The sequence below is a fragment of the Salvelinus namaycush genome, chromosome 31 (assembly GCF_016432855.1).
Source record: "Salvelinus namaycush isolate Seneca chromosome 31, SaNama_1.0, whole genome shotgun sequence".
NCBI lineage: Eukaryota > Metazoa > Chordata > Actinopteri > Salmoniformes > Salmonidae > Salvelinus > Salvelinus namaycush.
In genome coordinates, this window is record NC_052337.1 from 37,167,184 (window position 1) to 37,239,272 (window position 72,089).

Genomic DNA, 72,089 nt, shown 5'->3' on the forward strand with positions numbered 1-72,089 from the left:
TCCATAAGGTTCTTGGTTTTGCAGGAATAACCTGTCTGGGGAATTGTTTAGCAGGATATTTTTTTGCTGCAGGATACAGTCCATAACTCTCGTTTCTCTTGTTTGACAGATAAGCTTTGTGACCAGATCAGCGATGCTGTGCTCGATGCGCATCTCAAACAGGACCCTGATGCCAAAGTGGCATGCGGTAAGGATCAATCACATCTATAATTTTTTTAATTGTTTTTGTATGTAGGTTTGTCCATGTTGCACTGTCTGATGCTGTAACATGCCCTTGCTTCTGCCCCCCCTTCGTCATCCTAGTTAGCTAATGCACACGTTTACCTTAGTCTCACTCACTTTCCTTCACTTGATTTCCCTCCATCTGTCCCCAGTCTTTTGCTCACGTGCTTTATCTTTCTGTCTGCATCTTTTCAGAGACAGTGGCTAAGACTGGGATGATTCTGCTGGCAGGGGAGGTCACCTCCAGGGCCAATGTAGATTACCAGAAGGTTGTCAGGGACACCATCAAGCACATTGGCTATGATGACTCATCCAAGGGTATTATGGCAAATTTGATTGAATTGAATACATGGTTTTAAGAAGTCACAGGGTTAGCTTTGGCAAAGCGATACAGACAGTAAGTAACACTGAGGTTTGACTCTATTCCCTTCTCATAGGCTTTGACTATAAGACCTGCAATGTCCTGGTGGCCCTGGAGCAGCAATCGCCTGACATCGCTCAGGGTGTTCACCTGGACCGCAAAGAGGAGGATGTGGGGGCTGGAGACCAGGTTAGAAGGCTCTTGTCGTTGACCGTTTGTGAGTCAGTGACTAATTGACTGGACCTCATGCTCAACTGCATATTAGTGTTTATGGTTTTTGTTTCCGCACCAAGTGCTTGACTGTGTTTTGCGTTACAGGGTCTGATGTTTGGTTATGCCACTGATGAGACTGAGGAGTGTATGCCCCTCACCATCGTCCTCGCCCACAAGCTCAATGCCAAGATGGCTGAACTGCGCCGCAACGGAACCCTGCCCTGGCTGAGGCCAGACTCCAAAACTCAGGTTAGATTCAGCACCGCAGTCTATACACCAAATACGGCAGGGATTGACATTTAAAATTCAAAATCAAATGGAAAAATTGTCCTTGGAATGACCTTCTTAAAGCAATTCTATATAGCTTAGAACCCTCTGCTTAGATTGTTTAGTGCCAAAAATAAGGGGTTAAATACATGTAGAAAAACATTCCTGATCTTATACCTCTCAGATATAGGACAGACTCTTCAGAACATACTTTTTTGGGGGGCTATTGTGGTGGTTAATTTCTGTATTATCAAATGAGGAGAGACAAACTTATCACACAAGTCAGAGTTATACTTAAACTACATCTTTAATAATAAGAGCTTTGCAATAGCAATGACGTTCAACGATTCACCATTTCTAATGATCTGTTGAGTGGCAACACAATGGCTACTGAGATCTGTTATAGCAAAGATCCACCCCCTAGTCGACATAACAAACCACAGATATTAGGAACAGTTCACAAAGTGAGACTTTATAAATGAGAAAGGAGTATCCTGTAGCCAGATGGCATTCGCTATAAATTATCGTTCAGTTTGGCCCCTAAGACGAGGTTGCTATCTTGTACCTGTTACTCCAACACAAAAACACCAACTCATCCAATGGCATAAATCAATTGTCAACTCTAGACACTACCACACATCCCCCAAGGCCAAAGGAGGGAGTGACTGGCGCACAGACATTGTGGAAACCAGTAATTGGTTCCCCATTAATAACACCATCCCTTCACATGGTTTAACAGATACATTCACATATGAAGACAATGTTCCCTCCTGTCCTCTTCCCTTTCTGATATTCTGCATAGCACCAGGGACATGTGAAAGACAAGCCTGACCTCTCCCCTCTCTGAGCCCCAGCTGAGGGAAGAAGTGCAACTGCCAACACCAGAGTCCGAAGGGATACATTCTTATCACATAAGCATATTATGCAGATAAGACATCTTAATTATCTATGTTACCCAACTAATTCTGGTTCATCCACCACACTATCTTTTCCATGTAGTGAATGTGTTATTTAAGGTGTTGGTATGGGCTAATAGCAGTAAGGCCATAAATAGTTTTTCATCAAATAATTGTTTTAGATATTTTTTTTAAATGTACTAAAGGAGTCTTACAAATCTTAATCAAATAGCAAAATTATCCTTGGTATGACCTTAAAACCATTCCATATAGCTTAGTAGTACCCCCCACCCTCCTGGTTTAGACTCTTATGGGTTAAGGTCTGAAATGCACTCACCCATTGAGCAAGGCAGGAGTATTTCTTTGGTTACCGGAAGATTATGTTCACTTGGCGGAAAAGGACATATTTAAAAAAATATATATAATAATAATAATAATAATAATAATAATTTAAAAAATGATGTACGTACACAGGGGTGGAACCAGAAAGACTAGTCTGGTGGAATTCTTTTCATTTTGGTTGTAATCAAGTAAAACAATTATCTCCTGACAACTCATGGAAATTCCTTTTCCGGAAGTATGTTATAAAGCAGTCCTTTCAGGCACACTTGAGGCACAGCTTTCTCCACTTGTATGCAGATATCCTAGTGCCTTACCTTGTAAGACATGCTTGTACACTTTGAATTACATTTCATACCTCGTCTCCACCTCTAGGTGACTGTTCAGTACAGGCAGGACCGTGGGGCCATGCTTCCAGTGCGTGTGCACACTGTTGTGGTGTCTGTGCAGCACGACGAGGTCATTTGCCTGGATGAGATGCGTGACGCGCTGAAGGAGCAGGTTGTGAAGGCTGTGGTGCCCACCGTGTACCTGGACGACGACACCATCTACCACCTGCAGCCCAGCGGCCGCTTCGTCATCGGAGGTCCTCAGGTGAGATATTTTCTAGACCCATAGACGATGTAGGGGAAGAAAAAAATGATCCATAGAGATGTGATTAAGTAGGTACATTGTCAGTCAGATATTAAAAAGTAGGCACTCTTATCAACACGAGATACAGATACTTCCAAGGCTGTCCTGGGCTACTTGGCTTACTCTTCCTCTCCCCTTCACAGGGTGATGCTGGCCTGACAGGACGTAAGATTATTGTGGACACCTACGGAGGCTGGGGGGCCCATGGTGGAGGGGCCTTCTCTGGGAAAGACTACACTAAGGTGGACCGCTCTGCTGCCTATGCTGCCCGCTGGGTGGCCAAGTCCCTGGTGAAAGCTGAGCTCTGCAAGCGTGTACTGGTCCAGGTGAGGAATGAGCTAATGGCTGTTACCTAACGGTTTGTCTTTTTGTTTTGTGGTCTTCAGCATGTGGAGTCATGTTTTGAACGCTATATGAGTCATTCACTTCTAGCTGTTATGCATTGCAATGAGATGAAAAGTAAAGGTAGCATATGTAAAGTTACCTGTCATGTAAATCTTGATCCTTTGTTAATAAGTGGCTGTGTTGTCAGGTAGCCTATGCCATTGGAGTGGCCCATCCCCTGTCCATCTCCATCTTCCACTATGGGACTTCCCAGAAGAGCGAGAGGGAGCTGCTGGACATTGTCAAGAAGAACTTTGACCTCCGCCCTGGTGTCATTGTCAGGTAGTGTGGAACAATGGTGGCTGCCGGCAACACTTTTTGTCAGCAAGGGGTTCCATGGGGTCAAAGCTGGTCCTCGTTGGCGGAGGGGTTCTACATTTAAATGGCGATGACAGCTTGGTTTGCCCTCTGGTAAATCTATGCATTTATTTATTTACCCAACACCTTATTGTGTTTCTCTGTTCCAGGGAGCTGGACCTGAAAAAGCCCATCTACCAGCGGACCGCTGCCTATGGCCACTTTGGGCGGGAGGCCTTCCCCTGGGAGGTCCCCAAAAAGCTCAAATACTGAACCCCAACCTTCCCACCCAGAGCTGTAGGTGTACTACAGAAAAACCAACATACTCTGGGAGGGAAGAATGCCCCCCCCCCCCCAAAACGCTATCTACTCCCTTATTGAAAATGTTACACCTCTGTCCCCTCCTCTTTACCCACTGGAAATTGCTTGCACACTCCTTGAAATCCATTTCCCTGTCTTTCCCTCTGACTGTTCTGTAGTGATTTGACTTCACAGAAACATATTCTCACCCTAGCCTGTCTACCCATATCTTTAGCTAATCCACTCCCTGTACTCCATGTCATGTGCCAAGGAGTGGAATGTTAGCTAAAGACTACCCCCTTCCCTCCTCTCTGTACCTAACCCCCACCCAATGTTTCTCCATTGGGACAAATAAGTCATGGCACATTTAGGGTTGAAGATTGCTAGGAGTAATTGGGTAGTTAGGATGCAACTCTTGTCCCCCTTAGCTATTTTATAAAAATTGAAAACTTTTTGCCATTTTGTTAGACATAACCAAACATGTAATTGGGGAAGAGGAACGTGAGTTTGTCGTAAAACATGGTACCTTGTTTGGAAGCGTAATCCCTTCAGACCATGTTTTCTGATGTGTTACAGAGAAGTCAGAAGCTGCTAATGACCTCTGGCTTGTTGGGATATACCTTCCATATCTCTAGTTCTCTATCGCGTTCTTTGTCACTTGAAGATGCAATGTGAGGCACTCCCCCTCCTTAAACTGTGGTTACAGAGAAACTCAGCTTGTCACTCCTGATGAGGGGCTGTCTTTAGCCTGGTTCCTGAAGTGTTCTACAGAAAAACTTTGGGTTGCGGCCAGAAGGTGGTGCTCTAAGCATTCGCCAGTGTTATTTATATTTCAGCGACAAGGGTTTGTGAGATGACTGACCTCCCAGAAGTAAAACAAATGTAATATTTTTGTTCCCGTAGGCCTACAGATGGAAGCAAAAGTCTGGCTGGTGTTGTACAGAGAAACCGGCCTTGTTTACAATGCTCTCTAGTGGGTCTGTGTGGACTGTGTCTTTCTTGTTTTCTCTGCTTTCTTGTCAGTCTGGTTACTGAAGGTGAAAAAGTGCCTTTTCTAGTGTTTTCCCTCCCTCGCCACCCAAACCCTGCCTACTGCTACCATCCCCAACCCATCACATGTGATATAGCCCGTCTCTTGACCCCTAAACACCCCTTCCCTTGTCTCAAATGTTCCATTTCCGAAAGACCTGAAACGCTGTCCCACATGGGAAGTCTTTGAATAAAAGTCTATTCTGGCATTCTGTATGTAAGTGTCTCTTTTTTTTGTTCTCGTCAACATGCTACTCTTGCAGCACTAACCTCCATGGGCACTGTAACAGAGAAGCAACTGAATTGGGAGAGGTAGAATATCATGTCCCTAATGAGGACAATGTAATGTACAGTGTTTGGATTGCACTGCACCATTTAAACAAAAGGGTCAGTAGCTGTAAAGGAAACTGTTTTTTAATTGAGTAAATTACTTGATATAGTTGTTTAGCTCTGATCACACTTTATTTTTAACATTTCAGTAACAGAATGGGCATGAAAACAACTAATATATTTGAGAAGGATTTTATGACCATCTACAGCTAAGATCGCAAGCATACACGTTGGTTGTGTCAACACCTCAGCTCTTGTTTAATCTAATAATTTCCCCACTACCTTTCTAGGCCACCTTTACTGCTAATATAAAGAATGTCTAGTTTCAATATCTTTATTGTGTCCTCTTGAGAAATCCCCAGCCCTAGGAATTCATTGACTTGCTTTGTAGGGTTCATACAGAGTCTGTTGTGTACAGCAGATAAAAGGACAAAAGAGCTTTATAAAATATCATTGGCAAAATACTCGGTGCAATCAATGTCCATGTCTGCAGGAAATGTTATCTGATATTGACACAGTAAATATCAAGTATTTACAATTTGATGAAATTTTTGGGGTCATTCATTGTAGCGAAGGCTGCAGGCTCTCTAAATCTTGGATCATCAGTCTGAAAAGAGAGTGGACCCACATTTACCTGAGTTGTGTGTAACAACCAGTTTTCTGAAACAAATATTGTATGTCAAGTCAACTTACCATCCACTTTGTGAGTAGGTGCTGGGCGAAGGTTCTTACTTCCACACAAACTTCTGGCAGAAGGACACTGTCTGCATGAGACAAATTGCATGCCAAGATTTAAACACCTTTGTTCTGTTATGAAATGAGTACTATACTTTTTGTATTTTATATTGTGTAATTTGTTATATAATGCAGGGCTCCCTTGAAAAAGAGACCTTAGTCTCAATGGGACTCCCTGCTAAAAGAAAGGTCAAATAAAACTTTGTTTGTTTGGTGGCCTTACCCTGCATTCCAGGGCAGTCTTGAGGTCTCTGCACCTGTAGCTGGTGCCCAGAATGCATGGGTCCTCTCTCTGTTCTCCTGCCTCTCTCACTCCCCCACACAGACCCACCCTCTGAGAAACAAATGTCTCGAGTTACTCTCACAGCCACTTACAGTACATCCCCACCCAACCCATAGAAACTAAGTGACATTTATGTTATGTTACAGTATGTAGTTGAGTGAATCTAAATATGACATACCTCACACACATTAAGGGCAGACTCTGGTTTACCCAGAACCCCCTTCAGCTGGTGGGCATGGAGCTGGGTGAAGCCGTCACACTGAAAAGAGAGAAATAAGACATGAGCCCAGAGGCTTCTATAAGGCTCCTATGTGAGATGAGGGGCGATGTAGACCAGGGGGCAGGGCTGACCTTGGGGAGGGCGTTGGGGTGGAGCTGACAGACAGAGCCCAGGAAGGAGGCGGTCTGAGGCTCTGAAGCGTTGGAGCCCAACTGTAGATGAGTCAAAACCGCCAGGGTCAGACAGGACTCACAGTCAGACAGAGGAGCACTCTCTGAGAGAGAGAAAGTCATTTCAAAACAAGGAAATATAAAAGAGGAAATGGATAGAGAGAAAAGTGACTATACGGTGGTGGTGCAGAGCAGGAGAGATGAACGAGGAAGTGGTTATGAACTCACCACTGACAAGCGTCTCCATGCCATGACAGACTTGGATGAGGGTGCAGATGGCCTCAGGGGTGATGTAGCTCAGGAGCATGTCCATCAGCATCTTACCATACTTCTCTATCAGGTTCACACACTGATCTCTGTAAGATGAGGGCAGAATGCCACACACCTTCCCCAGCATATCAATCACAGCCATCTGGGAGGGGAAACAGATACAGGGCATGTGTGTGTTTGTGTGTACGCATGCCTTAAATAAATGGAATCACTACAGTAATTGTATTTCTAAGGCTTGCCTTACTTTTGGCAGCATACTCTTCAGTAACTTGATGAGATAAACGCAGAAGGTACATTGTGGTGAGAACTGCACCTGGTAGACAGAGAGAAAGAAAACAAGATGAAGACAGACAAACACCGTCAGGTTCAGACAGACAAAAACAGTCAGCAGGAAACAGAATAGGTCAGAGAGAGAGCATTAGTCTTGTTCTTTCTGTCTCACCTTTGTCATTGTCATGGCTGACTTCAGAGTGTCTTGAATGTGATTGGTCAGCAGGTCATGCTGCTGGCCCTCTGACTGGGAGCCACACAGTCCCAACACGGAGCACACCTGAGCTGGTTTCTGTGGGAGAGGAGAGAAGCTTAATTCAGGCTCATTCAGTCAGAAGTATTTGAAGAAGTACAAATCAGGATCTTTCTCAACCTCCCACTAACACTTACGACGAAGCTGGTCAAGAAGGTGAAGGACAGGGGGAGGTTCTTATCCACCTGCTCCTGGCACAGTTTAGGTGCTGCAGGACCTGGCATGTGGTCACACAGTTTCTCCAGCTCACTCCTGATCTTGGTCTGGGGATGGAGGAGTGGCAGAGGTTGAGAAAGATCCTGAAATCACTTTGAGATGCATTAAGTATATTTATTGGGTTCTACAATCATTAACACGTATTAAAGAAAGTATCAAAAGCTACAGTAAAATACTTAGTAGTTTCTTTTCATGTTTAGATAGAAAACAGGGTGTCTCTAATTCCACAGCAGTGCAGAACAGAAATGCACATGCTGTACCACTTATAGTGTAGAGTGAGGGTTTGAGATGGCCGTTATAGGGGTGTTACAGGTGAAAACCATATCAGGAACTGAAAGTCTGTGTTTCCTTCTGGTTTGCTCAAAAGAAACCTCAAGACTCTATCCTCAACCTTACTTCGACAACCAGGAACAAAAACTGAATCAGGTGAATGGACATCATGCAAATAGTAGCGATCTGATGGTTATGGGTGTTTATGGGTGGTTATAGACTGTTATGGGTGTTTATGGGTGGTTGTGAGTGTTTATTGGTGTTTTTATGAATTATTAAATGTATGGTTCAGGGGTGATCTGCTGATGTATTCACCTGCATGTCTGGGTTGGAGAGAAGGGCTGTAAGGAGTTCAATTATTTGGGCACAGTCCTGGCAGCTGTCCCATTTCTGAGCGGAGGAGAGGAAAAGAGAAGAATGCTAACACAAAGTTGTGGTGGGATATTGAGGAAAAGACCTCCATTTATTCTACTCAGTATATAAGTGGACATTTATACACTGCTCAAAAAAATAAAGGGAACACTTAAACAACACAATGTAACTCCAAGTCAATCACACTTCTGTGAAATCAAACTGTCCACTTAGGAAGCAACACTGATTGACAATAAATTTCACATGCTGTTGTGCAAATGGAATAGACAAAAGGTGGAAATTATAGGCAATTAGCTAGACACCCCCAATAAAGGAGTGGTTCTGCAGGTGGTGACCACAGACCACTTCTCAGTTCCTATGCTTCCTGGCTGATGTTTTGGTCACTTTTGAATGCTGGCGGTGCTTTCACTCTAGTGGTAGCATGAGACGGAGTCTACAACCCACGCAAGTGGCTCAGGTAGTGCAGCTCATCCAGGATGGCACATCAATGCGAGCTGTGGCAAGAAGGTTTGCTGTGTCTGTCAGCGTAGTGTCCAGAGCATGCAGGCGCTACCAGGAGACAGGCCAGTACATCAGGAGACGTGGAGGAGGCCGTAGGAGGGCAACAACCCAGCAGCAGGACCGCTACCTCCGCCTTTGTGCAAGGAGGAGCACTGCCAGAGCCCTGCAAAATGACCTCCAGCAGGCCACAAATGTGCATGTGTCAGCATATGGTCTCACAAGGGGTCTGAGGATCTCATCTCGGTACCTAATGGCAGTCAGGCTACCTCTGGCGAGCACATGGAGGGCTGTGCGGCCCCACAAAGAAATGCCACCCCACACCATGACTGACCCACCGCCAAACCGGTCATGCTGGAGGATGTTGCAGGCAGCAGAACGTTCTCCACGGCGTCTCCAGACTCTGTCACATCTGTCACATGTGCTCATGTGCTCAGTGTGAACCTGCTTTCATCTGTGAAGAGCATAGGGCGCCAGTGGCGAATTTGCCAATCTTGGTGTTCTCTGGCAAATGCCAAACGTCCTGCACGGTGTTGGGCTGTAAGCACAACCCCCACCTGTGGACATCGGGCCCTCATACCACCCTCATGGAGTCTGTTTCTGACCGTTTGAGCAGACACATGCACATTTGGAGGTCATTTTGCAGGGCTCTGGCAGTGCTCCTCCTTGCACAAAGGCGGAGGTAGCGGTCCTGCTGCTGGGTTGTTGCCCTCCCTCAGCCAGGAAGCATAGGAACTGAGAAGTGGTCTGTGGTCACCACCTGCAGAACCACTCCTTTATTGGGGGTGTCTTGCTAATTGCCTATAATTTCCACCTTTTGTCTATTCCATTTGCACAACAGCATGTGAAATTTATTGTCAATCAGTGTTGCTTCCTAAGTGGACAGTTTGATTTCACAGAAGTGTGATTGACTTGGAGTTACATTGTGTTGTTTAAGTGTTCCCTTTATTTTTTTGAGCAGTGTATTATTCCTGAAAATGTACTGCCTGAAAAACAGTGCTTGATTTTGATTAACTGTTCTTTCGTGTTGCAAAACATTTCCGTCTTTTATAAACTGACTGTTTTCTACCTTCTTCTTTAACAAGAATACAGAAATGAAATTGAAATATACACATATGGAATCATGTCGTAACCAAAAAAGAGATAAACTATTCTTTATACAAATATTTTAGATTTTAGATTTTAGATTCTTCAAAGGAGCCACCCTTTGCCTTGATGACAGCTTTGCACATTCTTGGCATTCTCTCAACCAGCTTCACCCGGAATGCATTTCCAACAGTCTTGAAGGACTTCCCACAAATGCTGAGCACTTGTTGGCTGCTTTTCCTTCACTCTGCAGTCCAACTCATCCTGAACCATCTCAATTGGGTTGAGGTCGGGTGATTTTTGAGGCCAGGTCATCTGACGCACCACTTCATCACCCCTCTTCTTGGTCAAATAGCCATTACACAGCCTGGAGGTGTGTTTGGGGTCATTGTCCTCTTGAAAAATGAATTATAGTCCCACTTAGCGCACGCCAGATGGGATGGCGTATCACTGCAGAATGTTGTGGTAGCCATGCTGGTTAGGTGTGCCTTGAATCCTAAATAAATCACTGACAGTGTCACCAGCAAAGCACCCCCACACCATCCCACCTCATGCTTCACGGTGGGAACCACACATGCGGAGATCATCCGTTCATCTACTCTGCGTCTCACAAAGACACAGCGGGTGGAAGCAAAAATCTCAAATTTGGACTCATCAGACCAAAGGACAAATTTCCACCAGACGAATGTCCATTGATCATGTTTCTTGGTCCAAGCAAGTCTCTTCTTTTTGTTGGTGGTGTCCTTTAGTAGTGGTTTCTTTGCAGAAATTTGACCATGAAGGCCTGATTCACGCAGTCACCTCTGAACAGTTGATGATATGTCTGTTACTTGAACTCTGTGAAGCATTTATTTGGGCTGCAATTTCTGAGACTGGTAACTCTAATGAACTTATCCTCTGCAGCAGAGGTAACTCTGGGTTTTCCTTTCCGGTGGCGGTCCTCATGAGAGCAAGTTTCATCATAGTGCTTGATGGTTTTTGCAACTGCACTTGAAGAAACGTTCCAAGTTTTTTCAATTTTCCGGATTGACTGACCTTCATGTCTTAAAGTAATGATGGACTGTCATTTCTCTTTGCTTATTTGAGCTGTTCTTGCCATAATATGGACTTGGCCTTTTACCAATTAAGGCTATCTTCTGTATACCACCACTACCTTGTCACAACACAACTGATTGGCTCAAACGTAATAACAATGAAAGAAATTGCACAAATTAACTTTTAACAAGTCACATCTGTTAATTCAAACGCATTCCAGGTGACTACCTCATGAAGCTGGTTGAGAGAATGTTAAGACTGTGCAAAGCTCTCATCAAGGCAAAGGGTGGCTCCTTTGCATAATCTAAAATATATTTGTTTAACACTTTTTTGGTTACTACATGATTCCATATGTGTTATTTCATAGTTTGGATGTCTACACTATTATTCTACAATGTAGAAAATAGTACAAATAAAGAAAAAACCTGGGTGTGTCCAAACTTTTGACTGGTACTGTATATTTCTTGAATTATATGGGGGGGGGGGAGAGAGACAGCACATTATCTGGTAAGTTTCTACCGGTAATACACATTTCTGTTTTTTTCTCACCATATTTGTTAGCTTTCTGAATCTGCTTTGAACCTTGCCAGTTGGTTGTTAGTACAGTAGGCAGCACAATATGTTGCATACACTAGTATGGCTATATTTTGGGGGTTAAATGGGGGAATCATTGTTCCAAAATAACAATAGTTCTTACGTTCAGCTTGTCCCAGGCGTTTTGTGTTTCCTCCCCAGTGACAACCCTCGCCAGAGCTGTGAAAATATTAAAAGATGATTAAATAATTGAGCACTCCATTTATGGTTCTAAATGTCTCATGAACAAGATTACACATTTTAATTACATGTTTAATTGAATTAAAACATTAATTAATATGTCAATAATGTCCATTGAATAAAAAATACTATAACATCACATTCATAGAGTAAACAACCTAAAATGTGTGCAATTGTATAGCGGACTCGTACCTGTGGTCTGGTAAGCAATGAAGACAACGAATACAAGCTTGAACAATGCCATCATAAGTCAGTCTCTCCCTTAAAGACTCTACTTGAAAAATGAATACCCGCTCAACGTAGAACTGGGGTATAGACAGGGTCCACCTGCCACATAAAGCCCTCACCAATCAGAGCTTGACAGAAAAGTGTGATAAGCTTTTTGTATTCTCTTTCGTATTGCGGAACTGAGTTGTACAAACATAATGTTGGTCCCAATTCAATAGAAGCTGTAATATTAGTATGTGGATCCTCTAACAAAACTAATTTACAACTAGACATCCCTGACTGAACGCTTGAAAGTGTTAGGTTCTAAATGAACCTATTAAATCTCACGGACAATCAGTAAAACTTAAACCAAGTTTATTCACCCATTGTGTCAATACAGCTGCAAAAGACAAAAACATATTTCCACCAGTGGTAATATACTGTATATACCCCGATTTGGGGGGTCTCCTCCTTTTCTCTCAACATTACATCTTTATTGCTTGGCAGGAAGTTAAGTGATATGGGCAATAAACTGTTCCTTCTCCCTTAATATGGACCCCCTTCCTCACTAATCCACAGCTCTCCACCCTTATCAGTGCCTGCCAACATGTGATCATCTTCCCTGCACTCAGTACATTCCAAGCTTAATTGCCTCCACCATATACATTCCTCCTACAGATAACCATTCACTTCTGGTGTAGACCCTCTTAACTCACCACAGGTTAATGAGAAGGGTGTGCTTGAAAGGATGCACATAACTCTGCAATGGTGGGTTGTATTGGAGAGAGACTCAGTCTTAAATCATTTTCCACACATTTTTCATGCTAGTGAGGGCCGAGAATCCACTCTCACATAGGTACGTGGTTGGAAAGGGCATCAGTGTCTTAACAGCGCGATTGGACAAGGCAGGATACTCTGAGCGCAGCCCAATCCAGAAATCTGTCAGTGGCTCCTGATTAAATTCCATTTTCACAGAACCGCTTATTGTAATTTCTATGAGGCTCTCTTGTTCAGATATCGGTAAGTGGACTGGAGGCAGGGCATGAAAGGGATAACGAATCCAGTGGTTTGTGTCATCCGTTTCAGGAAAGTACCTGCGTAATTGCACACCCAACTCACTCAGGTGCTTCGCTATATCACATTTGACATTGTCCGTAAGCTTGAGTTCATATGCACACAAAAAAATCATACAATGATGGAAAGACGTGTGTGTTGTCCTTGTTAATGCAGACAGAGAAGAGCTCCAACTTCCTAATCATAGCCTCAATTTTGTCCCGCACTTTGAATATAGTTGCGGAGAGTCCCTGTAATCCTAGATTCAGATCATTCAGGCGAGAAAAAACATCACCCAGATAGGCCAGTCGTGTTTTTGAGCAAACGGTGTTCGGTAGCTTGTATGCGAAGCAGTAATTGTTTCATAACATCTCCTTCCATGTCACTGATGCGTCGTGAAACAGTGTTGTTTGATGAAGGCATTGTCTGTATAGTTTTTTTGGCCTTTCCCCCCACCATTGTCCCAGCCATATCCATGGCAACAGGAATAATTATGTCCTCCACAATAGTATGGGGCTTGCCTGTCCTAGACACTCGGTAGCTCACCATATAAGACACTTCTAGCCCCTTCTTATTAATGGTATCTGTTGCTTTCATACATGTCTTACTACTCGAAAGTCATCTTAGTTCTCGCTCAAAAAACTCCTGTGGCTTATTTTTCAAATTGGCATGTTTTGTTTCTAAATATCTGCGCAAGAGTGAGTGTGAGATAGTACTTTTGCACATATAACACACTATGGCTGAGGAAAGGTACTACTCCCAATATAAGTGAACCCCAAATCAATGTAGTTCTCATCATATTTGCACCTCTTCGATGGTCCAATATCCCTGTCTGTTGTTCGGTGCTTTCCCGGGTAAGGTGCAGTAGCTCTTCGGCTGCATCAGATTCACAACTGTCAGTGTCCATGCTAGCTGGGCTAACAACAAATGTAGAATTACTGATGCTAGCATTGAATGTGCTCGTGGAAGCAGAACAACTTGGGTAGTCGACAGGTACAGGTGTAGTACTGCTGGTAGTAGCAGTACTACCAGTAGAGCTGGTATGTGTCTCTATGGACGCAGGCCTTACTTTTTTGAACCATTTGTACATTTCTGAGCAAACGGAATGAGCAGCAGCTACATACGGACCGTTGGTGGAATTCCCGCGAGAGAGTAACGATTAATGTGATTGGATGTTAATTATTTGACTAGGCTACCTGTATTTGACATTGTGTTGTTATTTCGATGAACACTAAATGGTTTCATTTTATTTTTGGCAGTGAAACGAGGCTACTTAGGAGAGAAGAAAACCTCATCCAAATGTATAGCCCCGTTGGAAAATATACACTACCGCTCAAAAGTTTGGGGTCAGTTAGAAATGTTCTTGTTTTCCATGAAAACATGCATGAAATTAGTTGCAAAATGAATAGGATATATAGTCAAGACGTTGACAAGGTTATAAACAATGATTTTTAATTTAAATAATAATTGTGTCCTTCTTTCGTCAAAGAATCCTCCATTTGCAGCAATTACAGCCTTGCAGACCTTTGGCATTCTAGTTGTCAATTTGTTGGGGTAATCAGAAGAGATTTCACCCCATGCTTCCTGAAGCACCTACCACAAGTTGGATTGGCTTGATGGGCACTTCTTACGTACCATACGGTCAAGCTGCTCCCACAATAGCTCAATAGGTTGATGCTTATTTATAAAACCCTCTTAGGCCTCACTCCCCCTTATCTGAGATATCTACTGCAGCACTCATCCTCCACATACAACACCCGTTCTGCAAGTCACATTCTGTTAAAGGTCCCCAAAGCACACACATCCCTGGGTCGCTCGTCTTTTCAGTTCGCTGCAGCTAGAGACTGGAACGAGCTGCAACAAACACTCAAACTGAACAGTTTTATCTCAATCTCTTCATTCAAAGACTCAATCATGGACACTCTTACTGACAGTTGTGGCTGCTTTGCATGATGTATTGTTGTCTCTACTTTCTTGCCCTTTGTGCTGTTGTCTGTGTCCAATAATGTTTGTACCACGTTTTGTGCTGCTACCATGTTGTGTTGCTACCATGTTGTTGTCATGTTGTGTTGCTACCATGCTGTGATGTCATGTGTTGCTGCCTTTCTATGTTGTTGTCTTAGATCACTCTTTATGTAGTGTTGTGTTGTCTCTCTTGTCGTGATGTGTGTTTTGTCCTATATATTTTTTTTTTATAAAAAAAATAAATCCCAGCCAGGATCCAGGAGTCGCCTCTTCACTGTTGACGTTGAGACTGGTGTTTTGCGGGTACTATTCAATGAAGCTGCCAGTTGAAGAAATGTGAGGCGTCTGTTTCTCAAAGTAGACACTCTAATGTACTTGTCCTCTTGCTTAGTTGTGCACCGGGGCCTCCCACTCCTCTTTCTATTCTGGTTGGAGACAGTTTGCTCTGTTCTGTGAAGGGAGTACTACACAGCGTTGTACGAGATCTTCAGTTTCTTGGCAATTTCTCTCATGGAATAGCCTTCACTTCTCAGAACAAGAATAGACTGACAGGTTTCAGAAAAAGGGCTTTCTTTCTGGCCATTTTGAGCCTGTAATCAAACCCACAAATGCTGATGCTCCTGATACTCAACTAGTCTAAAGAAGGCCAGTTGTATTACTTCTGTAATCAGGACAACAGTTTTCAGCTGTGCTAACATGATTGCAAAAGGGATTTCTAATGATCAATTAGCCTTTTAAAATGATAAACTTGGATTAGCTAACACAAAGTGCCATTGGAGTGATGGTTGCTGATAATGGGCCTCTATGTAAATATTCCATAAGAAATCAGCCATTTCCAGCTACAATAGTCATTTACAACATTAACAATTTCTACACTGTATTTCTGATCAATTTGATGTTATTTTATTTTAATTTGCTTTTCTTTCAAAAACAAGGACATTTCTAAGTGACCACAAACTTTTGAACGGTAGTGTAAATGGACTGTCCAAAAATGTGAAGGTTATTTAAAAAAACATTTTTTATGTGTATCCCATTTTTATTTGGCGTACCCCCGACGTCATTGCACCCCAGTTTGGGAATACCTGCCCTAGGCCATAGCACTCAATATTTCAATAGGATACCTGATAATTAACACTATTCCAAGTTTAGGAGTCAGAACCCAGAATCCATCAAAAGGGATAGGGTCAAGGTTAGATTTAGGTAAGGTGAATACGATTTTGGAAGTTTGTGAATTTTGTAAATGTTTCATTTTGTTGAATCATTTGTTGGGAATAACTGAATCCTTTAAGAATTGGAGATGGCCCTTGAAGTGCATACAATTAAGGTAAATAAATGTTGTCTTGTTTGAACTTTGATCCTCTCTAGTTGCCATTACAAACGCAAATATAATAACCTTCACATTTTTTTATAAGACGTTTTACAACAGATGCATAGGAGCATCGTTGACTAATGCCGGTGGTAGGTTCAATTAGGGTCAATTTAGCATATTCAACAGCACCTCAGTACCATATGATGTTATTGCCACAGCTTGGATGTTGTGTTAGGTTAAGGTTGGCTGCAGAGGGCTGAAGTGGCGCTCTCTGCTGGTCTGATGAAAGGTATGCGCACAGTGGGGATCACTACTAGTAGTGCACCAGGAAAACTACTTGTTCCTAAGTAATGCTTTGTACTGCAATAAAGCCATAATCAGTTCCAGAAAGGTCATAAACCATTGATGTGACATGTCAAGTAACAATGCCAACATGGCAGGATATTCTGTTTTTTCTATTAATTTATATTGAGGTAAAGGCAAAGTGAGTATGAACTTCAAAGGATATAAGATATTACAATGAATGGATATGTCTCACTTGATGCCTGATGTTCTTTGAAGTCTATTGATTTATAGTATTTGCTATTGGGGAGAATTTCTTATGGAACTTTGATGTGAGACCAAAATAATGAATTCAAAATAGACCTACTGCACCACTATACAATAAGGTTGTTTACACACCTTATGTAGTTCCAGTTGCATGGAGGATAAAAACTCAAGGAGCTCCTACACTGACATGCTTGTACTCTCCACAATGTTTTGCTCAAAATAAAGAGGAATTGTTTTCGACTGGCCCTGAACAAAGACATTCCTTTCAGTCGTCACTGAATGCCCAGTCTGGCCATGACTTTATGTCACAGTAATAAACCATGCATATCAGTTCCTGGAGGCCGTGATTGTATCAGTTTTACAGCAAGTTGCCAGTTATGTTATCGTCTATATATGCGGTACAACTAAAATCACAGCAGCTATGGTGGTTGGACCTCAGTATCTCGCTCTATTCGTTTTCAGACGTATACTACCGTTCAAAGGTTTGGGGTCACTTAGAAATGTCCTTGTTATTGAAAGAACATTTTAAAAATTGTCCATTAAAATAACATCATATTGATCAGAAATACAATGTTGACATTGTTAATGTTGTAAATGAGTATTGTAGCTGGAAACGGCAGATTGTATATGGAATATCTACATAGGCGTACAGAGGCCCATTATCAGCAACCATCACTCCTGTGTTCCAATGGCACGTTGTGTTAGCTAATCCAAGTGTATCATTTTAAAAGGCTAATTGATCATTAGAAAACCCTTTTGCAATTATGTTAGTACAGCTGAAAACTGTAGTCCTGATTAAAGAAGCAGTCAAACTGGCCTTCTTCAGACTAGTTGAGTATCTGGAGCATCAGCATTTGTGGGTTTGATTACAGCCTCAAAATGGCCAGAAACAAAGACCTTTCTTCTGAAACCTGTCAGTCTATTCTTGTTCTGAGAAATGAAGGCTATTCCATGCGAGAAACTGGCAAGAAACTGAAGATCTCGTACAACGCTGTGTACTACTCCCTTCACAGAACAGAGCAAACTGGCCCTAACCAGAATAGAAAGAGGAGTGCGAGGCCCCGGTGCACAACTGAGCAAGTGGAAAAGTACATTAGAGTGTCTAGTTTGAGAAACAGACGCCTCACATGTCCTCAACTGGCAGCTTCATTGAATAGTACCCGCAAAACACCAGTCTCAACGTCAATAGTGAAGAGGCGACTCTGGGATGCTGACCTTCTAGGCAGAGTTGCAAAGAAAAAGCCATATCTCAGACTGGCCAATAAAAATAAAAGATTAAGATGGGCAAAAGAACACAGGCACTGGACAGAGGAACTCTGCCTAGAAGGCCAGCATCCCGGAGTTGCCTCTTCACTGATGACTTGAGACTGGTATTTCTGATCAATTTGATGTTATTTTAATGGACAAAAAATGTATTTTCTTACAAATCAAGGACATTTCTAAGTGACCCCAAACTTTTGAACGATAGTGGACATTGCAGGGGAGGTTGTCTTCTTTTTTAACAATTTGCATAATACGATAAGAAATGTATTCAGTTATGATATTAAAATAGAAATACATTTGTATTTGATTATTTGTATTTGAAATACTTATTTTCTGTGTATTTGAGTTTTTTCAAATAATGTTGCCCGAATCAACTATTTCTATTGGAAGTATTTTTAAGTATTTTAAAATAATGTCCTATAAATAGCATACTATTTGAAACCATTTCCAAATATGTTATTTCACATACCAAACAGACCAGGGTTCAAATGGATGGAGTGTTTACATATTTGTATTTTAAAATACACTTGTCTGTGTATTTGAGTATTTTCTGATACATGCCAATACTTTCAAAGTTCATTTCCAAATACATTCCAATACTCAACTACTTGTATTTTCAAAGAAGAAATATCAAAATAATTACTACCGAATGTCTTCGAATGTAATTGACATACCCTTTATAGTATTTGAACCCAGGTCTGATTAGAATATAAACTATTATAGTTTATGTCCATTTTTTAAGGCTGTTCTCAGGGGCACTTCCTTATTGTAGAACCTATATGGTCTATATGGTGATTATCCATGTTGTGCAACGGAATACATTTTATCTCACTAATGACCCACTTCTTGGGCCATACCTCAAGTATAGTTCAAGGTATTTACATTGATTCTTGATGGCTGGATGCTGAGAGGACTGAATAGGCCATGGAAGCATACGGCCTAAGGTGTAGGGGCTAGGAGGAACCTAAGTGCTCCACAGTCTGCCAGCCTCTCACCACTGGTGCAATCATGTGGCCTCTAATTCGTTTTCGCTGTGTCATGGTATTGGCCAAAGATAAATAATTTATTGGTAAATCTGACTAAAACCTCAAAGTGAACTTTCCGGTCCTGACTGGCTAAACACGTTCCAGTGTGGGCCATGTAGGCTATCACAAAATGACTCATAGTTTCCCCAGAGATATTTCTGTTAGTGGTTATGCAAAACACGTGTTCTGAGGATCCCGAATGCAACAGTGACACAAAAGACTCATGACTGCATGGTGCCATAGAGGCTGGTGAACATGTCAGAGTGGCATACCTCAGGAAACACTGTGTGTTGCAACCATGCTCTTATGTGTCTGTCACATGGGCAGGTCTGAGCAATTAGTAATCAGCCATGCAAAACAAAACTCTATGTTGGTCTATGTGTTCAGAAACAGATAATACTGCAGTATCATTGTTTGAGATGGGTCTGAACGTTCATGCCTTGACCAGACACAAACCCTATACTCGGACGATTAACCATGGAACAAACATCATCACAGATAAAATATTACCAATGGCTTTTTTTTGTTCCCTTCCCTTATTCCACAAAATAGTTTTCAAATTGTGTTGCATACCAGAAATGTTTCTATGCAAATGCACTGCATCGACACATTGTTACTGTGACCTAAGATAACATCAATAAAGTGTCACTCCCTGAAACAAGGAAGAATGATGGTGAGTTTGTAAACCAGATCCCAAGCTTTAGTGTGGCTATTTTATTTCAAATGACACATGAGTCATGTTAAGAGCTAATGACCTTATTTTTTTACTCAGAATCTTCCCAATGGAGCTTTCTCAAGAAACAGTTATTGGTTCTTTTCTGCCTATGCATCATTCTTTCTACGCGAAACCCACCACTGGTGTGCATGGCCAAAGAGCTTCATTTTCATGTCATCCAACAAATGTCAATGCCTGGTGTTTGATAAACGCCATTGGCACTTGGACTGGAACCAGTGCTATGTTCAGATGACATGAAAATAAAGCTCTTTGGCCACACACACCAGTGGTGGGTTTCGCGTAGAAAGAATGATGCATAGGCAGAAAAGAACCCCATACCTACTGTAAACAATGGTGGTGGATCTTTGATGTTATGGGACTATTTTGCTTCCACTGGTCCTGGGGCCCTTGAACTTTACGCAGTACAAGGACATTTTTGCCAAAAACCTGGTTGCCTCTGCTAAGTGGATCTTCCAGCAAGACAATAACCACAAGCACACATAAATATCCACAAAGAAATGGTTAATTGACCGCAATATCAACATTTTGCCATGGTCATCTCAGTCCCCGTACTTGAACCCCATTCAACACCTGTGGTTTGAACTGAGAAGGGCAGAAAGATCTAGAAAGATTCTGTATGGAGAAATGGTTTACGATCACTCCGAATGTGTTCTCCAATCTCATAAAACCTTTTAGAAAAAGTCTCAGTCACGTTATCCTTGCAAGGTGAGGTATTGAAAGGTATTGAGAACAGGGATGCCAAAATATTTTACCTGTCTTTTTGGGGGAAAAATATGTCTTGTTAAACAAAATCTCCTTCTCTAACAATTGTACTACAATAAAATAATATAATTTTCCAAAACACTTTAGCAGTAGTTCTATTATTTATTTCATACAGTTTTTTTTTGCTCATCTTTATCAAAGGTGCCAATAATGTTTTATGTGACTGTATACAGTATGCAATGGCAAAAAGCGAAACAGAAATCTCTTTGTGTTAAAGACTGATTTCAACAGACTATTATAGCTAGCTCTGGAGAGCTGCCCCCAATGAACCAATTTTACTTTGACAAAAGTGAAGTTTAATTGTGACTTGAGATAAGTGTTTTACGATAAAATCCTAAAACAGATGTTTCTGTCACAATGCACAAGTCTGTTGCATGATGTCAATTTCCCTAAATAATTTAAATATTGTATAACTGTTCATTAAGACATTACACAGAAGAAATGGAAAGCAAACAAGAGTGGTGAACTATTTATAACCTGTGCTGGTTGTAAGTGTGCCAATATCAAGAAGCTCTGAGTACACAGCTCAAAATAAAGTAATTCATTCACAGACCATGCAGACATAATCATCACAGTCATATAACTCATGATACTGCAAAAGAGTTGCAGCAGGAAAAAACAGGACAGAATATAGAGTAAGCAAAGATAGGTGAGGGTAAAGTTATTTATTTATTTATTTATGCTCAATCAAATGCAATTTGCTCCACATTATCATTCAAAGCAAAGGCAGACTTGTCGGAAGAAGGAAGAAGGAAATATATTTTCAGACAGATATCTGAAAAATGACAGATGACAGGGGGCAACATTAACTATGAATAGAACTGTTAGGAAGAGCACCACACATCTTCAACAAGACTTCACAACAACAGTTGTTACGACAAATGGGTTCTTTGCAGAGGGATATGGTTCTACCAAGAACTGTTTTGGTCAGAAAAACGGGTTCTTTGATGATTCTTTGGAAGGCAAGAAGGATTATTTGGAACGAGGGTTTTACATAGAACCATATATAATATTTCCCAGCATGCTCTATTGCAGGGAGATTTTCAGAATTGCTGTTTTACTGTAATGTCTGTGTTTTTGCAAGTACATTGATTGGTTGATTAATTTGATGCTACACAAAGATAAATAACATACAGTTTTCTAAACTAATCCAATCTATTAGTAATTGGATTTAGATGATTGAGGTTGTCTCAGTATTCAATCGTCCCTACCCTGGCAATCATTCTGAATGCAGGTTGTGGGTGATTAACAATTCTACTTGTTGGATATCCTAACTCTGTCTCGATTCCAATAGGAATTATACATCACTTTGCAAGCCATCATAATGTGACTTCCAGGCCTGATGTGCCTGTAAAGCAGGAGATTTCTAACACCACTGTGTTAGGGTATAATTAGGCCATCAAAGAAAGGATGTACACTGAGTACACCAAATATTAGGAACACCTTCCTAATATTGATTTGCACCCACCATTTTGGCCTCAGATTAGCCTCTATTCGTCGGGCATGGACTCTACAAGGTGTCGAAAGCTTTCCACAGGGATGCTGGCCCACATTGGCTCCAATGCTTCCTACAGTTGTGTCAAGTTGGCTGGATGTCCTTTGAGTGGTATTTGTAATTATTATGGATCCCCTCTTCCTGGGGTCCAGCAAAATTAAGGCAGATATACCATTTTAAAACATTACAATAAATTCACAACAGATTTCACAACACATTAAGTGTGCGCTCTTGGGCCACTACTCCACTACCACATATCTACAACACAAAATCCACATGTGTGTATAGTGCGTATATTATGTGTGTGTATGCATGTGTCTGTGCTGTTTTCAAAAATCTGATTCTACTTCTTGCATCAGTTATTTGATGTGAAATAGAGTTCCATGTAGTCATGGCTCTATGTAGTACTGTGCGCCTCCCATATACTGTTCTGGACTTGGGGACTGTGAAGAGACATCTGGTGGCATGTTTTGTGGGGTATGCATGGGCATTCAACATGTCAATACCTCTCACAAATACAAGTAGTGATGAAGTCAACCTCTCCTCCACTTTGGAGAATGGTGGCGTGCTCGGTCCTCCTTTTCCTGTAGTCCACGATCATCTTCTTTGTCTTGATCACGTTGAGGGAGAGGGTGTTATCCTGGCACCACACGGCAACGTCTCTGACCTCCCTATAGGCTGTCTCATCGTTGTCAGTGATCAGGCCTACCACTGTTGTATCATCGGCAAACTTAATGACGGTGTTGAAGTCGTGCCTGGCCATGCAGTCGAGGGTGAACAGGGTGTACAGGAGGGGACTGAGCACGTACCCCTGAGGGGCCCTCCGTGTTGAGGATCAGCGTGGCAGATGTGTTGTTACCTACCCTTACCACCAGGGGGCGGCACATCAGGAAGTCCAGGATCCAGTTGCAGAGGGAGGTGTTTAGTTGCAGGGTCCTTAGCTTAGTGATGAGCTTTGAGGGTACTATGGTGTTGAACGGTGAGCTGTTTGAATAGCATTCTCACGTAGGTGTTTATTTTGTCCAGGTGGGAATGGGCAGTATGGAGTGCAATAGAGATTGCGTGATCTATGGATCTGTTGGGGCAGGATGCAAATTGGATTGGGTCTAGGGTTTCTGGGATAATGGTGTTGATGTGAGCCATGACCAGCCTTTCAAAGCACTTCATGGCTACGGACGTGAGTGCTACAGGTCGGTAGTCATTTAGGAAGGTTACCTTAGTGTTCTTGGGCACAGGTACTATGGTGGTCGGCTTGAAACATGTTGGTCAGGCTCGGTCAGAGACAGGTTGAAAATGTCAGTGAAGACACTAGCCAGTTGGTCAGAGCGTGCTCAGAGTATAAATCCTGGTAATCCGTCTGGCCCTGGCACTGGACCTGGGCTCCCTCAACATGCAGCGGGGACGTGACCATGGCCTGTCTGGTACGCACGTCCACATACCGCCATTCTGATACCACATTTTTTTTTTGTTATATAATTTTTTAACTCTGCGTCATTGGGATGGGCTTGTAAGCAAGCATTTCATGGTAAAGTTCACACCCGTTGTATTCGGCATGTGACAAATAAATGTTTTATTTAATTTACATTTTATTTCACCAGTGTCCAAAACACAGCAACGGTTGGTGACCACACTGACCAGTCTATGATGTTTTTCTCAGCAGAGTAGGTCTGTTGACACCAAATCTGTTGGGAAATAAATTTTGCCTTCAAGATAAAAAAAAAAATCATTTTTCTCTGCCTCAATATAGCTCTATCAATCTGTTCCACTCTCTCTGTCTACCGCACCTGCTGTCTCGAACTCTGAATGCTCGGCTATGAAAAGCCAACTGACATTTACTCCTGAGGTGCTGACCTGTTGCACCCTCTGTCACACCCTCTACAACCACTGTGATTATTATTATTTGACCCTGCTGGTCATCTATGAACATTTGAACAACTTCGCCATGTACTGTTATAATCTTCATCCGGCACAGCCAGAAGAGGACTGGCCACCCCTCAGAGCCATGTTCCTCTCTAGGTTTCTTCCTAGGTTCCTGCCTTTCTAGGGAGTTTTTCCTTGCCACCGTTGTTATGTAATTTAGTAATTAATGTTCATAAATTGCAATTATCTTTTTAGGTCTGAAACCCAGAGGTTGTAAAGTTCTGGTTTAAATGAAACAGACAGAATTCCCATCTCACAATTAGTCAAATCCAATTTTATTTGCGAGAGCTCTCCCGTGCATATACAAAAACGTTCATTTTACACTATTCTCTTAACCTCTACTTCATCACCATCCCTGATCCGGGAGCATCCTCATCAGTTAAAAGCTGACTAGCATAGCCTAGCATAGCGCCACAAGTAAATACTAGCATATAAATATCATGAAATCACAAGTCCAATACAGCAAACGAAAGATACACATCTTGTGAATCCAGCCATCATTTCCGATTTTTAAAATGTTTTACAGCGAAAACACAATATGTATTTCTATTAGCTAACCACAATAGCAAAAGACTCAACCGCATATTTAAAAAAAAAAATTACCGCATAGGTAGCTATCACAAAACCGACCAAATAGAGATATAATTAGTCACTAACCAAGAAACAACTTCATCAGATGACAGTCTTATAACATGTTATACAATAAATCTATGTTTTGTTCGAAAATGTGCATATTTCAGGTATAAATCATAGTTTTACATTGCAGCCACCATCACAACCCTCACCAAAGCAACTAGAATAACTACAGAGAGCAACGTGAATTACCTAAATACTCATCATAAAACATTTATGAAAAATACACAGTGTACAGCAAATGAAAGACAAAGATCTTGTGAATCCAGCCAATATTTCAGATTTTTTAAGTGTTTTACAGCGAAAACACAATATAGCATTATATTAGCTTACTACAATAGCCAACCACACAACAGCATTGATTCAAGCCAACAGTAGCGATAACGAATAAACCAGCAAAAGATATAAAATTATTCACTAACCTTCTCAAACTTCTTCAGATGACAGTCCTATAACATCAAATTACACAATACATATATGGTTTGTTCGAAAATGTGCATATTTAGCGGCACAAATCGTGGTTATACAATATGAATAGTAGCCAAAATGCAAACAAAATGTCGGGAGAAATCTTGGGAGAGGCACCTAATCTAATCAATAACTAATCATAAACTTGACTAAAAAATACAGGTTGGACAGAAAATGAAAGATACATTAGTTCTTAATGCAACCGCTGTGTTAGATTTTTAAAATTAACGTTACTACGACATACAGCGTGCGTTAAAGCGAGACCGCACCGAAATGAATGGCGGAATAATAGTTTAACATTTTTCAACAGAACAACGAATTAACATCATAAATAGTTCTTACTATTTGATGAGCTTCCATCAGAATCTTGTGCAAGTTGTCCTTTGTCCAGAAAAATCGTTGCTCGGTTGTAGATTGTCGTCTTCAACTTTGGAATTAGCAGCAAACATTAGCCATGTGGCGAAGACGTGTCCAACTCACCATAACGCAGCACAAATAAAATACCGAAAATCGCAATATACTGATATAAACTGATATAACTCGGTTTAAAATAACTACATTATGATGTTTTTAACACCTATATCGAATAAAATCAGAGCCGGATATATCTAACGCCTATAACGAGAGCTTTTCAGAATGCAATCCTGAGGTCTGTCTTGCGTCATGACGAACGTTGAAAAGACTGCACACCCGGTTCCAAGAGCTTTTGTACGGCCTCAGATCTACCTAGACACCCCATTCCAATTCTCACTGCTTACTGACATCTAGGGGAAGGCGCATGCAGTGCATGTCGACCCATAGATTACATGCAAATTAATAAACTGACCCTAGAACAGAGTGCCCGATTTCAGATTTCTCACTTCCTGACAGGAAGTTTGCTGCAAAATGAGTTCTGTTTTACTCACAGATATAATTCAAACGGTTTTAGAAACTAGAGAGTGTTTTCTGTCCAATACTAATAATAATATGCATATTGTACGAGCAAGAATTGAGTACGAGGCAGTTTAATTTGGGAACGAATTTTTACAAAGTGAAAACAGCGCCCCCCTATTACGCACATACATACACACTAATATTTGGATTTTCTCCTGAAGTCTCACCACAGTTTATTACCACTCAGCTGACAGTTCCAGTCCCCCCCAGATACGGGAAACCTGGAGTGGCTCTCCCTGTCCTATCTTATCTCCCCAGAGTTATAGCTGGGTTCAAACATAGGTTAAGGAGTCTCTTTGCTTTCTTTCGGCACACACATACATTCTTTTCTTCCCCAATGGTTATCAGCTTGAATTATTCCTTGTCCATGCTACATAACCTCTAATCCTAATGGTTAAGTTTCCGGGTAGAATTATTTAATCATTTATCTTAAACCTTGATCAAATATTTTAACACCGTGTTTCTACATCTGCATTGCTTGCTGTTTGGAGTTTTAGGCTGGGTTTCTGTATAGCACTTTGTGACATCAGCTGATGTAAAAAGGGCTTTATAAACACATTTGATTGATTGATTCCATGCACTCATTCTTTTCATTCTGTCCCTCAACCTAGGCTACAATGCTTGGCGTGCATTTTGTGGACTCTCAACGCCTAGGAACCAGGATGAGCTGGCTGTTCTGAACAACGAAGACCTGGCCAGCAGACTACTGAATCTCTACGGCACCACAGCTAACATTAACGTGTGGATGGGGGGCGTGGCTGAACCCTTTGTGTGAGGAGGCCATGTCGGGCCTCTCTTCGCCTGCCTCATAGCCACACAGTTCCAGAGGATCCGCCAGGGAGACAGGTGTGTGTGTGTGTGTGTGTGTTAGAGCCCTGCATGGGTATGAATTTTAAGCCTGACGCCTACCCATGCCCAAGACGGTCAGGCCCTACCCTACCCAGGCCCGATTGCTTCCATCAAATTTAAGGCCTTGCCCGAAACCCAAAATCAGAAATAACTTCCTTCGTTAGTAAATCCATTAGCTGCTCCTCTCTGTCACTTGCTCCCTACGCGCTGCTCACTCTGCATGCGTGCTGCTCATGGCGGCTCTGCTTCTGTGATTATCCATAGCAACGACTCCGCTTTTGCTGCTCTACTCAATGACGAGGCAAAACTCAAGGAACATTATCATTTTCTGTGAAATTATATCTCATGTCCTATATTTGACGAGGTTGAAGCACTTCTGACACCATGTTTTGATCATGGTCAGATATAGAGCTGACTGTATTACCACCACACCAGCAGTCATGAGTTATGAAGGCAGTCAAATTCCATGTGACCGTTTAGTCATGGTAATTAGGCTTCTCCGAGCTCTGATGCTGCTGATGGTCATTAGTAGCCTACCAAACTTGATAACTGCCTACTCAGCACTCTATTGTCCCTGTAATCACTCTGACATCAATGCAAATGTAATCGAAAATCTAATCAAACACTTCATAAGAGCCCATGAGCTCATGTTGCGCAACATTTCTATAGGCTATGCAATTGAGTGAGAAAACAGAGTGATGGCCTCTATTGAAAAGAGGAGGAACCCATCAGCTTTCCTAATATTAGGCCTACTATATTTATTTCTCAACTTTCCTAATATTAAGCACATTGCTTCTCTTTACAACAGGATTATAGCCTACCTGGCTGGCATGAAAATGAACCACGTCAAAAGCGTCCTCTATTCGCTATTTAAGTGCATAAATTACATACATTTCCCCCCCTGCCCTTGTTTCAAGACAGGTACATGATAATGGTCCATTCTAAATCAAAACAAATGTCACACATATATTATTTAGTATATGTAAAGACAAGATGAATTCAATAATAGTCTGTTGGGTGATAATATTAGCCTATCACGTGAATGATATATTATCACTTGTGAATAATGCCCAGCATAAGGCAAGAAACAATGCATACCTTTTTTTTGCGTGTTTTTCTAATCATAGTCCCAGACCTCATGTAGCCTAGCCCATAGGCCTATATGTTTAAATAAGGTTTGTATCACAACTAAAGTGGCCTAGTAACTTCTTAAAATTAAGCACATTAATCCGCTTTACAAGGGGTGTAGAGCCTAACTGGTATACATAAGCAGCGCGTGAGTTTCAAGTTGGGGAAGATCATTTTCATCATAAAAATGCACCTTTATAATAAAAACATTACAAGTATAATCACATTTGCAGTCACTTTTGATAATGGTGTTTTCCGCTAATGAGATTTTTTTTCTCTTATAGCCTACTGCTGTGTTTGCATTGCTGCGCTTATAATGTGAAGAAATAGCCTAATAGTTTATCAACATTTTAAGCTAAACTTTCGGATCTGTTGCGTCAGCCTCATTGCATAAAAAAGTTTTTTTGATGCTAGTGGTTGTCTTAATTTGGAATCTATCGCATCCCACAACTGTCCCAGACTGTGTTTGAAATATTTATTTCTCGCACAGTGTCACGTTCCTGACCTGTTTTCTGTTATTTTGTATGTGTTAGTCGGTCAGGGCGTGAGTTTGGGTGGGCAGTCTATGTTATGTGTTTCGTGTTGGTTAATGGGTGACCTGATGTGGTTCTCAATTAGAGGCAGGTGGTTTTCATTTCCTCTGATTGAGAGCCATATTAAGGTAGGTGTTTTCACATTGTTTGTGGTGGGTGGTTGTTTCCTGTATCTGTGTTTGTTGCACCATACGGGACTGTATCGTTCGTTCGTTTGTTTGTAGTCAGTACTGGTTCGTTCGTTCTTCGTTACGTGTAAGTTCGTAGTCCAGGTCTGTCTACATTCGTTTTGTTATTTTGTTTAGTATCAAGTATAGTTCGTTTTTTGTCTTGTTTAAATAAATAATATGTATAACTCCAACGCTGCATTTTGGTCTAATCCTTGCTACTCCTCTTCGGATGAAGAGAAGGAGGAAGCCCGTTACACACAGAATAGAATAGGTCAACTTTGGTGCTATGGGGGATAGTAGATTGACATAGGTTAGTGCTTTTGCTGTTCGTTAGGCCTTCTCATCTTGTTGGCTGCCGAAAAGTAAATGTGGACAGTTCTTCCAATATCTTCCATTTGCGCCTCGGTATTGGATAAGGGTGTGTGTAGCTGCGTCCCTGATGTGTATGTCTTGTTGCCTGTGAGAAAGACCCGATCAAATGACAGAGAGCCATGCGAGTGAGAGGTGCTTCGGAGCACGCAGCACGCAGGGAGAAGGGAATTACAATTATTAGACTCAGCCCAAGGGCACAAGGGCCACTGGCCGCAAAAGGCATGGACTTTTTTAGGGGGATTTACAGCCACACAAAGGCGATGCCGCCGGGAAATTCGAGGCATTATCAAGTGCTTGTCAAAATTTTCATGAAAGACTGAAATGTGTACGGCCTGCACAAAAAGCAAAGCAGAGCTTATGCCTTTCATGCAACTTTTTCAAATCATCATTAGAGTTGCATCATGCAGCCTTGGAATGTATAAAAAATCAAAACATTTAGCCCAACGTTTGTATCACAACTTAAATAAATAACTCTAAATTAAGCATATAGAAGTAGCTGTTTCTTTGTTAATTAACTGCTCAACACAGAATAGCTGCATGTGCGCACTCCCTCAAATCGTTTGGAGAAAATATCCTTTGTATTTAATTCATGTGTTATTCCTTACATTGGTACCCCAGGTAATCTTAGGTTTCATTACATACAGTCGGGAGGAACTACTGAATATAAGAGCAACGTCAACTCACCATCGTTACAACCAGGAATATGACTTTCCCGAAGCGGATCCAGTGTTTTGCCTTCCACCCAATACAATGGATCTGATCCCAGCCGGCGACCCTATGCGACGCCGTAAAAGGGGCAAACGAGGCGGTCTCCTGGTCAGGCTTTGGAGACGGGCACATCGCGCTCCACTCCCTAGCATACTACTCGCCAATGTCCAGTCTCTTGACAATAAGGTTGATGAAATCCGAGCACGGGTAACATTTCAGAGAGACATCAGAGATTGTAACGTTCTCTGCTTCACGGAAACATGGCTCACTCAAGAGACGCTAACAGAGTCGGTGCAGCCAGCTGGTTTCTTCATGCATCGTGCCGACAGAAACAAACATCTTTCTGGTAAGAAGAGGGGCGGGGGTGTATGCCTTATGATTAACGAGACGTGGTGTGATCATAACAACATACAGGAACTCAAGTCATTCTGTTCACCTGATCTAGAATTCCTCACAATCAAATGTCGACCGCATTATCTACCAAGGGAATTCTCTTCGATTATAATCACAGCCGTATATATTCCCCCCCAAGCAGACACATCGATGGCCCTGAACGAACTTTATCTGACTCTTTGTAAACTGGAAACCACACACCCTGAGGCGGCATTCATCGTAGCTGGGGATTTTAACAAGGCTAATCTGAAAACAAAACTCCCTAAATTCTATCAGCATATCGATTGTGCTACCAGGGCTGGTAAAACCTTGGATCATTGTTATCCTGTTGAGGATAGAGGGCGCTATTTTCACTTTGGGGAAAAATCGTGCCCAATTTAAACGGCCTCGTACTCTATTCTTGCTCGTACAATATGCATATTATTATTACTATTGGATAGAAAACACTCTCAAGTTTCTAAAACCGTTTGAATTATATCTGTGAGTAAAACAGAACTCATTTTGCAGCAAACTTCCTGTCAGAAAGTGAAAAATCTGAAATCGGGGCTCTGTTCCAGGGCCTGCCTATCATTTTGCTTGAAATGTATGACTATACATGCACTTCATACGCCTTCCACTAGATGTCAATAGGCTGTGAGAGGTGAAATGGGGTTTCTAGGTATTTCTATGGTCAAAAAAGAGCGCTTGGAATGACATGACCCCCGAATTCCTTTGTTCAGGAAGCGCATAAAGGTCACCAGTATTGGCTTCTGAAAAGCATTCGCTATAGACGCCTAATATCTCCGGCTTTGATTTTATTTGATAAATGTGATAATATCATCGTAAAGTATGTTTTTTCAATATAGTTTTATCCGATTATTGAAATTTTTTCGGGAGTTTATGCGTGTTGCGTTCTTTGCGTTTGGTGACGAAGGAGAGCTTAGCGCCACTTGGCTGGTTTTGCTTGCTCATTCGAGAGGGAAAAATGCCATTCTAAAACCAAACAACGATTGTTCTGGACAAAGGACCCATTGTACAACATTCTGATGGAAGATCATCAAAAGCAAGACCCATTTATGATGTTATTTCATATATCTGTCGAACATGTTTACTTTTAGTTTGCGCCCCGATTTTGGGCTCTCTCTCGCTATAACGTAAGCTGTATGTCGTAATGAAGTTATTTTTAGAATTCTAACACGGCGATTGCATTAAGAACTAGTGTATCTATCATTTCCTATACAACATGTATTTTTTAGTAAAGTTTATGAATAGTTATTTGGTCAGAATAGGTGAGTGTCAGAAATATTTCCGGACATTCTGGGAAAAAGATGCTAAGTTTTCACAATGTATAACCACGGATTTCAGCTCTAAATATGCACATTTTCGAACAAACCATATATGTATTGTGTAATATGATGTTATAGGACTGTCATCTGATGAAGTTTATGAAGGTTAGTGAAAAAATTAATATCTTTTGCTGGTTTATTCGCTATCGCTAACGTGCCTATTGCTATTGCTAACGTGCCTTGAATGAATGAATGGGGTTGTGTGGTAGGCTATTGTAGTAAGCTAATATAATGCTATATTGTGTTTTCGCTGTAAAACACTTAAAAAATCGGAAATATTGGCTGGATTCACAAGATGTTTGTCTTTCATTTGCTGTACACCATGTATTTTTCAGAAATGTTTTATGATGAGTATTTAGGTATTTCACGTTGGTCTCTATAATTACTCTGGCTGCTTCGGTGCTATTTTTGATGGTAGCTGTGATGGTAGCTGCAATGTAAAACTGATTTATACCTCAAATATGCACATTTTTCGAACAAAACATAGATTTATTGTATAACATGTTATAAGACTGTCATCTGATGAAGTTGTTTCTTGGTTAGTTTGGTTGGTTCTTGGTTAGTTTGGTTGGTTATGTGCAAGCTACCTGTGCTGTGAAAAATGTCTGTGCTTTTTTGGATTTGGTGGTGAGCTAACATAAATATACGTGGTGTTTTCGCTGTAAAACATTTTAAAAATCGGACATGTTGACTGGATTCACAAGATGTTTATCTTTCATTTGCTGTATTGGACTTGTTAATGTGTGAAAGTTAAATATTTCTAAAAAATATTTTTTGAATTTCGCGCTCTGCCTTTTCAGTGGAATGTGGGAGGAGTTCCGCTAGCGGAACCCCGGGGCTAGACAGGTTAAACTAACTTCCGCGATAAGGCCCTCCCCCGCCCTCCTTTCGGAAAAGCTGACCACGACTCCATTTTGTTGCTTCCAGCCTACAAACAGAAACTAAAACAACAAGCTCCTTCGCTCAGGTCTGTTCAACGCTGGTCCGACCAATCTGATTCCACGCTTCAAGACTGCTTCGATCACGCGGATTGGGATATGTTCCGCATTGCGTCCAACAACAATATTGACGAATACGCTGATTCGGTGAGCGAGTTCATTAGAAAGTGCATTGACGATGTCGTACCCACAGCAACGATTAAAACATTCCCAAACCAGAAACCGTGGATTGATGGCAGCATTCGCGTGAAACTGAAAGCGCGAACCACTGCTTTTAACCAGGGCAAGGTGACCGGAAACATGACCGAATACAAACAGTGTAGCTATTCTCTCCGCAAGGCAATCAAACAAGCTAAGTCCCAGTATAGAGACAAAGTAGAGTCGCAATTCAACAGCTCAGACACAAGAGGTATGTGGCAGGGTCTACAGTCAATCACGGATTACAAAAAGAAAACCAGCCCCGTCGCGGACCAGGATGTCTTGCTCCCAGACAGGCTAAATAACTTTTTTGCTCGCTTTGAGGACAATACAGTGCCACTGACACGGCCCGCTACCAAAACCTGCGGGCTCTCCTTCACTGCAGCCGAGGTGAGTAAAACATTTAAACGTGTTAACCCTCGCAAGGCTGCAGGCCCAGACGGCATTCCCAGCCACGTCCTCAGAGCATGCGCAGACCAGCTGGCTGGTGTGTTTAAGGACATATTCAATCAATCCTTATCCCAGTCTGCTGTTCCCACATGCTTCAAGAGGGCCACCATTGTTCCTGTTCCCAAGAAAGCTAAGGTAACTGAGCTAAACGACTACCGCCCCGTAGCACTCACTTCCGTCATCATGAAGTGCTTTGAGACTAGTCAAGGACCATATCACCTCCACCCTACCTGACACCCTAGACCCACTCCAATTTGCTTACCGACCCAATAGGTCCACAGACGACGCAATCGCAACCACACTGCACACTGCCCTAACCCATCTGGACAAGAGGAATACCTATGTGAGAATGCTGTTCATCGACTACAGCTCAGCATTTAACACCATAGTACCCTCCAAACTCGTCATCAAGCTCGAGACCCTGGGTCCTGGACTTCCTGACAGGCCGCCCCCAGGTGGTGAGGGTAGGTAACAACATCTCCACCCCGCTGATCCTCAACACCGGGGCCCCACAAGGGTGCGTTCTGAGCCCTCTCCTGTACTCCCTGTTCACCCACGACTGCGTGGCCATGCACGCCTCCAACTCAATCATCAAGTTTGCGGACGACACTACAGTGGTAGGCTTGATTACCAACAACGACGAGACGGCCTACAGGGAGGAGGTGAGGGCCCTCGGAGTGTGGTGTCAGGAAAATAACCTCACACTCAACGTCAACAAAACAAAGGAGATGATTGTGGACTTCAGGAAACAGCAGAGGGAGCACCCCCCTATCCACATTGACGGGACAGTAGTGGAGAAGGTGGAAAGTTTTAAGTTCCTCGGTGTACACATCACGGACAAACTGAATTGGTCCACCCACACAGACAGCGTTGTGAAGAAGGCGCAGCAGCGCCTCTTCAACCTCCGGAGGCTGAAGAAATTCGGCTTGTCACCAAAAGCACTCACAAACTTCTACAGATGCACAATCGAGAGCATCCTGTCGGGCTGTATCACCGCCTGGTACGGCAACTGCTCCGCCCACAACCGTAAGGCTCTCCAGAGGGTAGTGAGGTCTGCACAATGCATCACCGGGGGCAAACTACCTGCCCTCCAGGACACCTACACCACCAGATGTCACAGGGAGGCCATAAAGATCATCAAGGACAACAACCACCCAAGCCACTGCCTGTTCACCCCGCTATCATCCAGAAGGCGAGGTCAGTACAGGTGCATCAAAGCAGGGACCGAGAGACTGAAAAACAGCTTCTATCTCAAGGCCATCAGACTGTTAAACAGCCACCACTAACATTTAGTGGCCGCTGCCAACATACTGACTCAACTCCAGCCACTTTAATAATGGGAATTGATGGAAATTATGTAAAAATGTACCACTAGCCACGTTAAACAATGCCACTTAATATAATGTTTACATACCCTACATTACTCATCTCATATGTATATGTATATACTGTACTCTATATCATCTACTGCATCTTGCCATCTTTATGTAATACATTTATCACTAGCCACTTTAAACTATGCCACTTTATGTTTACATACCCTACATTACTCATCTCATATGTATATACTGTACTCTATACCATCTACTGCATCTTGCCTATGCCGTTCTGTACCATCACTCATTCATATATCTTTATGTACATATTCTTTATCCCTTTACGCTTGTGTGTATAAGGTAGTAGTTGTGGAATTGTTAGGTTAGATTACTTGTTGGTTATTACTGCATTGTCGGAACTAGAAGCACAAGCATTTCGCTACACTCGCATTAACATCTGCTAACCATGTGTATGTGACAAATAAAATTTGATTTGATTTGATTTGAGCTGTGTTCAATTTTATACTTCATACTATAAAACAATGCTCTGGCTAAGCAAATCTTGTCTGCTAATTGAACTAATGTAGCCCACAGCCATATGGCATAGCCAGATCATTTATTTTTATTAACTAAATTATAATTAAAAATAAATGTAGGCCCTCCGACCAACCGTGGCCCTTGTCCGTCATGGAACCTGTAACCCTCAGGTTCCCTCTGACCTTACTCCCTTATATTCCTTCGGCTAAGAACCTATTAATCCAAGATGGCGGAGCAGACGTCTTTGTCTTCGTCTTTGTCGTGTCTTGTCGTGTCACGACTGGTCTTTTTGTTCCTTTTCTTCGCATATATATTTTTTAAATATTTTCCTTAACCTCACCTTCAACATACTCTCCTGCAATCCGCCTCACCCAATGTGGTATGGATATGCTATTTTCTTTACTTTTGAACCGGGACCCCCAACAGAAGCTAGCCAGCTAACTAGCTAGTAGTCAGCTAGCCACTGCTAGCGGTCATCAGCTAACCTTAGCCCAGACAACTCGCCAGTCTGCACAGCGCAATCCAAACCAGAGCATATCAGACTTATTTTTCTCCATATCTCCGGATTCCTACCGCAAGCTCTGAACCTTTTCACTTGGACCATTGCAGCTGGCTAGCTGCTGTCCGAGTGGCCACTCCTGGCTAACGTCTCTGTCCCAAAGCAAGCACCAATTAGCCTGGAGCTAGCCTATGCTAGACCCATCTCCCGGCTAGCTGAAGAGGTCCATCAGCAACTCCAACAATACCTATTTTGCCAATTGGCCTGGACCCCTTTTACTGCCGATACGAAGCCTCGCCGATCCATCACGACTGGATTACCAACCTAATCTGCCCGAGGGTTTTTTTCAACTGGCTCCTCCGTCGCGACATCCCCTGAATGCCCATCTGCTAGCCTGCTAGCCGCGGCCCGCTAGCTGTCTAGAGCATATCGGACTGTTAGCTGAAGAGGCCCATCGGCCAATTTCTTGGGCCACTATACCTATTTTGCCAATTGGCCTGGACCCTTTTACTACACTGAGCCCTGCTGATCCATGACGACTGGTCTGCCGATGTAACAGCAAGAGGGGGCTACAACAGACTGATTCCGTTGCGACGTCCCTCTAAGGCCCTTCTGCTAGCTTGCTAGCCCCGATCCGCTTGCTGTCTGAATCGCCGTGTTTCCAGCCCGCCTAGCTAGTCACTGGACCTCGGCTACGCATGTCTCTCCCTAAATTCAATATGCCTTGTCCATTGCTGTTTTGGTAAATGATTATTGCCTTATTTCACTGTAGAGCCTCTAGCCCTGCTCAATACGCCTTAGCTAACCCTTTAGTTCCACATCCCACACATGCGGTGACCTCACCTGGTTTAAATGATGGTTCTAGAGACAAAATCTCTCTCATCATAGGTTTACCTTCACTGTATTCACATCTTACCATACCTTTGTCTGTACATTATGCCTTGAATCTATTCTACTGTGCCCAGTAGCCTGCTCCTTTTACTCTCTGCTCCGAACGTACTAGACGACCAGTTCTTATAGCCTTTAGCCGTACCCTTATCCTACTCCTCCTCTGTTCCTCTGGTGAAGTAGAGGTTAATCCAGGCCCTGCAGTGCCTAGCTCCACTCCCATTCCCCAGGCGCTCTCATTTTTTGACTTCTGTAACCGTAAAAGCCTTGGTTTCATGCATGCTAACATTAGAAGCCTCCTCCCTAAGTTTGTTTTATTCACTACTTTAGCACACTCTTCCAACCCGGATGTCCTACCCGTGTCTGAATCCTGGCTTAGGAAGACCACCAAAAACCCTGAAATATCCATCCCTAACTATAACATTTTCCGACAAGATAGAACTGCCAAAGGGGGTGAAGTTGCAATCAACAGCAGAGATAGCCTGCAGAGTTCTGTCTTACTATCCAGGTCTGTGCCCAAACAATTTGAGCTTCTACTTTTAAAAATTCACCTTTCCAGAAACAAGTATCTCACCGTTGCCACTTGCTATAGACCACCTTCTGCCCCCAGCTGTGCCCTGGACACTATATGTGAATTGATTGCCCCACATCTATCTTCAGAGCTCTAAACTGGGACATGCTTAACACCCCGACCATCCTACAATCTAAGCTTGATGCCATCAATCTCACACAAATGATCAATGAACCTACCAGGTACAACCCCAAATCCGTAAACACGGGCATCCTCATTGATATCATCGTAACCAACCTGCCCTCCAAATACACCTCTGCTGTCTTCAACCAGGATCTCAGCGATCACTGACTCATTTCCTGCATCCGTAATGGGTTCGCGGTCAAACGACCACCCCTCATCACTGTCAAACGCTCCCTAAAACACTTCAGCGAGCAGGCCTTTCTAATCGACCTGGCCCGGGTATCCTGGAAAGATATTGACCTCATTCCGTCAGTAGAGGATGCCTGGTTATTCTTTAAAAGTGCTTTCCTCACCATCTTAAATATGCATGCCCCATTCAAAAGAAATTGAACCAGGAACAGATATAGCCCTTGGTTCACTCCAGACCTGACTGCCCTTGACCAGCACAAAAACATCCTGTGGCATACTGCATTAGCATCGAATAGCCCCCGCGATATGCAACTTTTCAGGGAAGTTAGGAACCAATATACACAGGCAGTTAGGAAAGCAAAGGCTAGCTTTTTCAAACAGAAACTTGCATCCTGTAGCACAAACTCCAAAAAGTTCTGGGACACTGTAAAGTCCATGGAGAATAAGAGCACCTCCTCCCAGCTGCCCACTGTACGGAGGCTAGGAAACACCATCACCACCGATAAATCCACGATAATTGAGAATTTCAATAAGCATTGGAGGCTGGATATGCTTTCCACCTGGCTACCCCTACCCCGGTCAACAGCCCTGCACCCCCCACACTAACTCACCCAAGCCTCCCCATATCTCCTTCACCCAAATCCAGATAGCTGATGTTCTGAAAGAGCCGCAAAATCTGGACCCCTACAAATCAGCCGGGCTAGACAATCTGGACCCTCTCTTTCTAAAATTATCTGCCGAAATTGTTGCAACCCCTATTACTAGCCTGGTCAACCTCTCTTTCGTATCGTCTGAGATCCCCAAAGATTGGAAAGCTGCTGCGGTCATCCCCCTCTTCAAAGGGGGAGACACTCTAGACCCAAACTGCTACAGACCTATATCTATCCTACCCTGCCTTTCTAAGGTCTTCGAAAGCCAAGTTAACAAACAGATCACCGACCATTTCAAATCCCACTGTACCTTCTCCATTATGCAATCTGGTTTCCGAGCTGGTCATGGGTGCACCTCAGCCACACTCAAGGTCCTAAACGATATCATAACCGCCATTGATAAGAGACAATACTGTGCAGCTGTATTCATCGACCTGGCGAAGGCTTTCGACTCTGTCAATCACCACATTCTTATCGGCAGACTCAATAGCCTTGGTTTCTCAAATGACTGCCTCGCCTGGTTCACCAACTACTTCTCAGACAGAGTTCAGTGTGTCAAATCGGAGGGCCTGTTGTCCGGACCTCTGGCAGTCTCTATGGGGGTGCCACAGGGTTCAATTCTCGGCCGACTCTCTTCTCTGTATACATCAATTATGTCGCTCTTGCTGCTGGTGATTCTCTGATCCACCTCTAAGCAGACGACACCATTCTGTATACATCTGGCCCTTCTTTGGACACTGTGTTAACTAACCTCCAGATGAGCTTCAATGCCATACAACTCTCCTTCCGTGGCCTCCAACTGCTCTTAAATGCAAGTAAAACTAAATGCATGCTCTTTAACCGATCGCTGCCCACACCTGCCCGCCCGTCCAGCATCACTACTCTGGACGGTTCTGACTAAGAATATGTGGACAACTAAAAATATCTAGGTGTCTGGTTAGACTCTAAACTCTCCTTCCAGACTCACATTAAGCATCTCCAATCCAAAATTAAATCTAGAATTTGGCTTCTTATTTTGCAACAAAACATCCTTCACTCATGCTGCCAAACATACCCTCTTAAAACTGACTATCCTACCGATCCTAAATTTTGTGACCGCCACAGCCCTAGTCAGATATGACTGTACTGCGCAGCAGAGCATGAGCCGTAGGCAGACATGGCTCTCAAGAGAAGACAGGCTATGTGCAAACTGCACACAAAATTAGGTGGAAACTCATCTGCACTTCGTAATCTCCTATCAAATGTATGACCATATCAGAGACACATATTTCCCTCAGATTACACAGACCCACAAAGAATTTGGGAACAAATCGAATTTTGATAAACTCCCAAATCTATTGGGTGAAATATCACAGTGTGCAATCCCAGCAGCAAGATGTATGACCTGTTGCCACAAGAAAAGTGCAACCAGTGAAGAACAAACACTGAAAAATAGGGGTTGTAGAGAATCGAAGGACCATGAATATTTTAAGAAACCTCAAGGCCGGTAGCAACCACTACAGAATGTCCAATCAGAACAAGGATGAGGCGGATGTCCAGGTTAATGGGAGTTTAATGGAAGATGTCCACACTTACACACACATCACACACACATCTGACCACTCATGGTTCAGATAACTGAGAATCATGTCCAGTTATAACTGACATTAACTATGTGGTCATTTTGATGCACACACAATTAAACATCAGACATACAGGGATTCAGTCCACAGGAGGAAAAGTTCAGCAGGAGGAAAACTGTGGAAGTGCTCATCAGGATTGGGTTAGCACTTTCTGACCACACAGCGTGCTGGGGTCATGGACTAACTGACACTGAAGTCCTGGGAATCAGGCCACTAATAGGCTGAAGGAGATGCGGTGATAAGTATTTGGCGTGACCTTGCCCAATAAGACTCTAACAAAAGTAGGGGTCCTCTGAATGGGAGACTAAGATATCCGACTAGAACTAACGAGAAGGGATGGCTAGAATCAGCTGACTGAATCTGGCCGTTTTAACAAACACCATTGTAAATACAACCTATATTTATGTTTATTTATTTTCCTTTTCATACTTTAACTATTTGCACATCTTTACAACTCTGTATATTATCATAATATGACACTTGAAATGTCTTTATTCTTTGGAACTTTTATGAGTGCAATGTTTACTGTTCATTTTTTATTGTTTATTTCACTTATGTTTATTATCTATTTCAATGTAAACATGTGTTTCCCATGCCAATAAAGCCCCTTAAATTGAAATTGAATGGAGAGAGAGAGAGGAGAGCTAGAAAGAAAGAAAGAAAGAAAGAAAGAAAGAAAGAAAGAAAGAAAGAAAGAAAGAAAGAAAGAAAGAAAGAAAGAAAGAAAGAAAGAATGAAGGAGAGCGAGAAAGAAAGGAAGAAAGATAGATAGAAGGAGAGGGAGAAAGAAAGAAAAAATAAAGAGTAAGAGAGAGAAAATCAAGAGAAATAGAGAGAGTGGTTGTTCCAGCATGTTTATCAGAGTATGCATGAACGTGTCTCTCATATCCCTTCTTGTTTGTTGATTCCCAGGCTGTGGTATGAAAACACAGGTGTCTTTACCTCAGCACAGAGGGCTGCCCTGAGTCGTGTCTCTTTGGCTCGGATCATCTGTGACAACACTGGCATAACAGTCGTGTCCAATGACCAATTCATCCAAGGCAAGAACAAACCCATTAACTGCAACAGTATCGCGCAATTAAACCTCCAAGCCTGGAGAGAGAGACAGCAGAACCAGAACCAGGAGGAGGATCAGGAGCAACAGCAACAACAACAGCATCAGTGCTAGTCGGACCAGGACAACGAGGTAATTGGTTCAACATCCGTTAATAACTCAATACTTCTGCACCAAGGTGACATTTAATACATCCATAACCCATCCACCACTCTCTCCAAACATCACCCTCTTTTTCTGTATTCCTTTCTAGATCCCCTGATGTGAGGCCCCCCGGACCCGGACCCCAAGGACCCAGCAGCTCTCTGTCTTCTCTGTCCAGCTGGCCGACCCCTTCCTCACACTTACAGTTTTCTGTCAGGTTGTCTACAACAGGTGGAACTATTACAACACAGAGTCAGGGGCGTTATTAACCACCAGCACAATACCTGGTATCTACCACTTCTCCCTTCTTCTGCACAGCGGTTCATAGCGCGGACCTGTGGCGTAACAATCAGTTGTGTCAATGGCCTTCCGTCAGCCAGCTGATTCTCAGGAAATCTGATGCCCTCCTTGCAGCTGGTCAATTAACTACAGTAGTAAGGCCTCTTGTCATTTTAACAGGATTTTAAAGAGATTTCTTTGCATTCTGCAAACTGATCATTTGGTGTTTTAGGTGTTGTTGATTTATTCTATGACAAAAAATCAAGGAGTGCTGTAAGAATTGTCATGTATTTGAATTGTGTGAAAGAATGCAAACAGAAGAAGAAATAGCAAAAAGTTTTTACTTTATAAAGTAAATGTATTAGTGAACAGAAACTGCTGAATTCCTCTATACACACCGCCTTATCTCTAAAATATAATTGGTTTATTATCAACTGTAACTATTAGGTTATATTCGTAGCTTATGTTCAAGTCAGTTATGACCAGACTTTTTAAATTAAAGATTTTGCACACTTTTTGTACTGCACACAATTTTGTACTGATCTAAATGTGTACTACATCTGCATCTGTAACGCTTGTCGTGGTTGGAAGAAGAGGAGGACCAATGCGCAGCGTGGTAAGTGTCCATATTGTTTTAATACGAATAATGAACACTGAACAAAAACAATAAAACAACAAACGAACACTCCTGTACGGGGAAACAAAACACAGAACAGAAAATAATCACCCACAAAACACAATGAAAAACAGGCTACCTAAATATGGCTCCCAATCAGAGACAACGACTGACACCTGCCTCTGATTGAGAACCATACTAGGCCAAACACATAGAAATAGAACAAAACATAGAAAAAACATAGAATGACCACCCCAACTCACGCCCTGAACAAACTAAAATAAAGACATAACAAAGGAACTAAGGTCAGAACGTGACACCCCCCCCCCCCCCAAAGGTGCGGACTCCGGCCGCAAAACCTGAACCTATAGGGGAGGATCTGGGTTGGCATTTACCGCGATGGCGGCTCTGGAGCGGGACGAGGACCCCACTCCACCATAGTCTCGGCCCACTTCTGTGACACCTTAGGAGCGGCGACCCTCGTCACCGACCCTGGATTGGAGACCCTAGTGAGGGGCGCCTCTGGACTGAAGGGCGGCTCCTGACTGAAGGGCGGCTCAGGCGGCTTCTGACTGAAGGGCGGCTCAGGACAGGCGGACGGCTCAGGCGGCTCAGGACAGACGGGCGGCTCAGGACAGACGGGCGGCTCAGGCGGCTCAAGACAGACGGGCGGCTCAGGCGGCTCAGGACAGACGGGCGGCTCAGGCGGTTCAGGACAGACGTGAGCACCTGTAGGGAGGAGACGGAGAGACAGCCTGGTGCGTGGGGCTGCCACAGGACCCATCAGGCTGGGGAGACCTACAGGAGGCCTGGTGCTTGGAGGAGGCACCGGAAGGACCGGGCTGTGGGAGAGCACTGGAGCTCTGGTGCGCAGCCTTGGCACCACTCCCCCAGGCTGGATGACTACTCTAGCCCGGACCCTCCAGAGTGCAGGCACAGGTTGAACCGGACTGTGGGTGAGCACTGGAGATCTGGTGCATACTACGCGCACCTCCCCCTTAGGCTCAATTCCCACATTCGCCCGGCACGAGCGGAGCGCAGGCATAGGACGCACTGCACCCTCCCAGCGCCCCGGAGACACAGCACGCAGAGCCGGCAAAGGATACCCTGGACCGAAACGGTGTACCGGAGACCAGACACGCTGAGCAGGCACAATACGCCCTGGCTGGATGCCCACACTCGCATGACACTTTCGTGGGGGCTGTCCTATAGCGCACCGGGCTATGGACACATACTGGCGACACCGTGTGCTTACCCGCATAACACGGTGCCTGACCAGTAACGCGTTGCTTACAATAAGCACGAGGAGTGGGCTCAGGTCTCCAACCTGACTCTGCCACACTCCCCGTGTGCCTCCCCCCAAAATTGTTTTGGGGCTGCCTCTCGTACCTGTCGCGCTGCCGTGCTGCCTCCTCATATCGCCGCCGCTCAGCTTTCGCTGCCTCCAGCTCTGCCTTGGGGCGGCGATATTCCCCAGCCTGTGCCCAGGGTCCTTTTCCGTCCAAAATCTCCTCCCATGTCCAGGAGTCCAGAACTCGCTGCTGCCCGATACCACGCTGCTTGGTCCTTGGTTGGTGGGTGATTCTGTAACACTTGTCGTGATTGGAAGAAGAGGAGGACCAATGCGCAGCGTGGTAAGTGTCCATATTGTTTTAATACGAATAATGAACACTGAACAAAAACAATAAAACAACAAACGAACACTCCTGTACGGTGAAACAAAACACAGAACAGAAAATAATCACCCACAAAACACAATGAAAAACAGGCTACCTAAATATGGCTCCCAATCAGAGACAACGACTGACACCTGCCTCTGATTGAGAACCATACTAGGCCAAACACATAGAAATAGAACAATAGAACAAAACATAGAAAAAAAACATAGAATGCCCACCCCAACTCACGTCCTGACCAAACTAAAATAAAGACATAACAAAGGAACTAAGGTCAGAACGTGACAGTATCCTATATTCTTCATTTTTTTAATGGTTTATTTTTCTAATATTTTATTTGAATGAAATACTGTATTTCTGTGTTTTATTGCATAAATATACACTGCATCAGAAAATGAAAATGAAATAACTAATGGTGGTGCACGGGTCAGCTGTTCACACGCACCCGCCTGCAATTGCTAATAACCAATGATTTGTATATACACTATGGCTGACAGGGGTTTTGAAGACACCGCACCTCCATCTCGGAGGTGGAAGATATAGAGATGCATTTATTACTGTCTACATTTGTTTTTGACAAATGTATTCTATTACAGACACTTTTAAATTATATTATGTGAGCTAAAAATAAAAACAAATAAGAACTATGTTTAAAACATTTCCTTAAAGTATAATTTTTTTAAAGTTCTAATGTTAATCTCCCATCTACATCAAAAACATACTTTAATACATGTTATTTTGTTTTTGAAAAATGTCATTGAAATATTGCAGAGGACTGCTTTTTCTGGGGAGTGTCAATCATAGCCGTGGGAAGTACAGTGCCTTCAGAAAGTATTCAGACCTCTTGACCTTTTCCACATTTTGTTACGTTACAGCCTTATTATAAAATTGATTAAAATTGATTACATGCATTTTTTCCTTAGCAATACACATAATGACAAAGCGAAAACAGGTTTTAAGAAATGTTTGAAAATGTAAAAAAAAATAATAATGACATACCATAAGTATTCAGACCCTTTGCTATGAGACTTGAAATTGAGCTCAGTTGCCTCCTGTTTCCATTGATCATCCTTCAGATGTTTCAACAACTTGATTGGAGTCCACCTGTGGTAAATTCAATTGATTGGACATGATTTGGAAAGGCACACAACTGTCTACATAAGGTCCCACAGTTGAAAGTGCATGTCAGAGCAAAAACCAAGCCATGATGTCAAAGGAATTGTCCGTTGAGCGCCTAGACAGGATTGTGTCAAGGCACAAATCTGGGGAAGGGTACCAAACATTTCTGCAACATTGAAGGTCTCCAAGAACACAGTGGCCTCCATCATTCTTAAATGGAAGAGGCTTGGAACCACCAAGACTCTTCCTAGAGCTGGCACGCCGGCCAAACTAGGCAATCGGGGGAGAAGGGCCTTGGTCAGGGAGGTGACCAAGAACCAGATGGTCACTCTGGCAGAGCTCTAGAGTTCCTCTGTGGAGGTGGGAGAACCTTCCAGAAGGACAACCATCTCTGCAGCACTCCACCAATCAGGCCTTTATGGTAGAATGGCCAGACAGCCGCCACTCCTCTGTAAAAGGCACATGACAGCCCGCTTGGAGTTTGCCAAAAGGCACCTAAAGACTCTCAGACCATGAGAAACAAGATTCTCTGGTCTGATGAAACCAAGATTCAACTCTTTGGCCTGAATGCCAAGTGTCACATCTGGAGGAAACCTGGCACCATCCCTACAGTGAAGCTCAGTGGTGGCAGCATCATGCTGTGGGGATGTTTTTTAGCGGCAGAGACTAGGAGTCTAGTCAGGATCAAGGGAAAGATGAACGGTGCAAAGTACAGAGAGATCCTTGATGAAAACCTGCTCCAAAGTGCTCAGGACCTCAGACTGGTTGTGAAGGTTCACCTTCCAACAGGACAACAACCTTAAGCACACAGCCAAGACAATGCAGGAGTGGCTTCGGGACAAGTCTCTGAATGTCATTGAGTGGCCCAGCCAGAGCCCGGACTTGAACCCGATCGAACAGCTCTGGAGAGACCTGAAAATAGCTGTGCAGCCATGCTCCCCATCTAACCTGACAGAGCTTGAGAGGATATGCAGAGACTAATGGGAGAAACTCCCAAAATACAGGTGTGCCATACACACCTGAAAAGTGCAACCAGTGAAGAACAAACACTGAAAAATAGGGGTTGTAGAGAATCGAAGGACCATGAATATTTTAAGAAACCTCAAGGCCGGTAGCAACCACTACAGAATGTCCAATCAGAACAAGGATGAGGCGGATGTCCAGGTTAATGGGAGTTTAATGGAAGATGTCCACACTTACACACACATCACACACACATCTGACCACTCATGGTTCAGATAACTGAGAATCATGTCCAGTTATAACTGACATTAACTATGTGGTCATTTTGATGCACACACAATTAAACATCAGACATACAGGGATTCAGTCCACAGGAGGAAAAGTTCAGCAGGAGGAAAACTGTGGAAGTGCTCATCAGGATTGGGTTAGCACTTTCTGACCACACAGCGTGCTGGGGTCATGGACTAACTGACACTGAAGTCCTGGGAATCAGGCCACTAATAGGCTGAAGGAGATGCGGTGATAAGTATTTGGCGTGACCTTGCCCAATAAGACTCTAACACAAGTAGGGGTCCTCTGAATGGGAGACTAAGATATCCGACTAGAACTAACGAGAAGGGATGGCTAGAATCAGCTGACTGAATCTGGCCGTTTTAACAAACACCATTGTAAATACAACCTATATTTATGTTGATTTATTTTCCTTTTCATACTTTAACTATTTGCACATCTTTACAACTCTGTATATTATCATAATATGACACTTGAAATGTCTTTATTCTTTGGAACTTTTATGAGTGCAATGTTTACTGTTCATTTTTTATTGTTTATTTCACTTATGTTTATTATCTATTTCAATGTAAACATGTGTTTCCCATGCCAATAAAGCCCCTTAAATTGAAATTGAATGGAGAGAGAGAGAGGAGAGCTAGAAAGAAAGAAAGAAAGAAGAAAGAAAGAAAGAAAGAAAGAAAGAAAGAAAGAAAGAAAGAAAGAAAGAAAGAAAGAAAGAAAGAAAGAAAGAATGAAGGAGAGCGAGAAAGAAAGGAAGAAAGATAGATAGAAGGAGAGGGAGAAAGAAAGAAAAAATAAAGAGAAAGAGAGAGAAAATCAAGAGAAATAGAGAGAGTGGTTGTTCCAGCATGTTTATCAGAGTATGCATGAACGTGTCTCTCATATCCCTTCTTGTTTGTTGATTCCCAGGCTGTGGTATGAAAACACAGGTGTCTTTACCTCAGCACAGAGGGCTGCCCTGAGTCGTGTCTCTTTGGCTCGGATCATCTGTGACAACACTGGCATAACAGTCGTGTCCAATGACCAATTCATCCAAGGCAAGAACAAACCCATTAACTGCAACAGTATCGCGCAATTAAACCTCCAAGCCTGGAGAGAGAGACAGCAGAACCAGAACCAGGAGGAGGATCAGGAGCAACAGCAACAACAACAGCATCAGTGCTAGTCGGACCAGGACAACGAGGTAATTGGTTCAACATCCGTTAATAACTCAATACTTCTGCACCAAGGTGACATTTAATACATCCATAACCCATCCACCACTCTCTCCAAACATCACCCTCTTTTTCTGTATTCCTTTCTAGATCCCCTGATGTGAGGCCCCCGGACCCGGACCCCAAGGACCCAGCAGCTCTCTGTCTTCTCTGTCCAGCTGGCCGACCCCTTCCTCACACTTACAGTTTTCTGTCAGGTTGTCTACAACAGGTGGAACTATTACAACACAGAGTCAGGGGCGTTATTAACCACCAGCACAATACCTGGTATCTACCACTTCTCCCTTCTTCTGCACAGCGGTTCATAGCGCGGACCTGTGGCGTAACAATCAGTTGTGTCAATGGCCTTCCGTCAGCCAGCTGATTCTCAGGAAATCTGATGCCCTCCTTGCAGCTGGTCAATTAACTACAGTAGTAAGGCCTCTTGTCATTTTAACAGGATTTTAAAGAGATTTCTTTGCATTCTGCAAACTGATCATTTGGTGTTTTAGGTGTTGTTGATTTATTCTATGACAAAAAATCAAGGAGTGCTGTAAGAATTGTCATGTATTTGAATTGTGTGAAAGAATGCAAACAGAAGAAGAAATAGCAAAAAGTTTTTACTTTATAAAGTAAATGTATTAGTGAACAGAAACTGCTGAATTCCTCTATACACACCGCCTTATCTCTAAAATATAATTGGTTTATTATCAACTGTAACTATTAGGTTATATTCGTAGCTTATGTTCAAGTCAGTTATGACCAGACTTTTTAAATTAAAGATTTTGCACACTTTTGTACTGCACACAATTTTGTACTGATCTAAATGTGTACTACATCTGCATCTGTAACGCTTGTCGTGGTTGGAAGAAGAGGAGGACCAATGCGCAGCGTGGTAAGTGTCCATATTGTTTTAATACGAATAATGAACACTGAACAAAAACAATAAAACGACAAACGAACACTCCTGTACGGGGAAACAAAACACAGAACAGAAAATAATCACCCACAAAACACAATGAAAAACAGGCTACCTAAATATGGCTCCCAATCAGAGACAACGACTGACACCTGCCTCTGATTGAGAACCATACTAGGCCAAACACATAGAAATAGAACAAAACATAGAAAAAACATAGAATGACCACCCCAACTCACGCCCTGAACAAACTAAAATAAAGACATAACAAAGGAACTAAGGTCAGAACGTGACACCCCCCCCCCCCCCCCCCCCCAAAGGTGCGGACTCCGGCCGCAAAACCTGAACCTATAGGGGAGGATCTGGGTGGGCATTTACCGCGATGGCGGCTCTGGAGCGGGACGAGGACCCCACTCCACCATAGTCTCGGCCCACTTCTGTGACACCTTAGGAGCGGCGACCCTCGTCACCGACCCTGGATTGGAGACCCTAGTGAGGGGCGCCTCTGGACTGAAGGGCGGCTCCTGACTGAAGGGCGGCTCAGGCGGCTTCTGACTGAAGGGCGGCTCAGGACAGGCGGGCGGCTCAGGCGGCTCAGGACAGACGGGCGGCTCAGGCGGCTCAGGACAGACGGGCGGCTCAGGCGGCTCAAGACAGACGGGCGGCTCAGGCGGCTCAGGACAGACGGGCGGCTCAGGCGGTTCAGGACAGACGTGAGCACCTGTAGGGAGGAGACGGAGAGACAGCCTGGTGCGTGGGGCTGCCACAGGACCCATCAGGCTGGGGAGACCTACAGGAGGCCTGGTGCTTGGAGGAGGCACCGGAAGGACCGGGCTGTGGGAGAGCACTGGAGCTCTGGTGCGCAGCCTTGGCACCACTCCCCCAGGCTGGATGACTACTCTAGCCCGGACCCTCCAGAGTGCAGGCACAGGTTGAACCGGACTGTGGGTGAGCACTGGAGATCTGGTGCATACTACGCGCACCTCCCCCTTAGGCTCAATTCCCACATTCGCCCGGCACGAGCGGAGCGCAGGCATAGGACGCACTGCACCCTCCCAGCGCCCCGGAGACACAGCACGCAGAGCCGGCAAAGGATACCCTGGACCGAAACGGTGTACCGGAGACCAGACACGCTGAGCAGGCACAATACGCCCTGGCTGGATGCCCACACTCGCATGACACTTTCATGGGGGCTGTCCTATAGCGCACCGGGCTATGGACACATACTGGCGACACCGTGTGCTTACCCGCATAACACGGTGCCTGACCAGTAACGCGTTGCTTACAATAAGCACGAGGAGTGGGCTCAGGTCTCCAACCTGACTCTGCCACACTCCCCGTGTGCCTCCCCCCAAAATTGTTTTGGGGCTGCCTCTCGTACCTGTCGCGCTGCCGTGCTGCCTCCTCATATCGCCGCCGCTCAGCTTTCGCTGCCTCCAGCTCTGCCTTGGGGCGGCGATATTCCCCAGCCTGTGCCCAGGGTCCTTTTCCGTCCAAAATCTCCTCCCATGTCCAGGAGTCCAGAACTCGCTGCTGCCCGATACCACGCTGCTTGGTCCTTGGTTGGTGGGTGATTCTGTAACACTTGTCGTGATTGGAAGAAGAGGAGGACCAATGCGCAGCGTGGTAAGTGTCCATATTGTTTTAATACGAATAATGAACACTGAACAAAAACAATAAAACAACAAACGAACACTCCTGTACGGTGAAACAAAACACAGAACAGAAAATAATCACCCACAAAACACAAAGAAAAACAGGCTACCTAAATATGGCTCCCAATCAGAGACAACGACTGACACCTGCCTCTGATTGAGAACCATACTAGGCCAAACACATAGAAATAGAACAATAGAACAAAACATAGAAAAAAAACATAGAATGCCCACCCCAACTCACGTCCTGACCAAACTAAAATAAAGACATAACAAAGGAACTAAGGTCAGAACGTGACAGTATCCTATATTCTTCATTTTTTTAATGGTTTATTTTTCTAATATTTTATTTGAATGAAATACTGTATTTCTGTGTTTTATTGCATAAATATACACTGCATCAGAAAATGAAAATGAAATAACTAATGGTGGTGCACGGGTCAGCTGTTCACACGCACCCGCCTGCAATTGCTAATAACCAATGATTTGTATATACACTATGGCTGACAGGGGTTTTGAAGACACCGCACCTCCATCTCGGAGGTGGAAGATATAGAGATGCATTTATTACTGTCTACATTTGTTTTTGACAAATGTATTCTATTACAGACACTTTTAAATTATATTATGTGAGCTAAAAATAAAAACAAATAAGAACTATGTTTAAAACATTTCCTTAAAGTATAATTTTTTTAAAGTTCTAATGTTAATCTCCCATCTACATCAAAAACATACTTTAATACATGTTATTTTGTTTTTGAAAAATGTCATTGAAATATTGCAGAGGACTGCTTTTTCTGGGGAGTGTCAATCATAGCCGTGGGAAGTACAGTGCCTTCAGAAAGTATTCAGACCTCTTGACCTTTTCCACATTTTGTTACGTTACAGCCTTATTATAAAATTGATTAAAATTGATTACATGCATTTTTTCCTTAGCAATACACATAATGACAAAGCGAAAACAGGTTTTAAGAAATGTTTGAAAATGTAAAAAAAAATAATAATGACATACCATAAGTATTCAGACCCTTTGCTATGAGACTTGAAATTGAGCTCAGTTGCCTCCTGTTTCCATTGATCATCCTTCAGATGTTTCAACAACTTGATTGGAGTCCACCTGTGGTAAATTCAATTGATTGGACATGATTTGGAAAGGCACACAACTGTCTACATAAGGTCCCACAGTTGAAAGTGCATGTCAGAGCAAAAACCAAGCCATGATGTCAAAGGAATTGTCCGTTGAGCGCCTAGACAGGATTGTGTCAAGGCACAAATCTGGGGAAGGGTACCAAACATTTCTGCAACATTGAAGGTCTCCAAGAACACAGTGGCCTCCATCATTCTTAAATGGAAGAGGCTTGGAACCACCAAGACTCTTCCTAGAGCTGGCACGCCGGCCAAACTAGGCAATCGGGGGAGAAGGGCCTTGGTCAGGGAGGTGACCAAGAACCAGATGGTCACTCTGGCAGAGCTCTAGAGTTCCTCTGTGGAGGTGGGAGAACCTTCCAGAAGGACAACCATCTCTGCAGCACTCCACCAATCAGGCCTTTATGGTAGAATGGCCAGACAGCCGCCACTCCTCTGTAAAAGGCACATGACAGCCCGCTTGGAGTTTGCCAAAAGGCACCTAAAGACTCTCAGACCATGAGAAACAAGATTCTCTGGTCTGATGAAACCAAGATTCAACTCTTTGGCCTGAATGCCAAGTGTCACATCTGGAGGAAACCTGGCACCATCCCTACAGTGAAGCTCAGTGGTGGCAGCATCATGCTGTGGGGATGTTTTTTAGCGGCAGAGACTAGGAGTCTAGTCAGGATCAAGGGAAAGATGAACGGTGCAAAGTACAGAGAGATCCTTGATGAAAACCTGCTCCAAAGTGCTCAGGACCTCAGACTGGTTGTGAAGGTTCACCTTCCAACAGGACAACAACCTTAAGCACACAGCCAAGACAATGCAAGAGTGGCTTCGGGACAAGTCTCTGAATGTCATTGAGTGGCCCAGCCAGAGCCCGGACTTGAACCCGATCGAACAGCTCTGGAGAGACCTGAAAATAGCTGTGCAGCCATGCTCCCCATCTAACCTGACAGAGCTTGAGAGGATATGCAGAGACTAATGGGAGAAACTCCCAAAATACAGGTGTGCCATACACACCTGAAAAGTGCAACCAGTGAAGAACAAACACTGAAAAATAGGGGTTGTAGAGAATCGAAGGACCATGAATATTTTAAGAAACCTCAAGGCCGGTAGCAACCACTACAGAATGTCCAATCAGAACAAGGATGAGGCGGATGTCCAGGTTAATGGGAGTTTAATGGAAGATGTCCACACTTACACACACATCACACACACATCTGACCACTCATGGTTCAGATAACTGAGAATCATGTCCAGTTATAACTGACATTAACTATGTGGTCATTTTGATGCACACACAATTAAACATCAGACATACAGGGATTCAGTCCACAGGAGGAAAAGTTCAGCAGGAGGAAAACTGTGGAAGTGCTCATCAGGATTGGGTTAGCACTTTCTGACCACACAGCGTGCTGGGGTCATGGACTAACTGACACTGAAGTCCTGGGAATCAGGCCACTAATAGGCTGAAGGAGATGCGGTGATAAGTATTTGGCGTGACCTTGCCCAATAAGACTCTAACACAAGTAGGGGTCCTCTGAATGGGAGACTAAGATATCCGACTAGAACTAACGAGAAGGGATGGCTAGAATCAGCTGACTGAATCTGGCCGTTTTAACAAACACCATTGTAAATACAACCTATATTTATGTTGATTTATTTTCCTTTTCATACTTTAACTATTTGCACATCTTTACAACTCTGTATATTATCATAATATGACACTTGAAATGTCTTTATTCTTTGGAACTTTTATGAGTGCAATGTTTACTGTTCATTTTTTATTGTTTATTTCACTTATGTTTATTATCTATTTCAATGTAAACATGTGTTTCCCATGCCAATAAAGCCCCTTAAATTGAAATTGAATGGAGAGAGAGAGAGGAGAGCTAGAAAGAAAGAAAGAAAGAAAGAAAGAAAGAAAGAAAGAAAGAAAGAAAGAAAGAAAGAAAGAAAGAAAGAAAGAAAGAAAGAAAGAAAGAAAGAAAGAAAGAAAGAAAGAAAGAAGAAAGAAAGAAAGAAAGAAAGAAAGAAGAAAGAATGAAGGAGAGCGAGAAAGAAAGGAAGAAAGATAGATAGAAGGAGAGGGAGAAAGAAAGAAAAAATAAAGAGAAAGAGAGAGAAATCAAGAGAAATAGAGAGAGTGGTTGTTCCAGCATGTTTATCAGAGTATGCATGAACGTGTCTCTCATATCCCTTCTTGTTTGTTGATTCCCAGGCTGTGGTATGAAAACACAGGTGTCTTTACCTCAGCACAGAGGGCTGCCCTGAGTCGTGTCTCTTTGGCTCGGATCATCTGTGACAACACTGGCATAACAGTCGTGTCCAATGACCAATTCATCCAAGGCAAGAACAAACCCATTAACTGCAACAGTATCGCGCAATTAAACCTCCAAGCCTGGAGAGAGAGACAGCAGAACCAGAACCAGGAGGAGGATCAGGAGCAACAGCAACAACAACAGCATCAGTGCTAGTCGGACCAGGACAACGAGGTAATTGGTTCAACATCCGTTAATAACTCAATACTTCTGCACCAAGGTGACATTTAATACATCCATAACCCATCCACCACTCTCTCCAAACATCACCCTCTTTTTCTGTATTCCTTTCTAGATCCCCTGATGTGAGGCCCCCCGGACCCGGACCCCAAGGACCCAGCAGCTCTCTGTCTTCTCTGTCCAGCTGGCCGACCCCTTCCTCACACTTACAGTTTTCTGTCAGGTTGTCTACAACAGGTGGAACTATTACAACACAGAGTCAGGGGCGTTATTAACCACCAGCACAATACCTGGTATCTACCACTTCTCCCTTCTTCTGCACAGCGGTTCATAGCGCGGACCTGTGGCGTAACAATCAGTTGTGTCAATGGCCTTCCGTCAGCCAGCTGATTCTCAGGAAATCTGATGCCCTCCTTGCAGCTGGTCAATTAACTACAGTAGTAAGGCCTCTTGTCATTTTAACAGGATTTTAAAGAGATTTCTTTGCATTCTGCAAACTGATCATTTGGTGTTTTAGGTGTTGTTGATTTATTCTATGACAAAAAATCAAGGAGTGCTGTAAGAATTGTCATGTATTTGAATTGTGTGAAAGAATGCAAACAGAAGAAGAAATAGCAAAAAGTTTTTACTTTATAAAGTAAATGTATTAGTGAACAGAAACTGCTGAATTCCTCTATACACACCGCCTTATCTCTAAAATATAATTGGTTTATTATCAACTGTAACTATTAGGTTATATTCGTAGCTTATGTTCAAGTCAGTTATGACCAGACTTTTTAAATTAAAGATTTTGCACACTTTTTGTACTGCACACAATTTTGTACTGATCTAAATGTGTACTACATCTGCATCTGTAACGCTTGTCGTGGTTGGAAGAAGAGGAGGACCAATGCGCAGCGTGGTAAGTGTCCATATTGTTTTAATACGAATAATGAACACTGAACAAAAACAATAAAACGACAAACGAACACTCCTGTACGGGGAAACAAAACACAGAACAGAAAATAATCACCCACAAAACACAATGAAAAACAGGCTACCTAAATATGGCTCCCAATCAGAGACAACGACTGACACCTGCCTCTGATTGAGAACCATACTAGGCCAAACACATAGAAATAGAACAAAACATAGAAAAAACATAGAATGACCACCCCAACTCACGCCCTGAACAAACTAAAATAAAGACATAACAAAGGAACTAAGGTCAGAACGTGACACCCCCCCCCCCCCCCCCCCCCAAAGGTGCGGACTCCGGCCGCAAAACCTGAACCTATAGGGGAGGATCTGGGTGGGCATTTACCGCGATGGCGGCTCTGGAGCGGGACGAGGACCCCACTCCACCATAGTCTCGGCCCACTTCTGTGACACCTTAGGAGCGGCGACCCTCGTCACCGACCCTGGATTGGAGACCCTAGTGAGGGGCGCCTCTGGACTGAAGGGCGGCTCCTGACTGAAGGGCGGCTCAGGCGGCTTCTGACTGAAGGGCGGCTCAGGACAGGCGGGCGGCTCAGGCGGCTCAGGACAGACGGGCGGCTCAGGCGGCTCAGGACAGACGGGCGGCTCAGGCGGCTCAAGACAGACGGGCGGCTCAGGCGGCTCAGGACAGACGGGCGGCTCAGGCGGTTCAGGACAGACGTGAGCACCTGTAGGGAGGAGACGGAGAGACAGCCTGGTGCGTGGGGCTGCCACAGGACCCATCAGGCTGGGGAGACCTACAGGAGGCCTGGTGCTTGGAGGAGGCACCGGAAGGACCGGGCTGTGGGAGAGCACTGGAGCTCTGGTGCGCAGCCTTGGCACCACTCCCCCAGGCTGGATGACTACTCTAGCCCGGACCCTCCAGAGTGCAGGCACAGGTTGAACCGGACTGTGGGTGAGCACTGGAGATCTGGTGCATACTACGCGCACCTCCCCCTTAGGCTCAATTCCCACATTCGCCCGGCACGAGCGGAGCGCAGGCATAGGACGCACTGCACCCTCCCAGCGCCCCGGAGACACAGCACGCAGAGCCGGCAAAGGATACCCTGGACCGAAACGGTGTACCGGAGACCAGACACGCTGAGCAGGCACAATACGCCCTGGCTGGATGCCCACACTCGCATGACACTTTCGTGGGGGCTGTCCTATAGCGCACCGGGCTATGGACACATACTGGCGACACCGTGTGCTTACCCGCATAACACGGTGCCTGACCAGTAACGCGTTGCTTACAATAAGCACGAGGAGTGGGCTCAGGTCTCCAACCTGACTCTGCCACACTCCCCGTGTGCCTCCCCCCAAAATTGTTTTGGGGCTGCCTCTCGTACCTGTCGCGCTGCCGTGCTGCCTCCTCATATCGCCGCCGCTCAGCTTTCGCTGCCTCCAGCTCTGCCTTGGGGCGGCGATATTCCCCAGCCTGTGCCCAGGGTCCTTTTCCGTCCAAAATCTCCTCCCATGTCCAGGAGTCCAGAACTCGCTGCTGCCCGATACCACGCTGCTTGGTCCTTGGTTGGTGGGTGATTCTGTAACACTTGTCGTGATTGGAAGAAGAGGAGGACCAATGCGCAGCGTGGTAAGTGTCCATATTGTTTTAATACGAATAATGAACACTGAACAAAAACAATAAAACAACAAACGAACACTCCTGTACGGTGAAACAAAACACAGAACAGAAAATAATCACCCACAAAACACAAAGAAAAACAGGCTACCTAAATATGGCTCCCAATCAGAGACAACGACTGACACCTGCCTCTGATTGAGAACCATACTAGGCCAAACACATAGAAATAGAACAATAGAACAAAACATAGAAAAAAAACATAGAATGCCCACCCCAACTCACGTCCTGACCAAACTAAAATAAAGACATAACAAAGGAACTAAGGTCAGAACGTGACAGTATCCTATATTCTTCATTTTTTTAATGGTTTATTTTTCTAATATTTTATTTGAATGAAATACTGTATTTCTGTGTTTTATTGCATAAATATACACTGCATCAGAAAATGAAAATGAAATAACTAATGGTGGGTGCACGGGTCAGCTGTTCACACGCACCCGCCTGCAATTGCTAATAACCAATGATTTGTATATACACTATGGCTGACAGGGGTTTTGAAGACACCGCACCTCCATCTCGGAGGTGGAAGATATAGAGATGCATTTATTACTGTCTACATTTGTTTTTGACAAATGTATTCTATTACAGACACTTTTAAATTATATTATGTGAGCTAAAAATAAAAACAAATAAGAACTATGTTTAAAACATTTCCTTAAAGTATAATTTTTTTAAAGTTCTAATGTTAATCTCCCATCTACATCAAAAACATACTTTAATACATGTTATTTTGTTTTTGAAAAATGTCATTGAAATATTGCAGAGGACTGCTTTTTCTGGGGAGTGTCAATCATAGCCGTGGGAAGTACAGTGCCTTCAGAAAGTATTCAGACCTCTTGACCTTTTCCACATTTTGTTACGTTACAGCCTTATTATAAAATTGATTAAAATTGATTACATGCATTTTTTCCTTAGCAATACACATAATGACAAAGCGAAAACAGGTTTTAAGAAATGTTTGAAAATTTAAAAAAAAATAATAATGACATACCATAAGTATTCAGACCCTTTGCTATGAGACTTGAAATTGAGCTCAGTTGCCTCCTGTTTCCATTGATCATCCTTCAGATGTTTCAACAACTTGATTGGAGTCCACCTGTGGTAAATTCAATTGATTGGACATGATTTGGAAAGGCACACAACTGTCTACATAAGGTCCCACAGTTGAAAGTGCATGTCAGAGCAAAAACCAAGCCATGATGTCAAAGGAATTGTCCGTTGAGCGCCTAGACAGGATTGTGTCAAGGCACAAATCTGGGGAAGGGTACCAAACATTTCTGCAACATTGAAGGTCTCCAAGAACACAGTGGCCTCCATCATTCTTAAATGGAAGAGGCTTGGAACCACCAAGGACTCTTCCTAGAGCTGGCACGCCGGCCAAACTAGGCAATCGGGGGAGAAGGGCCTTGGTCAGGGAGGTGACCAAGAACCAGATGGTCACTCTGGCAGAGCTCTAGAGTTTCCTCTGTGGAGGTGGGAGAACCTTCCAGAAGGACAACCATCTCTGCAGCACTCCACCAATCAGGCCTTTATGGTAGAATGGCCAGACAGCCGCCACTCCTCTGTAAAAGGCACATGACAGCCCGCTTGGAGTTTGCCAAAAGGCACCTAAAGACTCTCAGACCATGAGAAACAAGATTCTCTGGTCTGATGAAACCAAGATTCAACTCTTTGGCCTGAATGCCAAGTGTCACATCTGGAGGAAACCTGGCACCATCCCTACAGTGAAGCTCAGTGGTGGCAGCATCATGCTGTGGGGATGTTTTTTAGCGGCAGAGACTAGGAGTCTAGTCAGGATCAAGGGAAAGATGAACGGTGCAAAGTACAGAGAGATCCTTGATGAAAACCTGCTCCAAAGTGCTCAGGACCTCAGACTGGTTGTGAAGGTTCACCTTCCAACAGGACAACAACCTTAAGCACACAGCCAAGACAATGCAAGAGTGGCTTCGGGACAAGTCTCTGAATGTCATTGAGTGGCCCAGCCAGAGCCCGGACTTGAACCCGATCGAACAGCTCTGGAGAGACCTGAAAATAGCTGTGCAGCCATGCTCCCCATCTAACCTGACAGAGCTTGAGAGGATATGCAGAGACTAATGGGAGAAACTCCCAAAATACAGGTGTGCCATACACACCTGAAAAGTGCAACCAGTGAAGAACAAACACTGAAAAATAGGGGTTGTAGAGAATCGAAGGACCATGAATATTTTAAGAAACCTCAAGGCCGGTAGCAACCACTACAGAATGTCCAATCAGAACAAGGATGAGGCGGATGTCCAGGTTAATGGGAGTTTAATGGAAGATGTCCACACTTACACACACATCACACACACATCTGACCACTCATGGTTCAGATAACTGAGAATCATGTCCAGTTATAACTGACATTAACTATGTGGTCATTTTGATGCACACACAATTAAACATCAGACATACAGGGATTCAGTCCACAGGAGGAAAAGTTCAGCAGGAGGAAAACTGTGGAAGTGCTCATCAGGATTGGGTTAGCACTTTCTGACCACACAGCGTGCTGGGGTCATGGACTAACTGACACTGAAGTCCTGGGAATCAGGCCACTAATAGGCTGAAGGAGATGCGGTGATAAGTATTTGGCGTGACCTTGCCCAATAAGACTCTAACACAAGTAGGGGTCCTCTGAATGGGAGACTAAGATATCCGACTAGAACTAACGAGAAGGGATGGCTAGAATCAGCTGACTGAATCTGGCCGTTTTAACAAACACCATTGTAAATACAACCTATATTTATGTTTATTTATTTTCCTTTTCATACTTTAACTATTTGCACATCTTTACAACTCTGTATATTATCATAATATGACACTTGAAATGTCTTTATTCTTTGGAACTTTTATGAGTGCAATGTTTACTGTTCATTTTTTATTGTTTATTTCACTTATGTTTATTATCTATTTCAATGTAAAACATGTGTTTCCCATGCCAATAAAGCCCCTTAAATTGAAATTGAATGGAGAGAGAGAGAGGAGAGCTAGAAAGAAAGAAAGAAAGAAAAGAAAGAAAGAAAGAAAGAAAGAAGAAGAAAGAAAGAAAGAAAGAAAGAAAGAAGAAAGAAAGAAAGAATGAAGGAGAGCGAGAAAGAAAGGAAGAAAGATAGATAGAAGGAGAGGGAGAAAGAAAGAAAAAATAAAGAGAAAGAGAGAGAAAATCAAGAGAAATAGAGAGAGTGGTTGTTCCAGCATGTTTATCAGAGTATGCATGAACGTGTCTCTCATATCCCTTCTTGTTTGTTGATTCCCAGGCTGTGGTATGAAAACACAGGTGTCTTTACCTCAGCACAGAGGGCTGCCCTGAGTCGTGTCTCTTTGGCTCGGATCATCTGTGACAACACTGGCATAACAGTCGTGTCCAATGACCAATTCATCCAAGGCAAGAACAAACCCATTAACTGCAACAGTATCGCGCAATTAAACCTCCAAGCCTGGAGAGAGAGACAGCAGAACCAGAACCAGGAGGAGGATCAGGAGCAACAGCAACAACAACAGCATCAGTGCTAGTCGGACCAGGACAACGAGGTAATTGGTTCAACATCCGTTAATAACTCAATACTTCTGCACCAAGGTGACATTTAATACATCCATAACCCATCCACCACTCTCTCCAAACATCACCCTCTTTTTCTGTATTCCTTTCTAGATCCCCTGATGTGAGGCCCCCCGGACCCGGACCCAAGGACCCAGCAGCTCTCTGTCTTCTCTGTCCAGCTGGCCGACCCCTTCCTCACACTTACAGTTTTCTGTCAGGTTGTCTACAACAGGTGGAACTATTACAACACAGAGTCAGGGGCGTTATTAACCACCAGCACAATACCTGGTATCTACCACTTCTCCCTTCTTCTGCACAGCGGTTCATAGCGCGGACCTGTGGCGTAACAATCAGTTGTGTCAATGGCCTTCCGTCAGCCAGCTGATTCTCAGGAAATCTGATGCCCTCCTTGCAGCTGGTCAATTAACTACAGTAGTAAGGCCTCTTGTCATTTTAACAGGATTTTAAAGAGATTTCTTTGCATTCTGCAAACTGATCATTTGGTGTTTTAGGTGTTGTTGATTTATTCTATGACAAAAAAATCAAGGAGTGCTGTAAGAATTGTCATGTATTTGAATTGTGTGAAAGAATGCAAACAGAAGAAGAAATAGCAAAAAGGTTTTTACTTTATAAAGTAAATGTATTAGTGAACAGAAACTGCTGAATTCCTCTATACACACCGCCTTATCTCTAAAATATAATTGGTTTATTATCAACTGTAACTATTAGGTTATATTCGTAGCTTATGTTCAAGTCAGTTATGACCAGACTTTTTAAATTAAAGATTTTGCACACTTTTTGTACTGCACACAATTTTGTACTGATCTAAATGTGTACTACATCTGCATCTGTAACGCTTGTCGTGGTTGGAAGAAGAGGAGGACCAATGCGCAGCGTGGTAAGTGTCCATATTGTTTTAATACGAATAATGAACACTGAACAAAACAATAAAAACGACAAACGAACACTCCTGTACGGGGAAACAAAACACAGAACAGAAAATAATCACCCACAAAAACACAATGAAAAACAGGCTACCTAAATATGGCTCCCAATCAAGAGACAACGACTGACACCTGCCTCTGATTGAGAACCATACTAGGCCAAACACATAGAAATAGAACAAAACATAGAAAAAACATAGAATGAACCACCCCAACTCACGCCCTGAACAAACTAAAATAAAGACATAACAAAGGAACTAAGGTCAGAAACGTGACACCCCCCCCCCCCCCCCCCAAAGGTGCGGACTCCGGCCGCAAAACCTGAACCTATAGGGGAGGATCTGGGTTGGGCATTTACCGCGATGGCGGCTCTGGAGCGGGACGAGGACCCCACTCCACCATAGTCTCGGCCCACTTCTGTGACACCTTAGGAGCGGCGACCCTCGTCAACCGACCCTGGATTGGAGACCCTAGTGAGGGGCGCCTCTGGACTGAAAGGGCGGCTCCTGACTGAAGGGCGGCTCAGGCGGCTTCTGACTGAAGGGCGGCTCAGGACAGGCGGGCGGCTCAGGCGGCTCAGGACAGACGGGCGGCTCAGGCGGCTCAGGACAGACGGGCGGCTCAGGCGGCTCAAGACAGACGGGCGGCTCAGGCGGCTCAGGACAGACGGGCGGCTCAGGCGGTTCAGGACAGACGTGAGCACCTGTAGGGAGGAGACGGAGAGACAGCCTGGTGCGTGGGGCTGCCACAGGACCCATCAGGCTGGGGAGACCTACAGGAGGCCTGGTGCTTGGAGGAGGCACCGGAAGGAACCGGGCTGTTGGGGAGAGCACTGGAGCTCTGGTGCGCAGCCTTGGCACCACTCCCCCAGGCTGGATGACTACTCTAGCCCGGACCCTCCAGAGTGCAGGCACAGGTTTGAAACCGGACTGTGTGGTGAGCACTGGAGATCTGTGCATACTACGCGGCACCTCCCCCTTAGGCTCAATTCCCACATTCGCCCGGCACGAGCGGAGCGCAGGCATAGGACGCACTGCACCCTCCCAGCGCCCCGGAGACACAGCACGCAGAGCCGGCAAAGGATACCCTGGGACCGAAACGGTGTACCGGAGACCAGACACGCTGAGCAGGCACAATACCGCCCTGGCTGGGATGCCCACACTCGCATTACACTTTCGTGGGGGCTGTCCTATAGCGCACCGGGCTATGGACACATACTGGCGACACCGTGTGCTTACCCGCATAACACGGTGCCTGACCAGTAACGCGTTTGCTTACAATAAGCACGAGGAGTGGGCTCAGGTCTCCAACCTGACTCTGCCACACTCCCCGTGTGCCTCCCCCAAAAATTGTTTTGGGCTGCCTCTCGTACCTGTCGCGCTGCCGTGCTGCCTCCTCATATCGCCGCCGCTCAGCTTTCGCTGCCTCCAGCTCTGCCTTGGGGCGGCGATATTCCCCAGCCTGTGCCCAGGGTCCTTTTCCGTCCAAAAATCTCCTCCCATGTCCAGGAGTCCAGAACTCGCTGCTGCCCGATACCACGCTGCTTTGGTCCTTGGTTGGTGGGTGATTCTGTAACACTTGTCGTGATTGGAAGAAGAGGAGGACCAATGCGCAGCGTGGTAAGTGTCCATATTGTTTTAATACGAATAATGAACACTGAACAAAACAATAAAACAACAAACGAACACTCCTGTACGGTGAAAACAAAACACAGACAGAAAATAATCACCCACAAAACACAAAGAAAAACAGGCTACCTAAATATGGCTCCCAATCAGAGACAACGACTGACACCTGCCTCTGATTGAGAACCATACTAGGCCAAACACATAGAAATAGAACAATAGAACAAAACATAGAAAAAAAAACATAGAATGCCCACCCCAACTCACGTCCTGACCAAACTAAAATAAAGACATAACAAAGGAACTAAGGTCAGAACGTGACAGTATCCTATATTCTTCATTTTTTTAATGGTTTATTTTTCTAATATTTTATTGAATGAAATACTGTAATTTCTGTGTTTTATTGCATAAATATACACTGCATCAGAAAATGAAAAATGAAATAACTAATGGTGGTGCACGGGTCAGCTGTTCACCACGCACCCGCCTGCAATTGCTAATAACCAATGATTTGTATATACACTATGGCTGACAGGGGTTTTGAAGACACCGCACCTCCATCTCGGAGGTGGAAGATATAGAGATGCATTTATTACTGTCTACATTTGTTTTTGACAAATGTATTCTATTACAGACACTTTTAAATTATATTATGTGAGCTAAAAATAAAAACAAATAAGAACTATGTTTAAAACATTTCCTTAAAGTATAATTTTTTTAAAGTTCTAATGTTAATCTCCCATCTACATCAAAAACATACTTTAATACATGTTATTTTGTTTTTGAAAAATGTCATTGAAATATTGCAGAGGACTGCTTTTTCTGGGGAGTGTCAATCATAGCCGTGGGAAGTACAGTGCCTTCAGAAAGTATTCAGACCTCTTGACCTTTTCCACATTTTGTTACGTTACAGCCTTATTATAAAATTGATTAAAATTGATTACATGCATTTTTTCCTTAGCAATACACATAATGACAAAGCGAAAACAGGTTTTAAGAAATGTTTGAAAATGTAAAAAAAAATAATAATGACATACCATAAGTATTCAGACCCTTTGCTATGAGACTTGAAATTGAGCTCAGTTGCCTCCTGTTTCCATTGATCATCCTTCAGATGTTTCAACAACTTGATTGGAGTCCACCTGTGGTAAATTCAATTGATTGGACATGATTTGGAAAGGCACACAACTGTCTACATAAGGTCCCACAGTTGAAAGTGCATGTCAGAGCAAAAACCAAGCCATGATGTCAAAGGAATTGTCCGTTGAGCGCCTAGACAGGATTGTGTCAAGGCACAAATCTGGGGAAGGGTACCAACATTTCTGCAACATTGAAGGTCTCCAAGAAACACAGTGGCCTCCATCATTCTTAAATGGAAGAGGCTTGGAACACCAAGACTCTTCCTAGAGCTGGCACGCCGGCCAAAACTAGGCAATCGGGGGAGAAGGGCCTTGGTCAGGGAGGTGACCAAGAACCAGATGGTCACTCTGGCAGAGCTCTAGAGTTCCTCTGTGGAGGTGGGAGAACCTTCCAGAAGGACAACCATCTCTGCAGCACTCCACCAATCAGGCCTTTATGGTAGAATGGCCAGACAGCCGCCACTCCTCTGTAAAAGGCACATGACAGCCCGCTTGGAGTTTGCCAAAAGGCACCTAAAGACTCTCAGACCATGAGAAACAAGATTCTCTGGTCTGATGAAACCAAGATTCAACTCTTTGGCCTGAATGCCAAGTGTCACATCTGGAGGAAACCTGGCACCATCCCTACAGTGAAGCTCAGTGGTGGCAGCATCATGCTGTGGGGATGTTTTTTAGCGGCAGAGACTAGGAGTCTAGTCAGGATCAAGGGAAAGATGAACGGTGCAAAGTACAGAGAGATCCTTGATGAAAACCTGCTCCAAAGTGCTCAGGACCTCAGACTGGTTGTGAAGGTTCACCTTCCAACAGGACAACAACCTTAAGCACACAGCCAAGACAATGCAGGAGTGGCTTCGGGACAAGTCTCTGAATGTCATTGAGTGGCCCAGCCAGAGCCCGGACTTGAACCCGATCGAACAGCTCTGGAGAGACCTGAAAATAGCTGTGCAGCCATGCTCCCCATCTAACCTGACAGAGCTTGAGAGGATATGCAGAGACTAATGGGAGAAACTCCCAAAATACAGGTGTGCCATACACACCTGAAAAGTGCAACCAGTGAAGAACAAACACTGAAAAATAGGGGTTGTAGAGAATCGAAGGACCATGAATATTTTAAGAAACCTCAAGGCCGGTAGCAACCACTACAGAATGTCCAATCAGAACAAGGATGAGGCGGATGTCCAGGTTAATGGGAGTTTAATGGAAGATGTCCACACTTACACACACATCACACACACATCTGACCACTCATGGTTCAGATAACTGAGAATCATGTCCAGTTATAACTGACATTAACTATGTGGTCATTTTGATGCACACACAATTAAACATCAGACATACAGGGATTCAGTCCACAGGAGGAAAAGTTCAGCAGGAGGAAAACTGTGGAAGTGCTCATCAGGATTGGGTTAGCACTTTCTGACCACACAGCGTGCTGGGGTCATGGACTAACTGACACTGAAGTCCTGGGAATCAGGCCACTAATAGGCTGAAGGAGATGCGGTGATAAGTATTTGGCGTGACCTTGCCCAATAAGACTCTAACACAAGTAGGGGTCCTCTGAATGGGAGACTAAGATATCCGACTAGAACTAACGAGAAGGGATGGCTAGAATCAGCTGACTGAATCTGGCCGTTTTAACAAACACCATTGTAAATACAACCTATATTTATGTTTATTTATTTTCCTTTTTCATACTTTAAACTATTTGCACATCTTTACAACTCTGTATATTATCATAATATGACACTTGAAATGTCTTTATTCTTTGGAACTTTTATGAGTGCAATGTTTACTGTTCATTTTTTATTGTTTATTTCACTTATGTTTATTATCTATTTCAATGTAAACATGTGTTTCCCATGCCAATAAAGCCCCTTAAATTGAAATTGAATGGAGAGAGAGAGAGGAGAGCTAGAAAGAAAGAAAGAAAGAAAGAAAGAAAGAAAGAAAGAAAGAAAGAAAGAAAGAAAGAAAGAAAGAAAGAAAGAAAGAAAGAAAGAAAGAAAGAATGAAGGAGAGCGAGAAAGAAAGGAAGAAAGATAGATAGAAGGAGAGGGAGAAAGAAAGAAAAAATAAAGAGAAGAGAGAGAAAATCAAGAGAAATAGAGAGAGTGGTTGTTCCAGCATGTTTATCAGAGTATGCATGAACGTGTCTCTCATATCCCTTCTTGTTTGTTGATTCCCAGGCTGTGGTATGAAAACACAGGTGTCTTTACCTCAGCACAGAGGGCTGCCCTGAGTCGTGTCTCTTTGGCTCGGATCATCTGTGACAACACTGGCATAACAGTCGTGTCCAATGACCAATTCATCCAAGGCAAGAACAAACCCATTAACTGCAACAGTATCGCGCAATTAAACCTCCAAGCCTGGAGAGAGAGACAGCAGAACCAGAACCAGGAGGAGGATCAGGAGCAACAGCAACAACAACAGCATCAGTGCTAGTCGGACCAGGACAACGAGGTAATTGGTTCAACATCCGTTAATAACTCAATACTTCTGCACCAAGGTGACATTTAATACATCCATAACCCATCCACCACTCTCTCCAAACATCACCCTCTTTTTCTGTATTCCTTTCTAGATCCCCTGATGTGAGGCCCCCCGGACCCGGACCCCAAGGACCCAGCAGCTCTCTGTCTTCTCTGTCCAGCTGGCCGACCCCTTCCTCACACTTACAGTTTTCTGTCAGGTTGTCTACAACAGGTGGAACTATTACAACACAGAGTCAGGGGCGTTATTAACCACCAGCACAATACCTGGTATCTACCACTTCTCCCTTCTTCTGCACAGCGGTTCATAGCGCGGACCTGTGGCGTAACAATCAGTTGTGTCAATGGCCTTCCGTCAGCCAGCTGATTCTCAGGAAATCTGATGCCCTCCTTGCAGCTGGTCAATTAACTACAGTAGTAAGGCCTCTTGTCATTTTAACAGGATTTTAAAGAGATTTCTTTGCATTCTGCAAACTGATCATTTGGTGTTTTAGGTGTTGTTGATTTATTCTATGACAAAAAATCAAGGAGTGCTGTAAGAATTGTCATGTATTTGAATTGTGTGAAAGAATGCAAACAGAAGAAGAAATAGCAAAAAGTTTTTACTTTATAAAGTAAATGTATTAGTGAACAGAAACTGCTGAATTCCTCTATACACACCGCCTTATCTCTAAAATATAATTGGTTTATTATCAACTGTAACTATTAGGTTATATTCGTAGCTTATGTTCAAGTCAGTTATGACCAGACTTTTTAAATTAAAGATTTTGCACACTTTTTGTACTGCACACAATTTTGTACTGATCTAAATGTGTACTACATCTGCATCTGTAACGCTTGTCGTGGTTGGAAGAAGAGGAGGACCAATGCGCAGCGTGGTAAGTGTCCATATTGTTTTAATACGAATAATGAACACTGAACAAAAACAATAAAACGACAAACGAACACTCCTGTACGGGGAAACAAAACACAGAACAGAAAATAATCACCCACAAAACACAATGAAAAACAGGCTACCTAAATATGGCTCCCAATCAGAGACAACGACTGACACCTGCCTCTGATTGAGAACCATACTAGGCCAAACACATAGAAATAGAACAAAACATAGAAAAAACATAGAATGACCACCCCAACTCACGCCCTGAACAAACTAAAATAAAGACATAACAAAGGAACTAAGGTCAGAACGTGACACCCCCCCCCCCCCCCCCCCCCAAAGGTGCGGACTCCGGCCGCAAAACCTGAACCTATAGGGGAGGATCTGGGTGGGCATTTACCGCGATGGCGGCTCTGGAGCGGGACGAGGACCCCACTCCACCATAGTCTCGGCCCACTTCTGTGACACCTTAGGAGCGGCGACCCTCGTCACCGACCCTGGATTGGAGACCCTAGTGAGGGGCGCCTCTGGACTGAAGGGCGGCTCCTGACTGAAGGGCGGCTCAGGCGGCTTCTGACTGAAGGGCGGCTCAGGACAGGCGGGCGGCTCAGGCGGCTCAGGACAGACGGGCGGCTCAGGCGGCTCAGGACAGACGGGCGGCTCAGGCGGCTCAAGACAGACGGGCGGCTCAGGCGGCTCAGGACAGACGGGCGGCTCAGGCGGTTCAGGACAGACGTGAGCACCTGTAGGGAGGAGACGGAGAGACAGCCTGGTGCGTGGGGCTGCCACAGGACCCATCAGGCTGGGGAGACCTACAGGAGGCCTGGTGCTTGGAGGAGGCACCGGAAGGACCGGGCTGTGGGAGAGCACTGGAGCTCTGGTGCGCAGCCTTGGCACCACTCCCCCAGGCTGGATGACTACTCTAGCCCGGACCCTCCAGAGTGCAGGCACAGGTTGAACCGGACTGTGGGTGAGCACTGGAGATCTGGTGCATACTACGCGCACCTCCCCCTTAGGCTCAATTCCCACATTCGCCCGGCACGAGCGGAGCGCAGGCATAGGACGCACTGCACCCTCCCAGCGCCCCGGAGACACAGCACGCAGAGCCGGCAAAGGATACCCTGGACCGAAACGGTGTACCGGAGACCAGACACGCTGAGCAGGCACAATACGCCCTGGCTGGATGCCCACACTCGCATGACACTTTCGTGGGGGCTGTCCTATAGCGCACCGGGCTATGGACACATACTGGCGACACCGTGTGCTTACCCGCATAACACGGTGCCTGACCAGTAACGCGTTGCTTACAATAAGCACGAGGAGTGGGCTCAGGTCTCCAACCTGACTCTGCCACACTCCCCGTGTGCCTCCCCCCAAAATTGTTTTGGGGCTGCCTCTCGTACCTGTCGCGCTGCCGTGCTGCCTCCTCATATCGCCGCCGCTCAGCTTTCGCTGCCTCCAGCTCTGCCTTGGGGCGGCGATATTCCCCAGCCTGTGCCCAGGGTCCTTTTCCGTCCAAAATCTCCTCCCATGTCCAGGAGTCCAGAACTCGCTGCTGCCCGATACCACGCTGCTTGGTCCTTGGTTGGTGGGTGATTCTGTAACACTTGTCGTGATTGGAAGAAGAGGAGGACCAATGCGCAGCGTGGTAAGTGTCCATATTGTTTTAATACGAATAATGAACACTGAACAAAAACAATAAAACAACAAACGAACACTCCTGTACGGTGAAACAAAACACAGAACAGAAAATAATCACCCACAAAACACAATGAAAAACAGGCTACCTAAATATGGCTCCCAATCAGAGACAACGACTGACACCTGCCTCTGATTGAGAACCATACTAGGCCAAACACATAGAAATAGAACAATAGAACAAAACATAGAAAAAAAACATAGAATGCCCACCCCAACTCACGTCCTGACCAAACTAAAATAAAGACATAACAAAGGAACTAAGGTCAGAACGTGACAGTATCCTATATTCTTCATTTTTTTAATGGTTTATTTTTCTAATATTTTATTTGAATGAAATACTGTATTTCTGTGTTTTATTGCATAAATATACACTGCATCAGAAAATGAAAATGAAATAACTAATGGTGGTGCACGGGTCAGCTGTTCACACGCACCCGCCTGCAATTGCTAATAACCAATGATTTGTATATACACTATGGCTGACAGGGGTTTTGAAGACACCGCACCTCCATCTCGGAGGTGGAAGATATAGAGATGCATTTATTACTGTCTACATTTGTTTTTGACAAATGTATTCTATTACAGACACTTTTAAATTATATTATGTGAGCTAAAAATAAAAACAAATAAGAACTATGTTTAAAACATTTCCTTAAAGTATAATTTTTTTAAAGTTCTAATGTTAATCTCCCATCTACATCAAAAACATACTTTAATACATGTTATTTTGTTTTTGAAAAATGTCATTGAAATATTGCAGAGGACTGCTTTTTCTGGGGAGTGTCAATCATAGCCGTGGGAAGTACAGTGCCTTCAGAAAGTATTCAGACCTCTTGACCTTTTCCACATTTTGTTACGTTACAGCCTTATTATAAAATTGATTAAAATTGATTACATGCATTTTTTCCTTAGCAATACACATAATGACAAAGCGAAAACAGGTTTTAAGAAATGTTTGAAAATGTAAAAAAAAATAATAATGACATACCATAAGTATTCAGACCCTTTGCTATGAGACTTGAAATTGAGCTCAGTTGCCTCCTGTTTCCATTGATCATCCTTCAGATGTTTCAACAACTTGATTGGAGTCCACCTGTGGTAAATTCAATTGATTGGACATGATTTGGAAAGGCACACAACTGTCTACATAAGGTCCCACAGTTGAAAGTGCATGTCAGAGCAAAAACCAAGCCATGATGTCAAAGGAATTGTCCGTTGAGCGCCTAGACAGGATTGTGTCAAGGCACAAATCTGGGGAAGGGTACCAAACATTTCTGCAACATTGAAGGTCTCCAAGAACACAGTGGCCTCCATCATTCTTAAATGGAAGAGGCTTGGAACCACCAAGACTCTTCCTAGAGCTGGCACGCCGGCCAAACTAGGCAATCGGGGGAGAAGGGCCTTGGTCAGGGAGGTGACCAAGAACCAGATGGTCACTCTGGCAGAGCTCTAGAGTTCCTCTGTGGAGGTGGGAGAACCTTCCAGAAGGACAACCATCTCTGCAGCACTCCACCAATCAGGCCTTTATGGTAGAATGGCCAGACAGCCGCCACTCCTCTGTAAAAGGCACATGACAGCCCGCTTGGAGTTTGCCAAAAGGCACCTAAAGACTCTCAGACCATGAGAAACAAGATTCTCTGGTCTGATGAAACCAAGATTCAACTCTTTGGCCTGAATGCCAAGTGTCACATCTGGAGGAAACCTGGCACCATCCCTACAGTGAAGCTCAGTGGTGGCAGCATCATGCTGTGGGGATGTTTTTTAGCGGCAGAGACTAGGAGTCTAGTCAGGATCAAGGGAAAGATGAACGGTGCAAAGTACAGAGAGATCCTTGATGAAAACCTGCTCCAAAGTGCTCAGGACCTCAGACTGGTTGTGAAGGTTCACCTTCCAACAGGACAACAACCTTAAGCACACAGCCAAGACAATGCAGGAGTGGCTTCGGGACAAGTCTCTGAATGTCATTGAGTGGCCCAGCCAGAGCCCGGACTTGAACCCGATCGAACAGCTCTGGAGAGACCTGAAAATAGCTGTGCAGCCATGCTCCCCATCTAACCTGACAGAGCTTGAGAGGATATGCAGAGACTAATGGGAGAAACTCCCAAAATACAGGTGTGCCATACACACCTGAAAAGTGCAACCAGTGAAGAACAAACACTGAAAAATAGGGGTTGTAGAGAATCGAAGGACCATGAATATTTTAAGAAACCTCAAGGCCGGTAGCAACCACTACAGAATGTCCAATCAGAACAAGGATGAGGCGGATGTCCAGGTTAATGGGAGTTTAATGGAAGATGTCCACACTTACACACACATCACACACACATCTGACCACTCATGGTTCAGATAACTGAGAATCATGTCCAGTTATAACTGACATTAACTATGTGGTCATTTTGATGCACACACAATTAAACATCAGACATACAGGGATTCAGTCCACAGGAGGAAAAGTTCAGCAGGAGGAAAACTGTGGAAGTGCTCATCAGGATTGGGTTAGCACTTTCTGACCACACAGCGTGCTGGGGTCATGGACTAACTGACACTGAAGTCCTGGGAATCAGGCCACTAATAGGCTGAAGGAGATGCGGTGATAAGTATTTGGCGTGACCTTGCCCAATAAGACTCTAACACAAGTAGGGGTCCTCTGAATGGGAGACTAAGATATCCGACTAGAACTAACGAGAAGGGATGGCTAGAATCAGCTGACTGAATCTGGCCGTTTTAACAAACACCATTGTAAATACAACCTATATTTATGTTGATTTATTTTCCTTTTCATACTTTAACTATTTGCACATCTTTACAACTCTGTATATTATCATAATATGACACTTGAAATGTCTTTATTCTTTGGAACTTTTATGAGTGCAATGTTTACTGTTCATTTTTTATTGTTTATTTCACTTATGTTTATTATCTATTTCAATGTAAACATGTGTTTCCCATGCCAATAAAGCCCCTTAAATTGAAATTGAATGGAGAGAGAGAGAGGAGAGCTAGAAAGAAAGAAAGAAAGAAAGAAAGAAAGAAAGAAGAAAGAAAGAAAGAAAGAAAGAAAGAAAGAAAGAAAGAAGAAAGAAAGAAAGAAAGAAAGAAAGAAAGAAAGAAAGAAAGAAAGAAAGAAAGAAAGAATGAAGGAGAGCGAGAAAGAAAGGAAGAAAGATAGATAGAAGGAGAGGGAGAAAGAAAGAAAAAATAAAGAGAAAGAGAGAGAAAATCAAGAGAAATAGAGAGAGTGGTTGTTCCAGCATGTTTATCAGAGTATGCATGAACGTGTCTCTCATATCCCTTCTTGTTTGTTGATTCCCAGGCTGTGGTATGAAAACACAGGTGTCTTTACCTCAGCACAGAGGGCTGCCCTGAGTCGTGTCTCTTTGGCTCGGATCATCTGTGACAACACTGGCATAACAGTCGTGTCCAATGACCAATTCATCCAAGGCAAGAACAAACCCATTAACTGCAACAGTATCGCGCAATTAAACCTCCAAGCCTGGAGAGAGAGACAGCAGAACCAGAACCAGGAGGAGGATCAGGAGCAACAGCAACAACAACAGCATCAGTGCTAGTCGGACCAGGACAACGAGGTAATTGGTTCAACATCCGTTAATAACTCAATACTTCTGCACCAAGGTGACATTTAATACATCCATAACCCATCCACCACTCTCTCCAAACATCACCCTCTTTTTCTGTATTCCTTTCTAGATCCCCTGATGTGAGGCCCCCCGGACCCGGACCCCAAGGACCCAGCAGCTCTCTGTCTTCTCTGTCCAGCTGGCCGACCCCTTCCTCACACTTACAGTTTTCTGTCAGGTTGTCTACAACAGGTGGAACTATTACAACACAGAGTCAGGGGCGTTATTAACCACCAGCACAATACCTGGTATCTACCACTTCTCCCTTCTTCTGCACAGCGGTTCATAGCGCGGACCTGTGGCGTAACAATCAGTTGTGTCAATGGCCTTCCGTCAGCCAGCTGATTCTCAGGAAATCTGATGCCCTCCTTGCAGCTGGTCAATTAACTACAGTAGTAAGGCCTCTTGTCATTTTAACAGGATTTTAAAGAGATTTCTTTGCATTCTGCAAACTGATCATTTGGTGTT

At 43.8% G+C, this 72,089-nt stretch overlaps 3 protein-coding genes across 4 annotated transcripts in view; 2 read left to right on the forward strand and 1 right to left on the reverse strand.

The window, feature by feature from the left end:
• LOC120026270 (S-adenosylmethionine synthase-like) overlaps positions 1-5,144 on the forward strand; it is a 12,791-nt gene extending 7,647 nt beyond the window's left edge. The window contains exons 2-9 of one of the 2 annotated variants that reach the window (XM_038971097.1): positions 110-187; positions 418-540; positions 660-772; positions 902-1,045; positions 2,674-2,892; positions 3,075-3,257; positions 3,464-3,597; positions 3,783-5,144. In XM_038971097.1, the coding sequence (XP_038827025.1) occupies positions 110-187; positions 418-540; positions 660-772; positions 902-1,045; positions 2,674-2,892; positions 3,075-3,257; positions 3,464-3,597; positions 3,783-3,885 (1,097 nt within the window). In that variant the 3' untranslated portion in view covers positions 3,886-5,144. The remainder of the gene's footprint in view (positions 1-109; positions 188-417; positions 541-659; positions 773-901; positions 1,046-2,673; positions 2,893-3,074; positions 3,258-3,463; positions 3,598-3,782) is intronic. The other variant, XM_038971098.1, reaches the window with a different exon arrangement.
• An 855-nt stretch (positions 5,145-5,999) lies between these two features.
• Positions 6,000-10,955, reverse strand: LOC120025593 (prosaposin-like). The gene is made up of 10 exons (XM_038970144.1): positions 10,950-10,955; positions 8,274-8,348; positions 7,610-7,735; positions 7,392-7,511; positions 7,194-7,262; positions 6,908-7,091; positions 6,641-6,783; positions 6,468-6,548; positions 6,230-6,340; positions 6,000-6,035 (listed from the first exon to the last, which is right to left on the reverse strand). The coding sequence occupies exons 1-10, from the start codon at positions 10,953-10,955 to the stop codon at positions 6,000-6,002; spliced, it is 951 nt and encodes a 316-aa protein (XP_038826072.1).
• Positions 10,956-23,429: 12,474 nt separating this feature from the next.
• Positions 23,430-40,821, forward strand: LOC120025594 (eosinophil peroxidase-like; the record flags this gene model as incomplete). Its single annotated transcript, XM_038970145.1, is given in 4 exon segments — positions 23,430-23,508; positions 26,653-26,887; positions 40,413-40,540; positions 40,808-40,821. Coding segments are annotated over 4 exon segments (456 nt in total), but the record flags the coding sequence as incomplete, so codon positions are not given.
• Between the last annotated feature and the right edge of the window lie 31,268 nt (positions 40,822-72,089).

What these genes read in the sequence shown, in the direction of transcription:
- LOC120025593 (XM_038970144.1), bottom strand. An exon ending in TCTCCAACCCAGACATGCAG is followed by an intron (nt 7,736 to 8,273) that starts GTGAATACATCA and finishes CTCCATCCCCAG; the next exon opens with ACCAAGATCAGGAGTGAGCT. An exon ending in CAGCCATGACAATGACAAAG is followed by an intron (nt 7,263 to 7,391) that starts GTGAGACAGAAA and finishes TCTGTCTACCAG; the next exon opens with GTGCAGTTCTCACCACAATG.